The 72089-nt window shown below is 38.8% G+C and overlaps 2 protein-coding genes across 12 annotated transcripts in view; both read right to left on the bottom strand.

Moving 5' to 3' along the window:
• Nucleotides 1-28148: 28148 nt before the first annotated feature.
• Nucleotides 28149-46680, bottom strand: tmem200a (transmembrane protein 200A). 7 transcript variants are annotated; one of them, XM_021468424.2, is made up of 4 exons: nt 46135-46680; nt 43437-43513; nt 41819-41861; nt 28149-34198 (listed from the first exon to the last, which is right to left on the bottom strand). In XM_021468424.2, the coding sequence occupies exon 4, from the start codon at nt 34178-34180 to the stop codon at nt 32687-32689; it is 1494 nt and encodes a 497-aa protein (XP_021324099.1). In that variant the 5' UTR covers nt 34181-34198; nt 41819-41861; nt 43437-43513; nt 46135-46680; the 3' UTR covers nt 28149-32686. The 7 variants fall into 7 exon arrangements, with proteins under 7 accessions (XP_021324099.1, XP_073788645.1, XP_009292791.1 ...); XM_073932544.1 differs by lacking the exon at nt 41819-41861 and having other exon boundaries at nt 43437-43582; XM_009294516.4 differs by lacking the exon at nt 41819-41861.
• Nucleotides 46681-65519: 18839 nt separating this feature from the next.
• l3mbtl3 (L3MBTL histone methyl-lysine binding protein 3) overlaps nt 65520-72089 on the bottom strand; it is an 82577-nt gene continuing 76007 nt past the window's right edge. For all 5 annotated transcript variants that reach the window (XM_073932270.1, XM_073932272.1, XM_073932274.1 and 2 more), the window contains one exon: nt 65520-68696. In XM_073932270.1, the coding sequence (XP_073788371.1) occupies nt 68553-68696 (144 nt within the window). In that variant the 3' untranslated portion in view covers nt 65520-68552. The remainder of the gene's footprint in view (nt 68697-72089) is intronic.

The following is a 72089-nucleotide window of genomic DNA, read 5'->3' as shown; positions in this document are numbered from 1 at the left end:
AATAAAAAAGTGAATCCAATGTTAAACACAGATCTGCGAGAGAAGGACAATGTGAAAGAGCGATGTGACTGCATTAAACATTAGACCTGCACTCTCAGAAACATACTAATGAGACGCTCGGGGAGATGAAGAGACTTCAGAAACATGTCAGAAACACACACACACACACACACACGTATAGAGAGAGATGTCAGATTTTCTCTCTCTCCCGATCGCTTAATTAAGAAAAATTACATTTTAATTGGCCTTTGTAAATGTCATTACTCAAAATATTGCTAGTAACTATAGTAAAGGAGAACTGCTATATCATATGAAGAACCAGACAGATTCTGCTGACTTTATTTTGGACAGAATTTTGTAAAAAGTAGCTCAGTGGTTAGCACTGTCGCTTAGTCCCTTTATTAATCTGGGGTTGCCACAGCAGAATGAACCGCCAACTTATCCAGCATATGTTTTACGCAGCGGATGCCTCTCCAGCAGCAACCCATCTCCAGGAAACATCCACACACACTCATTCACACTCATACACTACGGACAATTTAGCCTACCCAATTCACCAATATGCAACTGACCCTGCTGAGGCTCGAACCAGTGACCTTCTACCTACTGCGCCTCCGCGTCGCCTTGTTTAAAATATGTGTTTGTTTTTTGTATTTATTTTTATTTGTTTTATTTTATTTTTGTATTTTATTTTTATTGTTTTGTTTCATATATTTAGTTTTATTTTTTATTTTTATTTAATTATTATTCTTATTTTTTTGTTGTTATTCATTTAATTTGTTTTTATTATGCTTTTATTTTATTCTTTTTTTAAATAAAATTTTTAATTTTATTCTACTTACCGTCACTTATTTTATGTTTTTACTATTATTTTTTATTTTCTAAAAGTTATTTTATTCTACTTTATTTGCTTCTTTTTTATTATTGTTTTGATACACTTTTTTCGTATTTTATTTTAATATTATTTTACATTTATTTGATTTTATTTTTATTTAATTTTGTTTGTCCGTTATTGTTTTGATTTTATATATTTTATTTAGTTTTATTTAGTTTTTATTGTTATCTTTATTGTTATTTGTTTAATTTGTTTTTGTTATTTTTATTTGATCTGTTTTGTTTTGTTTGTTTTTATATTTTGCCTACTATCACTTTTTTTAATGTTTTTATTTATATATTTTTATACATAACTAAAATGCTTTGGCAATACTGTACAAAATATCAAGTCAATGAAGTAACTTACTATAAAAGTGCTTTTGCATAATAGGTTTAACTAAAGCAACGCTGTTTCCCTTCTTATGTTGTTGAAATGAGTTGTCATGGAAACTGTTTTAAAGGATCAGGGCATTATTTATCATGACGGAGAAGAGCTCTTCACCCAGTGTTTGTTTAGAGGTTTCAGTGAAGGGTGTTTTAGAGGACAAATGCATATTGCATTATTGTTGAACGCTCTGATGGTATTTAATAACTCGAGGACAATGAAGCGTCCTCTTGTAGAATCTGAAAAACAGAACAAAACATGGATCTGAGCTGTCCAGATGCAAAACAGGGCATAACGAATGTTGCATATGTGCAAATGTAGAGAATCACTTTAATGCTAACAGTATATTATAAATAACATTCATTCATTCATTTTCCTTCGGCTTAGTCCCTTTATTCATCAGGGGTCGCCACAGAGGAATGAACTAATCCAGCATATGTATTATGCAGAGGATGCCCTTCCAGCTGCAACCCAGTACTGGGAAACACCAATACACACTTACATTCTTTCACACACACTACGGCCAAAAGCCCATGTGTTTGGACTGTGGGGAAAACCGGAGCACCCGGAGGAAACCCACGCTTACACTGTGCTGCCTAATAATAATAATAATAATAATAATAATAATAATAAATATTATTATTATTATTATTATTATAATCATTATAATCATAGTAAAATATTAAAAATTGCAATATAACAACAATAATTATTATATAAATGATAATATTTCTATTAAAACAATAATAATAATAGCAGTTATAATAATGACAACAATAAAATAATATAAATATTATTATAATCATTATTATTATTATAACAAAACAACAACAATAATAACTTATAATATTAGTAATATTTATAACACAGTAGTAGTAGTAGTAGTAAAACTTTATTGTCCTTGACAGGAGATTTATTATTATTAACAACAATTAAAACAATAACAAAAACAACAATAATAATAATAACAATACTGTAATGTGAGAGGGGACAATGGCAAGGAAGCTTAGATCCAAATGCAGGTTTATTACACAGGCATGATCTGGCAAGCAACGCTCAACACAGGGGCAAACAGATTTATACAGGGAATCCGGAGTCGAAGTCAAATAAGAGACGAATGATCAATCCCGTAAACAATAAAGAAAGAAAGCAAATCTCGGTGCACGGCAAGACTAGGCAAGAGAAATCTGTCGTTATGTTCGCAGTAACAGTTTGACAAGACTAGATACTGATGCGTGCGTTCGTGCGTGTGTGTGTGTGTTTGTTTGTGTGTGTGTGTGTTGTTGTTTTTAAAGTCCGTTGACAATCCTTTGGCTGTATGTGTGTGCAATTAGCGGAATCCGGAACAGGTGCGTGTGAGTGGTGCATGACTAGACCTGTAGTCCATGTAATGGCAGCTTTGTAGTTTTTTGGCAATCTGCATGTCTACCTGCGATCTACAAGGATTAGATCGCTAATGATTGTGACAAATAATAATAATATTAATAAAACAACTACAGTAATAGTAAATAATAATAATAATAATAATAATAATAAAATTATTAACAATAACAATATAATAATATTAACAACAGCAATAATAATAATGATTTTAAACTTAATAACAACAACAATTTAATAATAGCAATAATAATATTAATATTAACAACAACAACAATAATAATAATGATTTTTAAAATATTTTTTTCTTTAACCCAAAGCGCTACAGTAGACATAACCAAAACAAAATACAAAATACACTATCAATTAAAAACTAAAGCTTAAATAATTAAGCGCCGACCTGTAGTGTGCTGAATATTACATTTCACATTTACAAGTGTTTACTAAAATTACTAAACAACAGCAAAGGGGAAAATCAATACAATATTCAATAATGTGTGTGTGTGTGTGGGTGCATGTCTGTGTGTGTATACAGATTTTACAGATTTGCCTTCAAAAAGAGATCTTATGTAAAGCACACATTGATGGCGTGTGTGTGTGTGTGTGTGTGTGTTGTGTGGGTGCAGTGAGCCTGTGGTCAGTGTTTACTGCTCTGCGAGGTCAGGCTTACAGTGGTCAGTACAGTAAAGTACAGTACAAAACTACGCAGAGTTTTACGCAGAACTTGTGTAAGCTGTTTGGACAGAACTGTGTGTAGGTATAGTAATAAGACAATAAGTTTCTCTCTTTTTTTGATTTCCTGAGGTTAAAATGGAAAAACGGACCACTGGCAAATCCCAGTGATTTTGAGCTTCACCGCAACATGATATAGGAGTGTGGTTTTCCCATCCACTGATATTAAATGACAGCTGCTTATTAACATGTCTCACTGTATACATGGTAGTCTAGACTCTTAATCAGAGTATTGTCTTAAGTATATTAAAATCAGAGCATTGGTGTCCATGTACGCACTCATTGAAGATGCCACAAGCTGTCAGAGACAGTGCATTCCTCTGCCTTTAAGTTGATCATGAGTCCTCAAATGTGTCATTAAGCTTGAGGTGTTTCCTCATTACACGCAACTTTTGTAAAGCGTCTGCTTCACGTAGCTGTGTCAGAATCTTTGCTTGTAAAATACGCTTTAGTTTAAGCAAATTTAATGAACGCGATCACGCGATCATGCGTGTTGGTCTGAAGAGTGTCGCTCACCGAATGCGCTGTACTGCGTACATCCGTTCCCTAAGCAACAAGAACTGAAGTCGCCTTTCCACTTCACACGACAAGCGACAGACCGGAAGTCATTCATTTCCAATAAAGAGCAGTCCGGGAGCTGCGTTGAGTTCCAATCATCTCCGTATGCAGAAAATTTAGATCCGAATTGAGCTGCGGATCCGTTGAACTCCTGCGACTAGACCGTATGCGACCTGCCGACCGGATATGATGTATTCCAGTGTTGTCCAAGCAGATCTGAGAACTCGAGATGAGAAATATGAGATTATTTGCTTATTTTTTAATTATAAAAAGTCTATATCAAAGAAAAACTTTTCTGTTCATAAATGTAAGTAAGAAAGTAATAAAAATATATATGTTTAATGTTGTCTCCACATTCCCTCCAATATTTTAGCAGTCTATGAGTTTCTAATATTCATTCATCCATTAAACCATGTAAACGCACAGAGAATAAAGGCTCTTGCTTTTGCACTCCTTTATTTTGGACACCGTGAGAATCACCTTCTCCCCCGTGGTGCACAACACTGAAAATACTGTGCGGCTGCCACAAGGGGGCGTATTCCGACAGTCGTGTCCAAATCTCGTGTGCAGTGGAGAGGCGGCTAAACGCCAGACATCGCCTGTCCGACTTCTTCAAAGTTGTTTAGGATTAAATGTTTAGAGATGGTGTGACTACGCGTACCCATGTGTGCCTTTAATGCACCCCTTGATGCTTCTTACGTCTTTGTCGCAGCACCAGTGGCACTGAAACGAGGCATCGAAATTCATATGCTGATTCGGTCCGGCACATACCAGTTACAATAGTACCGGTGCTATAATGGCACTGGGTTTGGTACCCCACCCTAGTGTTAAAATGTGTAATACGTAGAATTAGTGAACATGTTTAGGGTTAGGGAAGTAAAATAACGTTGGTCTCTGCACGAAGAGTTGCAGTCAGCAGTGAAACTCTACATAGGGTATGAAAAGGTCATGCAAACCAGTCCTTTGGATCTCCGTCAAAGTCATCTGTCCTGATCATCCATCACATCTGTCCTGGTTGATGTTTTTCATTCTTGATGTGTGACAGAGTCAAAATGCTATTCAGTCTCTCTAGTGGACATCTTTTATTTACTGCCTCCTTAATGGCTCGTCAAATAAATGAAGACCGGCTAGACTGCACAAGGTCAGATGTGAACCTTATTTGTTTAATGCTCACTGTATGGAGTAAATATGTTTAATTTCATAAACATCAGTGAGAACAACTACATTCTGTCATTCATTCATTCATTTTCGGCTTAGTCCCTTTATTCATTCAGGGTCACCACAGTGGAATGAACCCCCAACTTATCCAGCATATGTTTTACGCAGCGGATGCCCTTCCAGCTGCAACCCATCACTGGGAAACACACACACACTACGACCAATTTAGCTTACCCAATTCCGCCTATAGTGCATGTGTTTTGGAGCACCCGGAGGAAACCCACGCCAACACGGGGAGAACATGCAAACTCCACATAGAAATACCAACTGACCAAGCGCGAGGCTCGAACCAGCAACCTTCTTGCTGTGTGGCGATTGTGCTACCCACCGTGTCACCCTGTGAATAAACATGTACAATATTATTTAAAGTGTTTCTTCTTGTTTTTATTATCTATGATGTGCAGGTCACTGTATAATGGATTTATTGCTTTCCGCTCCACACACACACACACACACACGTACGTGCTGTGGAGCAGTTGTCATGGCAGCAGTGAGTTTAAACGGTTCAGATGGTGACCTCACTGGTCCAGATTGACTCGCTCAGTCTGCTTGCCTTTACATGCCCCATTTTCTCAGCATCAAATAAAGCAGTCTGTCTGTCCGTCAGTCATTTCTGCATGTCACATGTGAGATTTAAATGGTGTTTTATATATTATATAATATTTTAAATATTTACATTTGGAGATATGAGTGAGGATAGAGACTCAAAAGCATCATTTCACTGTTAAAGTGTTACGAAAATCACATTTCAGTGCATTTTCTGTCTATCACACATTCATTCGTTCATTTTCCTTCAGCTTAGTCTCTGATCACCGACGAATAAACCACCACCTATCCTGGCCTCAATGCTGGTTTCAATTCTGGTCTTGCTGGTCTCAATGCTGGTCTCAATGCTGTTTTTGTTTTTGGTTTCAATGATGGGATGCCCTTCCAGCTGCAACCCAGGACTGGGAAACACCCACACACTCATACACTAGGGCCAATTTAGTTTACCCAACTCACCTGTAGTGCATGTGTTTGGACTGTGGGGGAAACCACCAGAGCAGGCCCACGCCAACATGCCCAGCTGGCGTGCCCAGCATGCCCAGCCAACTGAGCCGAGGTTCGAACCAGCGACCTTCTTGCTGTGAGGCGACAGCACTACCTACTGCACCACTGCCCATTAAAAATAAAGTTACCTAAATACATATAAAATGGGTAATATACATATAACACATATAAAATGGGTAATATTCATCATGAACTTGAACTTTATAGAATGTGTAACTGTTATCACTTGATCACACTCAATTTTCAGCATACCTTTTACGAGTCAGTATTATGCATGTGTATATATAGAGAGTGTGTGACATTTACCATTTACCAGTCTGCCGACAGCAGCGAGTAAAGCTGTTTGTATCACTCCATATTTTATAAAGCCAGCTGTTTAGGGAGCGACGCAACAGCAATAATTAGTCTGTATTTTCCCTGGTCGTCCCTGGTTAATTAATGAGTCCAGAACGTCTGCTGGCAGAAGAGCTCTTGTCAGTGAGGATTATCATTAATGAATCTGTCTGATCGGACAGTTATTAACAGTTAATTACGCAACATCTTAACTTTCAGAAATATTGCTTTTAAATTGTTATTTACTAAGAATAAAACCAACCAAGGCTCATTCTGAAAACGTACCCCTGTACGCATTTCTGGAGAGCGCATAATAAGTCCCAGGAGCTACAGTTAAAGGATTATTAGCCCCCGTATGATTTTTTTTCTTCTCTTTTTAAAATATTTCCCAAATGATGTTTAACAGAGAGAGGAAATTTTCACGGTATGTCTGATAATATTTTTTCTTCTGGAGAAAGTCTTATTTGTTTTATTTCGGCTAGAATAAAAGCTGTTTTTAATTTTTTAAACACCATTTTAGGGACAAAATTATTAGCCCCTTTAAGCTATATTTATTCTCGATAGTCTACAGAACAAATCACTATTATAAACTAACTTGCCTAATTACCCTTACCTGCCTAGTTAACCTCATTAACCTAGTTAAGCCTTTAAATGTCACTTTAAGCTGCATAGAAGTGTCTTTAAAATGTCTATTCAAATATTATTTACTGTCATCATAGCCAAGATAAATAAATCAGTTATTAGAGATGAGTTATTAAAACTATTATGTTTAATGTGCTGAAAAAATCTGCTCTCTGTTAAACAGAAACTGGGTAAAAAATGATCAAGCGGTCTAATAATTCAGGAGTGCTAATAACTCTGACTTCAACTATAGGTGGCATTATGAGTATTTCAGCGGATGGCAATGCTAGGAAAGCTAAGTGCTAACCTGCACTTGAACAATATTTAACATAGGCTTATTCTGAAAACGTAGCCCCATATACATTTCTGGAGACTTCTGGAGACATCTTTAAAACACGCTATGGGGCGGTGTGATGCCATTCCTTTTCACTCTTACCAGCTGACCGCTTACCTCCGCTTAACGCATCAGTTTGTCCAGTGGCTCGCCGCATACATCGGCAGACTTGTGAAATGGAGCAGAGTTGACCATGTCGACAGGGTTCGAGTCTGGCAAAGAATGGTTCCAGAAAGCAGGCAAAATAAAAACAAGAGCCAAAAAATAAAACAAACAAGTAAATAACAGGGTGAGAATGTAGCAGAATCAGGCTGCCACGAGGGCTTTTCTTTTTCTGGATTTTTTATATGTTTTATTTTGAAAACAATGTCAGTTGGGTTTAGGGAAGTGGGTGTTCACTGGTCAATCTGTGCTTTTTAAAACACTATCTAGCTAACACATGATTTACCAATCAGTCAATTCCTATGTCACTAGTTTTATGCCTCAGTTATCTTGCAGCAACATGCTATTCCATCTGGTTTGGGTTTAGTTGGACCATCATTTATTTTTCAACAGGACAATGACCCCAAACACACCTCCAGGCTGCTTTTTTCGGTGCTTTTTAAAACACTATCAGTTGGGTTTAGGGAGAGAGGAGAGTGGGTCAGTCGATCAGTCAGTCAGTCAGTCAGTCGACAGCAGCCTCTGGTGGATTTATGTAAGACAGGCAGGCATGAATGGCACTTGCAAGAGAAATTTGAGATCTGAAAAAGCATACACAGCTGCATTCGAGCAAACAAAAATTCGCAAAAAATTTTGCTCCTGGAAGGATTCTGGCGCTCTCCACTAATGTATATGGTGGTACGTTTTCAGAATGAGCCTGGGTTGACAATATTCTCATCAACATGCATTTGGCTACTCCTGAAGTGTGTGTAGAGATATGCTACAATGGTCAGTTGAAAGCGCCAAAGGCATCCGGATGAAATAAATTACTAGCTGACTGAACTATTGGGGTTGGAATAAACAGGCAGATCATATCAGTTGCATTAATATCATATCTCAATGGGGTTTTGATGGAAACAGAGTTCAATGGATGCTACAGTCCACTTGACCTTCACACTGATTCACTCAGTCCATCTATTAATAAAAGCAAAAACTGCCTATTGTTTCTTACCACGATAGCACGGCTGATTCATACTTCCTCTCCAATGCACTCTATGAATGATCCTGTCTTACACTTGTTTTCAGTGTGTTTCAAATCATTCAGCTAGGTAAAAATTACCAACGTTAAGGCTCATGAGGTGTTCATCCATAGAGGACATCGAGGACGACTCGAACAAAGAGATGATTTTAACCATAGAGGACTTCCAGGGCAACACATACAAGTAATACACTAATGCACTTCATTAGACATTCAACAGACATCACCTATAGCTGGTCATTATTTAGGAAATAATTAGGAAATTTTTCCCTTTTTTTAATTTTTCCCAAATGATGTTTAACAGGAAAAAGGAAATTTTCACAGTATATCTGATAATATTTTTTCTTCTGTTTTTTTTACTTTTTAAGAACAGAAACCTGTCATTTTTAACTTTTGAAAGCACATTTAATTTATATGTTATATAGTTTTTTACATATAAGCACAGTGCAGTATTAATGTTCAAACTATTTATAATGTTTAAAGTGGCTGACAAGGATATTCTTATTAATAGGAATTAATCTGCCTCGTTTTTGAACTGTACAGAGCTGTAGCTGCTTATTATGGTGGTACTTAGAGAGACAATTTTTTTCTGAGGTGGTACTTGATATAAAAAGTTTGATAAGCACTGCTCTAGACGATTTATCATTTAAAATGTGATCAAAATGCACTTTAAATAACATATTTTAGATTTGTAAAATGTAGACAGCGCCATTTAGTGGATTTGTCATCTGTAACATATAACAAAACGCACCCTAAGTTATACATGTCAGATTAACAAAATGTAGACAGCGCCCTCTAGACTAGAGGATTTGTCATCTGAAATGGACAACAAAACGCACCCTAAGTAATACATGTCAGATTCACAAAATGTAAACAGCGCCCTCTAGGGGATTTGTCATCCGAAACGTACAGCAAAATGCACCCTAAGTAATACATGTCAAATTTACAAAATGTAGACAGTGCCCTCTAGCGGATTTGTCATCTGAAACGTACAACAAAATGCTCCCTATTTAAAACATCAGATTCACAAAATGTAAACAGCGCCCTCTAGAGGATTTGTCATCTGAAACGTACAACAAAACGCACCCTAAGTAATACATGTCCGATACAAAAATGTAAACAGCGCCCTCTAGCGGATTTGTAATCCAAAATGTACAACAAAACGCTCCCTAAGTAATACATGTCAGATTTACAAAATGTAAGCAGCGCCCTCTAGCGGATTTGTCATCTGAAACGTACAACAAAATGCTCCCTAATTATTATGTCATATTCACAAAATGTAGACAGCGCCCTCTAGACTAGAGGATTTGTCATCTGAAACGTACAACAAAATGCTCCCTAATTATTATGTCAGATTCACAAAATGTAAACAGCGCCCTCTAGGGGATTTGTCATCCGAAACGTACAACAAAACGCACCCTAAGTAATACATGTCAGATACAATAATGTAAACAGCGCCCTCTAGCGGATTTGTCATCTGAAACGTACAACAAAATGCACCCTAATTATTATGTCAGATACACAAAATGTAGACAGCGCCCTCTAGTGGATTTGTCATCCGAAACGTACAACAAAATGCACCCTAATTATTATGTCAGATTCACAAAATGTAGACAGCGCCCTCTAGTGGATTTGTCGTCCGAAACGTACAACAAAATGCACCCTAATTATTATGTCAGATTCACAAAATGTAGACAGCGCCCTGTAGTGGATTTGTCATCTGAAACGTACAACAAAATGCTCCCTAATTATTATGTCAGATTCACAAAATGTAGACAGCGCCCTCTAGTGGATTTGTCATCCGAAACGTACAACAAAACGCACCCTAAGTAATACATGTCAGATTCACAAAATGTAAACAGTGCCCTCTAGCGGATTTGTCATCCAAAACATACAACAAAACGCACCCTTTTTAATACATGTCAGATTCACAAAATGTAAACAGCACCCTCTAGCGGATTTGTCATCTGAAACGTACAACAAAATGCTCCCTAATTAATATGTCAGATTCACAAAATGTAGACAGCGCCCTCTAGAGGATTTGTCATCTGAAACGTACAACAAAATGCTCCCTAATTAATATGTCAGATTCACAAAATGTAAACAGTGCCCTCTAGAGGATTTGTCATCTGAAACGTACAACAAAACCCATGTTAAGTAATGTATTTCAGATTTGCAAATGTAGACAGTGGATTTATGCAGAGGATCTGTCATGTGAAATGTCGTTTTTCTTATTACTATGAGTAAATTCTGCTCAGCTTATTCTGATGTACTTGACATCTGCCTCTGGTAGAGATAACTGTAACACGCATCCGCTCTCTCTGCTCTTCCATCTGTCCTTCAGCTCTGACGACAGGTAGGGTTTGGATGAAGAGCATAAAACACAGTCTTTCATTATTTCTCAAGCCTTTCATTATTCCTGCAGGTTTCCAGCGAGTATCTGGATCTCAGCAGTGTCGAAGAACGACCTTTTCTGCTTTTAGCGCTGGTTAATTGACAGCAGGTAAATCTGCCCTTAAATCTAGGCTTGTTCTTTCTGCGCATTTACTCATGTAGTCCTGTAAGAGGTCGCCCAACATGCGTCACAACCATGAAAATTCATGGAAGGGAAATGAGGCATAATTATTTCATGCAGTTGGGGATAAAAAAACACAGCGGATAATTGGCAATTAATCCAGGACTCGTCAGCCCAGCTGAAGGGGGAGGAGAGGACGGTATCTGGCCGCATCTCCATGGCAACCAAGGATGCGGACGAACATGAAAGACTCGTGTGTGTGTATATATATATTCAAAAGGAGCCAGTCCTTTTAAATCTGAAACAAGCGATTAAATAAAATATTTTAATATTAATATTTTTAATTATTATTACTGTACTGTATATAAAATATGTTTTCAAGAGGGGACCAGGTGTTTAAGTGAAGAGGTGTTTAAGTGAAGTTTATTTTTAAACTAATTTCAAGAGGATCACGTGATTATGATTGACCACAGCTGGTCCAGCATTAGCTAACACATGATTCACCAATCAGACATTTCGTCACTATAAATAAACAAAATTTCATACCTGTTATCTTGCAGCGACATGCTATTCCATCTGGTTTGCGTTAAGTTGGACCATCATTTATTTTTCAACAGGACAATGACCCTAAACTATATGGAAGGTAAATCCTGCCAATTTTAAATAAATCAAATAAACATTGGAAATTAAAATGAAAACCTGATTAACAATTTCATTATAAAGCATCGTTCACAAAATATCTGCCAAAATTGAAAATGAAATAAGATGATTTAATTTTCGTTTTCATTTACACTGTGACAACACATCATCCCTGTCAAATCAATAATTAAAATGCATTTTCACTGCATTTCCGCGTCAGGAATGCCAATATTAAAATGAAAAGCCAAACTGAAAAATAAAACGCAAAGACCATTTTTACTAAGCTTGTTATTATTGTTCACGCTGTAATGGTGACACAATTTAAATTAAGATGTAAATTTAGATTTTCCTTTTATTGACCCTTTTATTTCAGTTTTCATTTTCGATTTCATTTTCAACGTCAACCTGTATGCAAAGTCTATGCTAATCAGTGGGAGGGGCATATTCAAGTGACGTTAAGTGCTTTCACAGAGCCCGAAGGCAGAAGCTCGGTTTTGATGAATGGGACAAACACACCTCCAGGCTGTGTAAGGGCTATTTGACCAAGGAGAATGATGGGGTGCTGTGCCAGATGACCTGGCCTCCACACAGTCTCCGGACCTGAACCCAATCGAGATGGTTTGGGGTGAGCTGGACCGCAGAGTGAAGGCAAAAAAGCCAACAAGTGCTACTCATCTCCGGGAACACTTTCAAAACTGTTGGAAGACCATTTCAGGTGACTACTTCTTGAAGCTCATCAAGGGTGTGCGAAACAGTAATCAAAGCAAAAGGTGGCGACTTTAAAGAACCTAGAATATGACATATTTTCAGTTGTGTTGTGAAATTAGTTAGAAATTAGTTTTCTTGTCACCATGAAATCAAAATGAACTCTTCTTATGTTTAATGTATATTCCAGTGCTTGTTATAAACTATGGATCTGTGCTCTTCATTATACTATAAAAAATATTTTGCCTTAACCTTTCCTCCTATGGAGGAGGGCGGAGCTATCAGTCATTTAGGGCGGAGCTATCAATCGTTTAGGGAAGAGCTATCAGTCCTTTAGGGCGGAGCTATCAGTCCTTCAGGGCGGAGCTATCAGTCATTTAGGGAAGAGCTATCAATCATTTAGGGAAGAGCTATCAGTCCTTTAGGGCGGAGCTATCAGTCATTTAGGGAAAAGCTATCAGTCCTTTAGGGCGGAGCTATCAGTCCTTCAGGGCGGAGCTATCAGTCATTTAGGGAAGAGCTATCAATCATTTAGGGAAGAGCTATCAGTCCTTTAGGGCGGAGCTATCAGTCCTTTAGGGCGGAGCTATTAGTCATTTAGGGAAGAGCTATCAGTCCTTTAGGGCGGAGCTATCAGTCCTTTAGGGCGGAGCTATCAGTCATTTAGGGAAGAGCTATCAGTCCTTTAGGGCGGAGCTATCAGGGAAGAGCTATCAGTCATTTAGGGAAGAGCTATCAGTCCTTTTAGGGCGGAGCTATCAATCGTTTAGGGAAGAGCTATCAGTCCTTTTAGGGCGGAGCTATCAATCGTTTAGGGAAGAGCTATCAGTCCTTTAGGGCGGAGCTATTTATCATTTAGGGCAGAGCTAATAATAGTTTAAGGCATAGTTATCAGTCATTTAGGGCAGAGCTATCAGTAATTTAGGGTGGAGCTATCAGTCATTTAGGGTGGAGCTATAACTGGTTTAGGGCGGAGCTATCTATCATTTAGGGCAGAACTATTAATCATTTAGGGCAGAGTTATCAGTCATTTAGGGTGAGACTTTTATTTCTAAGGCATTTAAAGGGGAGCTTTAAGTCCTTTAGGACGGAGCTATCAATGATTTAAGGCAGAGCTATCAGTCATTTAGGGCGTAGCTATCAATCAGTTAGGGTAGAGCTATTAGTACTTTAGGGCGGGACTATTACTCCCTAAGTGCGGGGCTATTAATCATTTAGGGCGGAGCTATCAATCATTTAGGGCAGGACTATTATTTATTGAGGGCGGGGATATCAGAGTTAAGGATGGAGATATCAATCATTTAGGGTGGAGCTATAAGTCATTTAGGACGTAGGTGTCAGTCCTTTAGGGAAGAGCTTAGAATCATTTAGGGCGGAGCCATCAGTCCTTTAGGGTGGGACTAGTCCCTGAGTGCAGGGCTATCAATCATTTACAGTGGAGCTATTGGTCATTAGGGCAGAGCTTTCAATCATTAAGGGCAGGACTATTATTTCTTGAGGGCGGGGCTATCAGATCTTGAGGGTGGAAATATTAAACATTTGAGGCGGAGCTATCGACCATTTAGGTTTCTAAACAACAAAATCAGTTCCCAAAGAACAAAAACATGAACCGTTTTTTATTTTTATTTCATTTGTAATGTTCAAATATATGAAAAATACTTTTTTATTATTTTGTACTAAGTTTTACAGGAGGGCTAATCATTTTGTCTGCACTAGTCTGTGCTTACTTGATGTTTTCTGAGATCTGGTGTGATGAAGGGTTTTGTTGATGTTTTTGCGTTCATCACCATTACTTTCCCCAGCTGATGGTCATAAATTTAGCAGAGGACCAGAAATGGGAGTGAGATATTTGGAGCGGGCGTTTGTGCACTGCAGCTGTGGTTTGCAGAAGGGCTTGAGTAAATAATTAAGCCTCAGCACTATAAAGCGAGAGAGTTCCCGATGACCTGGCTCTGTCATTAATGAGCTGTGCTGGTGTGCTGAAGATCACTGTGTGTTAGGGTTGTTTGTGGCTGGAGAAGGTCAAGCTGTCATTGTGGCACAGCTGAAGCTAATCTCAGCTCTCTACTGTCTCCACTACATATGAAGCCAAAAGCAGATGCAATAAAGGGACAGTTCACCCCAAAACGTGCATTCTGCCATCATTTACTTATCCTTCACTTGCTTGAGTTTCTTTCTTCTGATGAACATGAAGATCTACTAGATAATGAGATAATGACATTGCAGATTGTGCATACCCCAACAGAAAAACAGCAACAAGATCGCATGATTATATGCTGTAATGGTTTTGCAATCAAAACTGTGATTATAATGAAAGTCAATGGGGCAAAAACAGCCACTAACATAACAAAAGGGTGGTCAATTCGCCCTGAGTGTATTGTTAAGTTTCTGAATTTCCCAAGCAACTATGCGTTAAAATAAGATTTGTCACTAAAGATCATCCCATTTACTAAAACAAAAAGAAAGTTGTGGCCTGACAACGTTTCTCCAATCTTCTATTGTCCAGTTTTGGTGAGCCTGTGTGAATTGTAGCCTCAGTTTCCTGTTCTTAGCCGACAGGAGCGGCACCCGGTGTGCTCTTCTGTTGCTCATCCGCCTCAAGGTTGGACGTGTTGTGTGTTCAGAGATGCTCTTCTGCAGAGCTCGGTTGTAACGAGTGCTTATCTGAGTTACTGCCTTTCTATCAGCTGGAACCAGTCTGGCCATTCTCCCCTGACCTCTGGCATCAACAAGGCATTTGCGCCCACAGAACTGCCGCTCACTGGATATTTGCTCTGTCAGACCATTCTCTGAAAACTCTAGAGAAAGTTGTGCGTGAAAATCCCAGTAGATCAGCAGTTTCTGAAATACTCAGACCAGCCCATCTGGCAACAACAACCATGCCACAATTAAAGTCACTTAAATCAGCCTTCTTCTACATTTCGATGCTCGGTTTGAACTGCAGCAGATCGTCTTTACCATGTCTGCATGCATTGAGTTGCTGCCATGTGATTGGCTGAGAAGCTTAACAAGCAGTTGGACAGGTGTACCTAATAAAGTGGCCGGTGAGTGTATTTGGCAACAACCAAAAAATTGTACGAGTCAAAATTATACAATTTCTTTTATGCCCAATTTAACTAGAATATTAAGCAAAGTCTCTTATGAATGTACCGCCAACTATCCTGGCATATGTTTTATGCAGTGGATGCCCTTCCAGCCACAACCCAGTACTGGGAAACACCCATACATTCTTGTATTCACACACACACACACACACACACACTCATTTATGTATTACACTACGGCCAATTCAGTCTATCCAAATCACCTATACCACATGTCTTTAGAATTTGGGGCAAACTGGAGCCACCGTGCCGCCCTGCTGTAACCCAGTGGGGGTTTAAATATAAGTAAACCCAACCACTGGGTTAAAAAAGAAGTTAGTTTGCACTCTCTAAAAATACTGGGCTGTCATTACCCAATGTTGGGTCAAGTATGAGCAAACCCAGCCACTGTTAAAACAGAAGTTGCTTTCACACTGGGTTGTCGTAATCCAGGGGTCACCAATCTCGGTCCTGGAGGGCCGGTGTCCCTGCAGGGTTTAGCTCCAACTTGCCTCAACACACCTGCATGGGTGTTTCAAGTATACCTAGTAAGACCTTGATTAGCTTGTTCAGGTGTGTTTGATTAGGGTTGGAGCTAAAATCTGCAGGACACCGGCCCTCCAGGAACAAGTTTGGTGACCCCTGTCATAATACAACATGATATTTTAAAAGTAATTGAAAAAAATATAACCTAACATTGGGTTTGACCTGTCGTTTTGTTTGGGCAACCCAGCGTTTTTTTAGAATGTGGTTTTCCCGTCCTCATCCAGACCTCCACTGGTTAGCACTGATAGACGTGTGTGGGGAGGATGAAGATGGCTGTCATGTCTTCATCTCTGTATGCTGACAGAGAAGCTTGAGCTGAGCTGAGAGGAGTGGATTGAGACAGTCATTAAAAATGTCCACAAAATCAAGTCACGCTCATCATTTCTCTCTCCAGCTAAACATAATCACACACTGCCTTTAAGGGATTAAACAGACACTCTGCATCAGCCAAGATACAGAGATGAGGAAAACACCACGGCTGAGTCTGTGCCTGTTAAAGACTGTTTACCACCTACTGTACTGCACTGGTGCTGTTTACCACACATCTCTGAGCGTGTACAGTTGAAGACGTGTTAATCCAGACCTGCGAGATCCTCAGAGACAAAGTAAATCAGAGGAATACTGCTCTTTTACACCACAGCTGGTTGCTGAATTATCATATCTTAAAAGAGCAGTTGAGCATTCAACTAAAGAGTGGCCCTTCAGATCAGATGAACTGAGTGTGTTTATGAACTCAATTCCAGTCCTCGGGACCCCCTGCCCTGCACATTTTGATTGAGTATGTCTTCCTTAGTTACCACAGCTGATTCAGATCATCAGTTCGTTAACAAATAGATCCATGAACTGATTCTTGAGTGTCAAATAAGAGAGACAAACAAAATGTGTGGGGTAGGACCATACCTGTCAACCCTCCCGTTTTTCCCGGGATTCTCCTGTATTTTACAGTTCTATCCCACTATAATGCTGTCAAGACATTTTCCCGTATTTCTCTGGTATTTTAAGTCTTTCACTTAAGGGTGGCAATAAATATTAAAGAGCCAATCCTCCCTATACGCAACTCATACCGCCGAACCACCAGAGGCCGCCCCTTGCTCTTAAATGTGAGTCTCTTCTGTGCTTACGCTTTGTTTAGACATTAAAACACATTGAAATAAACATAAAAACGGCGCTATTCCTTTCTTTTTTATTACAGGTGCCGTCTCCCCTTCATATGGAATTCTCAAAACAGTCATATAGCGGTGCGTGACTGTCAGCTGACACACTCCATAGTGATAAATAGACACTGTTTCCTAAACTGATTCTGTACACGCGATTTGAAGTGGAGCAAAAGTCTGGCTGTTGAGTGCGTGTTTAAACAGATATACACATAATAATAGCATCTAAAGATGTCGATCTTGGTGGGGTTTTTATTGCAAACAGAAGTAATTTTGTCCTAAATGAGCAAAAAAAGTTAGGAAAGCAATTGAATGCTTTCATTATATTGTTAGATGTGTGCATTTTTAAAGTGACACCTCTTATTTAATGTAATCAAACGAAAAAAAATCATTGGTTGCTCTTTAATCAGAATGCGTAAGTCATACAGTGAAGAAACGGCTAATGAGATTTGAAAGCTTGATTCTATTTCATTATAATAGCTATTAATTTGCTAGTTTATTTGCTGCTAATGTATTCTATTTATTGTTTTTGTAAGTAATAATAAAACATATTACTGACCATTTAACAGTTTATTTACAATGAAACAGCTCTAAATGAACATATTTAGTATTCTTTTTAATAGTCCCTTATTGTTACCACGACTGGGGTGGAGTGACAGGAGACAACAGAAGGTAAGATCCAATATGCAGGTTTATTCAATGTCAGGCAAGCAGTGGTCATCAGGTGCAAACGGGTATATAAAGGCAGTCCAGAATCGTAAACGTTAAACAGGCAAATGGTCAAAAGGCAGGCGGCTAAACAGGATAACAAGGGTACAAGGCTAGGATCGAGACACGGAGAAACAAGACAGGGAACCGCGTAGTAATGTTACTAGGAAGCAAACAAGACTCGGCAAACTGGAAGCGTGAATGAGTGGCTTATGAATGGAATGAAATCAGTCTGTGACCAAGGCTCAGCTGGTGATGCAATCAGGATAGATGAATGAACAGACGTGTGTGTTTGGGAGCAGTGCATGTATGAATGTGTAGTCCTGGGAAAAGCGGAAATGTAGTTTAGAGTTCGTGTGAGAACCAGCGATCTCTGAAAAGCGATCGCTGGTTGTGTGACACTTATTATGGTGAGCATATCCCTTGTTTTCACATCCCGATGTTGATGCATGGGTGGGACTGGAATTGGTAACCACTGCTGTAACCCAATATTGGGTGAAATATAAGTAAACCCAATCACTGGGTTAAAATGAAGTCAGTTTGGACACTGTAAAAATGATTTGACATAACCCAATGTTGGGTCAAATATGGACAAACCCAACCATTGGGTTAAATAGAAGTAATTTTGGACACATTAAAAAATGATGGTTTGACATAATCCAACGCCTGGTCAAATGTGGACAAACCCAACCATTGGGTTAAATATAAGAACCGGAATTGGGAACCACTGCTGTAACCCTATATTGGGTTAAATATGAGCAAACCCAACCATTGGGTTAAAAAGAAGTCAAATTGTACACTGTAAAAATTATGGTTTGTAATAACCCAACGAGTCACATATGGACAAACCTAACCATTGGGTAAAATAGAAGGACCGGAATTGGGAACAACTGCTGTAACCCAGCATTGGGTTAAATATGAGCAAACACAACCATTGGGTTAGAAAGAAGTCATTTTGGACACATTAAAAAATGATGGTTTGACATAACCCAACACTGGGTCAAATAAGACAAACCCAACTATTGAGTTAAATAAAAGAACCAGAATTGAGAACCACTGCTGTAACCCTACATTGAGTTAAATATGAGAAAGCCCAACCACTGGTTTAAAAAGAAGTCGATTTGTACACTGTAAAAATGATGGTTTTTCATAACCTGACAATGAGTCAAATATAGACAAACCCAACCATTGAGTTAAATAGAAGGATCAGAATTGGGAAGCACTGCTGGAACCCAACGTTGGGTCAAATATGAGAAAACCCAAACATTGGGTTAAAAAGTAGTCAGTTTGGACACTTTAATAAATGATGGTCTATCATAAACCAACATTGGGTCAAATATGGACAAACCTAAAAATTGGGTTAAATAGAACGTTGGCACATTATAAAAATGTTAGCTTGTCTTAAACGAACATTGGGTCAAATATGGACAAACACAACCCCTGGGTTAAAAATGAAGTTAGTTTGTACACACTTAAATCCTGGGTTGTCATAACCCAACGTTGAAACAAATATGGACAAACCCAACTACTGGGGTAAAAAGTAGTCGGTTTGGACACAATAATAAATAATGTTCTATCATAACCCAACATTGGGTCAAATATGGACAAACTCAACCATTGGGTTAAATAGAAATATGTTGGCACATTATAAAAAATGTTAGCTTGTCGTAACCGAACGTTGGGTCAAATATGGACAGACACAACCCCATGGTTAAAAATGAAGTTGGTTTGTACACACTAAAATATAACCCAACGTTGGGTCAATTATGGAAAAACCCATCTATTACGCTGTTCACACCAGACGTGGAAGAAGTGTCAAGCGTGAGTGATTTGCATGTTAAGTCAATGCAAAAATGCAAATAGACATCCTGCGGCACGATACGCGTGAATGGCGTGTTTTGCGCGAACCGCTTGAGTTCGAAAATCTGAACTTCAGAGGACATTCCCGCTGTGTTAACCAATCAGTCAGAAGCCCCGCTGAATGCTTCCATCATCCAGGTTAAGTTTCTGGAGGAGCTGATGAGCTCAGAGCTGCTGCACCTCTGAAAGGATCTAGTGGACTCAGACACGGCTCCAAACGTATCGACGCTGTTTTTCAGCCTTCATAAAGCACATAAACACAGTTATTTTCTCAATGAAATCCATGTTGGCCATTTAGCAACGAAGCTACAGTCACTGGGCAGACACAAGCCCTGCCCATGACGTAGATCCGCGTCTGTTGTGAAGTGAATTTGACTTGCGAATGAAGCGGATTTGACGCGCGAATGAAGCGAGTAAACTCAAATGTTTACGCGTCTATTTATGCACAAATAACGCGATTTATCCACACGTTCCGCGTCTAGTGTGAACACATCATTAGATCAAATAGAAAATGGTTGCGCACTCAAAAAACACTGTGTTGTTGTAACTTATTGTGGGGTCAAATATATACAAACCCAAGCAATGGGTTAACTGAAAGTTAATTGAATGGGTTGGGTTTGCCCATATTTACACCAACATTGGGCGATAAAAACCACCCAACTTCAGTTATGACAATCTAACAGTTTTTAGATTGTACAAATCAACTTTGTTTTTACCACAATGGTTGATTTTGCTCATATTTGACCCAACGCAGGTTAACGACAAACATTTTTTGGTCACACTTTACAATAAGGTTCATAAGTTAATATTAATTAATGCATTTACTAACACGAACAAACAATGAACAATACATTTACTACTGTATTTATTCATGTTAGTAAACGTTAGTTAATGAAAATACAGTAGTTAGTTCATGTTAACTCATGGTGCATTAACTAATGTTAACAAGCATGGACTTGGATGTTAATAATGCATTAGTAAATGTTTAATTGTGATGAATAAATGCTGTACATGTGTTGTTCATGATTAGTTCATGTTAATAAATGCATTAACTAATGAACCTCATTGTAAACAGGCCAATAGAGGCGATATGTTGCACATTACCCCAAGAGAAGCACATCACCAGTAGAGATTACTCTGGTATTTTAATATGCAGTGATCCCATTATATGGAGATCAATGGGACAAACATGCACGCACACACACACTAGCAGCAGTAACTGTGCTGTGAGTGCGTGAATGCTCATTAAAATCCAGCAACGTCCCTGTGCTTCCTATAGAGAGCACAAGAGCACAACACTTAAAGGATGAGCTCAGAGAAAAAAGGGAGTTAATTTGAGAGATGGAGAGGCTGGAATCACGGTTTTAATCCTCTTTGCGCTCAGTCATTAGGAAAATGGAGGTTTAAGGCAGATGTGTCAGTCAAGCTCTCGCTTTCATCATGCCAGGGGTGAGAACGGTGAAGGAGACGACAGAACGAAAGCGTGGAAATAAAGGCCGTCTGATGAAGAGATGGAGGATAGAGACGCTGCAGGGGAGCAGACAGACGAGATGTTCAGGACCAGGAGAGAGACAGAGCAACGAGCAGAACAATCAAAACAATCCAAAGGAATTTTTGCTTTGAGATATCATTGTTTAGCTTACCCCATTGGCTGTTTTTAGCTTGTTTTAAGGGAAAAAAACTCACTCCCCAGCAGACACAATAGCCCCTATAACACATACAGACCTTTGTGTGAACAGGTCCTTTTTGAAAATACCAGTAAATTCGTCCGGGCAATTTTCCAAGAAGAGAAGTTGTAACATTGGCGGTAATTTGCCGGAATGCTGCGCTGTGTGAACGCAGAAGGAAGATTGCCGGAAAGAGCGAGTTTACGTCTAGAAGGTGTTGACGTGAGACGTTTCACTTTAGCCAATAAGAACACTCAGGCGCATTCACGTCTGCGCGGTTTATGAAAATAAAAGCCTTTGAATATATTTCCAGACACATTTAGCTGCTAGATGTTAGTCAGATAGCATTTCTGTTTCTTCTTAATGCCAACTGTGGAAAGAATTATCGTTAAAATGCTCATGATAATCCGCTGTTTGTTTCCCTTCAAGCTCTGCTTCAGTTGTTTGACGCGTGTGCACGTGAAGCAGCCGCGTAGCGCCAGTACACACACATATTATGAACATTTCGACATGTGAAAGTGTCCCTCCATGTTTTCATATAGGTTGTTCACAATACTGATCCATCCACAGAGTTTGTAATGTAGTCAAGTGTGTAAACATTTAGCTGCGGTTCGCGTTTCTGCTTTTGAAGTAGGATGCAGCTGTGCGGTCTAGGAGAGAGGACACTCCAAAAACTCCTCAAGAGTTACAATCAAACTAAAAAAATCATATTGATCTTCTTTCAAGAATACACTACAATGCAAGATCAGATTGTGCAAGATTATTATGATTGTTTTAAGATCTATTTTAAGTTACACTGTAAAACATATCTGTTAATGAACAGCTTCTGGATTTTAGGGAATACTCAGTTAGCTGGATTTGGTTATTGGTTATTAGCAGTATTTTTCATTATATCCATATTTATTTGTTTTATTAAAAACAAGCTTAGATTTTTCCACCTGTCAGGTTTTAGACCATATGGGGCACAGCATGTGTATTAGGATTTAACTCAGGTTTCTGAGCACATTTTGTTATTATTGTTCATTTATTCATTTGCTGGAAATTACAACTGAATTTAGAAATAGTTTTGAAACAAATCTTTGCACTTAACAAACCAAATGTATTATTTATAGGCTAATTGATGTCTGTGCGTACAAGGTTTCCCTATCCACCAGAGTGAAAGTGAAAGTAGACCATTTATCTCTCATTCTGGCGCTGTAGATGCTCTGTTTAACTGTTTTCTTGCTTGTGAAATGCTCAGTTTTTCCACTTACACTTACTTTACGTCATGTAAATAGCAAATGCGCTTATGGCGTGACGCAGCTGGCTCTTAAAGGGAATGGGAGATGAGACTCTGAATGGTTTATTCTCAAAACACACCTATAACTCATTAAGAAAATAAACCCAACCCTTTTAGACCATGCGCCATGGCGCAAAGGGGATTTTTCCGTCCTTTTATTAGCAAAAATGCGTTCTGACACGCCCTGAAAGCGTTTGCGCCCTGCGTTTTGCACTTTGCGCATGGACAGTCAAAATAGAGCCCTTAATCCTTTTGCATAAGTTGCATCTATGCTCTGGTGATAAGACAGTGTGCTGACATAGACCTGTGACATCTGTGGTGACTGTAGCAAGCTGGCAGAGAGCCAAGAATAACAGAACCACCTAGAGAGTATATCCGAAGATGGCCAAAAGTTAAAACAAGACCACCTGGGGGTGTGGCACAGAAAACGATTGTGGAAAACACCATTAGTATCTGGATGCAGCCTTTATGATGCAAGCTGAGATTGCATCACTTAGCGATGCAATGTCAGACACAATGCACTCAATGGAGTGAGTGATGTCACTGTGAGGGGTAGGGTTAGGGGTGGGGTTAGGTGAGCGCAGTAAAAAGCATTGGATGCAGCTCAGATTGCACTACATCAGGTCTGCACAAAAAACACAGTAAATTTTGAAAGAAAGAAAGGAATTGTCCAGGAGACTTCAGAATGCTCTGCACTTTCTCTGCTTTATTATGGAGAATAAAGTGTATATTCAAAACCTCCTGTCTAATCATTTCTAATTGATAAGAAGTCTGCAATTATGACAAATGACACCCAAGATGGAGATGAAAACGACATTGTTTCTCTTACTCAATTGGCAGATTATTAAAGAAAAACTTGCATAATTTTGACTCATTATTTCTGAAAACAACACAATGTTTTTGCTCGTCTATAAAAGACTTCTTGATTTGAGAATCTTTAGATATTTGGACTTGAAACAAGACAACACCACGTAAGAAAAGCATTTTTAGCAGCGCAAGACACTCGCTCAGGAAAGAGTGCTTTGAGTTTGAAATATTTACGCGGTGTTGAAATATTTATGTCGCGTGGCGTGATATGGGATTCATAGTCTCGGTTGAGTTGGACCTGTCCTGGATCATGTGCCTGTCCTGGGGACTTTCAGCATTTGAAATATTAATAGTTATGATTCGGGCTACAAGTATGATCTCAGACATGTTGTGTAGTTAAATGCGGTCAGGTGTAACTAGGACAAAGGAGAGCTCGTGTACTGCAGCATGTTGAAATAGGAAATATCTCATATTTTTTAATCTTATTTGCACGGTGATCATCTTGCAGTTTCATTTTTTTTATGTATTCTTATATGTATAATATCACAATAGTTGTACTGTTTTAGAGGATAAAAAGCCCCAGCAGGGACGAAGGCCTTGTTTAGTTCGGTTGAATCGCACTAGAGTTCGTTTTCCCTCTTGGTGCGGTTTGTTTGGGCAGGTGTGATGTAGCAATCATACTCGAGTGCGCACCAAAAGCGGACCAAAAAAGCATACAGAGACCTTATTAAAGAGGAACAAGCAACAAGAGCAAACGCCTAACATCGCTGACAGTGTCCGTATCCCTCAAAGCTGTTGAGAATGAAATGTTTAGAGATGGTGTGACAGGGCGACGTAGTGGCTCAGTAGGTAGTGCTGTCACCTCATAGCAAAAAGGTCGCTGGGTCGAGCCTCGGCTCAGTTGGCGTTTCTGTGTGGAGTTTGCATGTTCACCCTGCATTCGCAGGTGCTCCGGTTGACCCCAAAGTCCAAAGACATGCGGTACAGGTGAATTGGGTGGGCTAAATTGTCCATAGTGTGTGAATAAGTGTGTGGATGTTTCCCAGAGATGGGTTGCGGCTGGAAAGGCATCCGTGTAAAAACTGCTGGATAAGTTGGTGTTCATTCCGCTGTGGCGACCACGGATTAATAAATTGACTAAGCCGATAGGACAGCGGTTCTCAAACTTTTTTTCATCAAGTACCACCTCAGAAAAAAGTAGTCTCTCCAAGTACCACCATAATGAGCAGTATTGAAATTTGTAGCGTAGTAGACCAAATTAAGCAACTACAGCTCTGCACAGTTCAAAAACGTGTCAGATTAATTACTATTATTAACAATATTTATTATTGTCAGCCACTTTACACATTATAAATAGTCTGAACGTTAAGACTTTACTGTGCTTATATGTAAAAAAACAAAAAGAAAAATTAAAAACATCAACATTTAAATTAAAACGTGCTTTTTAAAGTTAAAAATGGTAGGTTACTGTTCTTAAAAAGTAAAAAGAAAACTGCTGTACTTAAATGTAAAGTATTAACATATAGTATATATGGGCTATGCGTTGTCATATTCATATACAAATCATTTTGATACATTTTTAAATATATGTAGCATGTACGTATGACATATTTGATTCCTCCGCGTACCACTAGAAGGAAGCTCGCGCACCACTAGTGGTACACGTACCACAGTTTGAGAACCACTACGATAGGAAAATAAATGAATGAATGAGATGGTGTGACCAAAGTCCATGTAAGAAGTCTATAGTCTTTGGTGTGACAATGCGTACCTACTTTGATGCACCCCTTGATGCTTCTTACGTCCTTGTCGCAGCACCAGTGGCACCAGAATTAGGCACCGAAATTCAAACGCTGATTCAGTGATTCTGCTTGAGAGACTGTTCTCACTCTCAGCTCACATCATTCAAAAGAAAAGGTCCACATTGTCCCCTGATAATGCCAACAGACTGGACTGTCTTAGTAACTCGCTGAATGTAAAGGAGGACTAAGCCAAATTGTTTCTACTTTATAATTAATGTTATCAACTCGCAATACAACTTAACAATGAGTGCAATTGTTTGTATTTAATACTTTATTATCATAATTTTTCATATCTGTGATGCCTGTATTTTGGATTTTTTTTTTTTTGGTCGTCCAATTAGAATCCAACATGGAAATCATGTTTGTTTGTTATTGGCATTGATTGTTTTGAAATTCAAATGGCATTATTATGCACTAACATTTCTGTAATTAATATTGCTTTTCACGATTATTCATGATTAATTGCAAAAAAAGTGATTAGTTAATTTTTTAAATCAATTGACAGCCCTAGAAAAAAAAACAGCATATCCGACTAGTGAAATGAGTCTGTAGAAATTATATTTAAGTATGCATAATTACTTTAAAAATATAAGTGTTTAATAAAACTGCTTTGTTTAATGCACCAACATACATCATCTATATTCACTGAGAAATGGATACAAATATTCATTTTCAACAGGGGCTGTACTCGTTTATGCTGAGCGCTGCATATTTGACTACAAACACTGGATTGCCCCTGAGAAGCAGTGTTATGAAATGAGACGTTTCCAAGGTAACGAAGCTTGTCTGTCCAGATTTGCTCCTGATGTTTGCATTGTGATGTCACTCTGCTGACCGGCAGGGGTTCTTCTGTTGCTATGGTAAGGCTCCGTAACCCTAGTCACAGCTGGTTTCGTAAGACAGCACCTTAATGAGACACACTGGAAATATAATAAAAATGATAATTTACTTGTTTCTAGTCCAAATATCTGAAAATTCCTAAATCAAGAAGCATCTTTTTAGACAAGCTAAAGTATTATCTTGTTTTCAGAAAAATAATTGAAAAATAAACACCACTGGAAGGGGTGTTCATAAGACTGTTATTAAGCCTTTATAAACCCGACGTCATGAATATTTTATGGATGCTTATGATAACTGTTATTACGTGTAATTCGTTCAGTTATGACATTTTAAATACAATGGCATTGAGATGTTTTTGTTATGACAACATGACATTACCAAGACAACTTGTCATAAATCTGTCATAAACATGATTGTCATGAAGGACATTGGCTGTTTCTCAATACCAAGTGCGCAAAGTTCGGACTTGTTTCCTCACGTCCTCGGGACTACTTTCTTTCAAGTCTGAACTTCCACACTGTAAATCCTAATGTTGTCTTTACTTAATTAGTAAAGTTGACTGAACATAAATTTGGCATTTTGGTTCTATCACTTAAAAATATAAGTTCATTTAACTTATATACCATGAAAATGCATAAACTTAAAGATTTCAAGTGTAGTGCGCTTAAAAACATAATTAATAGGTCATTTTCATAAATGTAGTCTCGACTATAAAATTCTAAAATGTGCAACCTTTTAAGTACAAGGTCTTTTTATAAATCAAAAAACAATTGGCTTCAGGTATAATTATGCATCATAATGTTTAGCAAATGGCTACTTATTTTTTTTGCTTAAAATCTATTTAAACATTTTTTCATAGTATATTATTACACACACGCATGCACACACATGCATATATACAGTTGAAGTCAGAATTATTAGCCCTCCTGAATTATTTGCCCCCGTTTATTTTTTCTGTTTAACAGAGATTTCTTCAACACATTTCTAAACATAATAGTGTTAATAACTCATCTCTAATAACTGATCTATTTTATCTTTGTCATGATGACAGTCAATAATATTTGACTAGATATTTTTCAAGACACTAGTATTCAGCTTAAAGTGGCATTTAAAGGCTTAACTAGGGTAATTAGGTTAACTAGGCAGGTTAGGGTAAATAGGCAAGTTATTGCATAACAATGGTTTGTTCTGTAGGGAGTCGGGGGGGGGGGGGGGGGGGGGATAGCTTAAAAAGGCTACTTATTTTGATCTTAAAATGATGTTAAAAAAATTAATAACTGCTTTTATTCTGGCCGAAATAAAACAAATAAGACTTTCTACAAAGGAAAAAATATTATCAGACATACTGTGAAAATTTCCTTGCTCTGTTAAACATCTTTTAGGACATTTTTAAAAAAGGTAAAAAAATCAAAGGGGGCGAATAATTCTGACCTTAACTGTATATACTATAAAATACTAATTAAATAAAAAGTGCTTTACAGTTTTCTGAGGAGTCAAACAGTATTCAGGTAGAGTAACTGAGTAATGAAGTGTAAAATAATACTGAATAATCTTGTATAAATAAATCAATAAAATTAAACAGAGTTAAAAGTTACTAGTTTCTCATGCCTGAATACTTTTATAATCCTCCAAATTACATGCAAACAATAAGCTTTCACTCTATTTTGGGTTAACTCTGCAGTGAAGCCGCAAAACTCCTGTATTCTGAACTGTGGTTTCCGGTCGACTATAATATAGACTCAACACTGTAGAACCTGCGATGTGAATATTGCAAATACACACATTGCAATATCGATACTTAACGATATATTGCACAGCCGTACTCTGGACTAAACAGCGCAACGATTTAAGGAATGACCGTGAAACAGAAGAGCGTTATCTGGAAAGGTTGTGTTTATTCTGAGAAACAGATAAATTATACATAGACGTTCTCTTCAAAAATATTAGACTGTGTTTGTGTGTGCGCGCATTTTAAACCATAAATTATTTAACTAGCAGTGCTGGTACAACACACACACTGAACTCAAACAGACAATAGATTGTCTGAATGTTACAAAACAATACAAACACACTTGAACAAGTTTCACTAACCTGCTATTCGCGGAATTGTTCACTGCATCCAGGTTTATTTTACCATTGCGACTCCGAAAAAAAAAGGGAAAAAAAGATTTATACTGCTTGTTGAAACTACTTGAGCTAAAACAACACAATTATTTATTTGCTCTAACTTCAATCAACTTCAGCTTGGGAAAACAAATTAAGTTAGCACAAACAATTTGAGTAGATCAGGGTGGGGCCAAGCTGGAGCGCTCACTCTGATTCCCAGGGCTCGGCAATGGTTGGGGAAATTCTGAATTGAACCAAAACTAATGATTAAGATTTGCTTAAGCATGGTAATTCAGGAAATGCAACCAGCAGAATCTGGAAATAAAAAAAATAATCAATTTGAGTTGGGACAACATGAATGAATTGTGTTGGTGTAACTACCTGGGCTGGGTTTACCAATAACCAACCCGGGCTCATTGTGGGAACGTAGCCCGCGATCGGACCGCGATTTACGTCCCGGGAGGTACGTATTCAAGCGTTTTTTGTTTTCGTGGATCCGCCAGAGGCTGCTGTGCGCGCTTTTTCGCGTCTTGGGAGGGCGCTCCGTTCGCGCCCAGGCCGTTTTCGCGTGAAAAGCCACCGGATCGGCCGACTCAGCCGACTCAGCCGACCTCCTCTTCCTCCTCCTTCCCTAAACCCGAGCGACGGTTCGCAAAAGCCGTCCAGAAAAAAAAAAAAAAAAAAGCAAAAGCCCTCATCTTCGATTTCGACCGCGTTTTCAGATCCCGCTGCGTTCTCGCCCTTATTTTTTGGATACCGTTTTTCGTCTTACCTGATTTCTGGAACCTGCTGTTCCCCTGACTCGATCCCGGTCGTCGTCCACTGCGGCCGGCTCCTCCTCCGGGGCCTCCGCTCCGCCGACGCAACGCTGTGAGCTAAGTGGACAAACTGATTGCATCGGGAAAGCCCTCCACTCCAGCCCACAGAGTTCGCTCGAAAAAAAACTAAACGCGGCCTTTACGTTCCTCCAGCCACGTAAATCGCAGTCTCCAGAAACGTCCGCGGGGCTACGTTTCCAGAATGAGCTTGGGTTGCCAATAACAATGTATCTGCAGGCTTCATATATGTTCAAACATGTCAGTTTTTTTCAAATATATTGTACGTCTATATGGGGCTGCAATCGAATAAAGTTATGGCTGTGATTGTCCTCATAACTGTGTACTCTAATGGGCCGTTTCCACTGAGTGGTACAGTTCGGCAGTTTTATTAACATTAAAGGTGCAATAAGTGATTTGTCTTGAGAAACAATTATAATTATGCAGGTTGAAAGTCTCGTCTCATCCTGATCCAATTTGAAGTGTAGCATGTAAGCTTTCAGTGCTATCAGGCTAACATTAGCATTTTCCAAGATCTCCTATTGCACCTTTAATGTTTGCTTTTTTCTCTCAGTGAGCCATAACTGTGTTAACGGCAGCTCTGAGATCAGTCTCTTTTTACTTATCCAGTCCATATGTTTAATATAAAACCATAATAATCATTAAAGAGCACCTATTATGCAAAAAATCACTTTTATAAGGAGTTTAAACACAGTTTTGTGTTAGCAGTGTGTGAATATAAGCAGCCTCTAATGGTAAAAAATAATTATTTCTGCTTGTTATAATCACGCTTGATTAAAAACAGTTTGCAGAAACACTTTGATTGACATTCTGCCTTTGTATGATGTCATCAGAGGGGGAAAGCCCCGCCCACTAGTGACCATCTCTCCCTCATTAGCAAAAACAGCCTTAAGTGAGAAGCAGCCGTCTGTCTATTAGCCATTAGAGTGTTTGAGCTGCTGCAGATAATGTCAGCATAGACTAAGAGGATTATAGATGTGGAGTTTTAGATGAAGCACAAATGAACAGCGGCAGGAGTCTCCATAGACTGATTACACTTTTTTACACAGATAACGTTAGTCCTGTTTTGAATCTGCTGCTCGGAAACTTATTTGACATCTTGTAAAAAGAGGCATAATAGGTCTCCATTAATGTTGTTAAGTTTAAATTGTAGTATATAGCAAAAAATTATGTTTTTCCAAATGAAGTGATTGTGATTAATTAGCTCCACGGGAGTAAAATGTGTGTAAACTGTGTTTAATTACATAAAAAGGTTATTTAAATGAAAGTGATTTGACATCATTGGTTCAATGTGAATTTTGCTATTGGGTCCTATTTGTCTACAATGTGTTAAAAAAGCCTGATTTGATTGAGGGGTAATGTGCCATTAAATTAAGTTACACCAACAATTAACTTTTTTTATGGTGATTCCGACTTATTTTGTGTATTTTAAATTCATTCTGAAACTCAGCGACAGAAAATAAATAAGCAACACAACTGTTTGAACCAAGAACTGTGGGTAACACTTTAACTGAAGCGGTGTTCATAAGACAGTCATTAACCCTTTATAATCACCTCATGAATATGAATATAATTTTATTAGATCATTAGGTGTCAGTTGTGTCATTTTAAATGACAGATGACATTGTTTTGACACCAAAGATGATATTGTTTGAAATATTTTTGTCATAACAACTTGACGATACCAAGACAATGTAACTTGTCATAAATCTGTCATAAACATGACTGTCATGAGATCATTATAATTGTGCTATGAATATTTATCTGATCAATTTTAATTCATTCATTTTATTTTCGGCTTAGTCCCTTTATTAATCTGGGATCGCCACAGTGGAATGAACCGCCAACTTATCCAGCACATGTTTTACACAGCGGATGCCCTTCCACCCTTCCTAGCGCACAGGGTAGCACGTTCGCCTTACATCAAGAAGGTCGCTGGTTGGCGCCTCAGCGAGTTTGCATGTTCTCCCCGTGTTGGTGTAGATTTCCTCCGGGTGCTCCGGTTTGTGGTATGGAAAATTGGGTATGCTAAAATTTACCGCAGTGTATGTGTGTGAATGAGAGTGTATGGAGGTTTCTTAGTGATGGGTTGCAGCTAAAAGGGCATCCACTGCGTAAAAACATATGCTGGATAAGTTGGCGGCCCCAGATTAATAAATGGACTAAGCTGAAAAGAAAATGAATGAATGAATTTCTATGTCAAACTATTTTATAAACCCATCATTAATATTTAACGACATTTTAATGCAAAACTTAATTTGTATCACTGCAAAAGAGGTCAAGAAATATTGATAATGCAGTAGATGATCTGCCAAAATGCTGACCGGGTAGCATATTAGCTTTGGACTACAGGGGAGGTTTTAAAGCCACGCCTCCTGAAATCACGAACTTGCGCGCCGCGGCATGACAGCAGACAACCCACTAGTTCATGTCATTCGCTTGTTAGAAATGTTGTTAGTGGTTGGCCGGTGGTGTGCAGGAATTACACTTATTACTAGGGCCAGACGGAATCTGCGGACGTTTTTTGCTATTTCTGCAGAGAATTTTGGTAAAAGTCTGCGGATTTCTGCCGAATTATTTTGGGAGTATCCTAACTAAAACCTTAATATATGAAATAAAAAATAATCTTTTTTTAACTTTTATTTAATGTTTAAAATGCAAAATTCAATTAGATTCACTTATATATATGTAAATAAAGCAAGTTTGTCATTTAATATATCTAGTAAAAGACAGAAAATATTACTTTAAAAACTGCATTGTACATAAATCAGACGAACATTTTCACATTAGTTAACAATTTTACTGAAATTAATTAAAAAAACTGGATAATATAGATTTACACAAATTTACTCAAGTAAATAAACAGAATTAATGATGGGCTAAAAATCTGCGGAATTCTGCGTGCGCAGATTCTGGTTGGGCCTACTTATTACTAAGCCACATTTACATGCTATTTCAGAGCGAATATTCAGAGTAGCGGTATAAACATCGGGAGCGCGTCACAGCCTGTGACGTGCTCCCAATCTAACCATACTTTGAATATTTATAGTCAATGGCTGATGACATGATTTCACTATTTAGAACTTGCAAACAAGACTTTTTTTCTGAAATCATATTTTTGAGAAGAAAGTCTGAATGTGCGGATATAAAACCAACTGCCTTAATTCCTGCACCCGCTGGCCTGTCAACAACTACGCTGGACAAAGTGTGTGTCTCCATGGAGTTTTCAAACTAGTGAATCGCATGATGTAGTCTATCGTCATCAGTTAGTCATCTATTTAGTGTGCGTTTATGACTTTAAAAGGCATGGCTCTGGGGAGTGATGTCAATTTTTAAGCTATTATGTTAACCATAGCATTCTGGCAGATCACCTACTGCACCTTTAATAACTATGTTTATAAAGCTTTCATGACAGTCTTATAAACACTCCGAGTCTCCTGTAATGCCGTTGGATTGGGAGGGATTTGGCTCAGTTTTAAAACCTGGTCTCCGAGGTGCCCCTCTTCAGACCGCTGCTCATGAACTCGTCGTGCTCGAAGCTCAAGTTATTGTGCGACCTTGATATCATAAGTAGTTTCTCCTTTTTAGTGTAGTCCTTCTTCACGTCCACCGGGGGCACTATTAACCTGTCCATAGGGTCCTCTTTGTTCTCCAGCCTGGTGTATCCTTTACTATTACTGCGGTCCAATCTGGGCCAGCTGGGGTGTTTCCGTTGCTCAGGCTGGACGGTCAGCTTTGTGGGTCCTCTTTCCAGGTCCAGGGATTTGGAGTGGGCGGACAGCATGTGGATGGAGTTATTGGAGCCGAAGTCTTTACGTGCAGCTCCCGGAGACAGGAATCTCCCGCTGGTGGATCCCGGAGAGAGGGATGAGCGGGAAGATGTGGAGCTGGCGGATTCAGTGGCTGAGTTGCTCCGCAGAAGCTGGACGCCTGGAGGTTTGAAGGCTTTGGCGATGTCTGGAACCGGGACTGTCAGCGACTCCATTGACGGAGGTCTGGAGTGCACCCTGCTCTGCTCTAAATCCTCAGTTATGCTGTCGATGTCTGGTTCATCGATGACACAGTTGTTGAGTTTAATGACAGGCAGTGTGAACGCACTGATGGAGGAGGAAACAATGGAGCGCGTTTGGCATTTTTTAAGAGCTCCTCGCCTGTCCTCCCACCGACCATCATCCTGGAACCCGAATATACATTCAGAGCGGTCCTTATAGGTGGGCGACAGCAAACAAAATCCACCTCTAGCCTCGCTCATTAAACCATCATCATCATCTGCAGAACTAGTCCTGTGGGAGAACCGCACATCTCCATCCAGACCCGAGAAAGACATCAGTGTGTTTGCTGCGAGCCGAGAGGCAAACTGGCTGTCCAGTCCAAAGGTACGGATCTCAGTGTCCCCCCCGTAGGGTCCCATACATGCTCCATTAGTACACTTCTGCTCCTTAATCCGCAAGCTGTGTATGTCTATAACGGTCGAGTACATGTCTCTCATGTGGATGACCTTGGTCTCTCGATCCCGGTTCTCATGAAGGATCGCATTAGCACAGATGAAGATAAAAATCCCGATTCCCATTGTAAAGGGACCCAACATCTTCATCTTCTCCGAATGCATGTGCTGCTCCAGGAACTGTGCGATGGATCCGGCCTGCTCTCGGCCGAAGCTCTGCGTGTTGTTTGCGGACATCTTGGTTTCCGGAGCCTTCGGCTGGTCCTTGTGAGGCCAGTATCCCAGAACTGCCATTGCGATTCCCGCCATGAGGATCAGCACTCCTAAAACCAGGAAGAACCCTGAGGCGGAGTACAGCCGGATCTTCCCTCTCACCACCACCACGTCCGCTCGAGGCTTCCGCTTGGTGGTTTTCTTCTCAGGTGCCGGGCCGGGGCTCTGGGCTGACAGATGATACTGAGAGCGTGTGGAGTCTTGCCTTTTCAATGCTGCAAGGCCTGTGATCACCCCTCCCGTGGCAATCATTGCTATGGCAATACAAGCCTGCAAACAGAGGAAGAAACAAGGGGTTATGTTAGTGCTGCGACGGATCTAGGCAAGGCCTGGTGTAAGATTCTGATGATATGATAACCTTGGAGAGAAATATCACACAGATTTCTGTCAACTTGAAAAGGCATCTCTGGAGATCTTTCTTTTCTTTGGATATAAAGTAAAGCCACTGCACCGTTCAGCTCTTTAGACTGATTTCACATTAAAAGCGAAGTCGAGGCTGTGGTGGGAAGAAACCCGGAAGTATCGTTGGGAGTTACATAGGAACGTTGTGTACTTGGCTGTATATCTTATCAGCGAAGATGAAGTGACACAAATGTATTCTTCCACCGCCCTCCGAGTGACCCGAAGGTCCATTCTGAATGAATGGTGAAAATAAAAAGGGATATCAGAGCTCATTTTCAGCCAAGTTAAAGGAAATGGCACTAGTTAGCTAAGGTTTTCTTTCCCAAACACACGTTTTAGAGGGCATTTATCAAACTCGAGTTAATGAACTGATTCTTTTGCTATATTACACTTATCACGATACTGAATTAAAAGAAAAACTGGCAATTTCCCGCTAACATTTCAGGCACTGTTGATGGCTTTCCTAAAACAGCGCTGATTTGCCATTGTGTTCACGTGCTCAACAGAAATGCTTGTGATTGGCCGAGAAGTTCATCAGTTCACCCACCGCTGTTTACTGAGCACAAACACAGTCGAGCCGTGAAGCCGAGCGATCTGCTTGATGACTCGTCATCTTCACGGCTGCTTCGTGCTCCAGTCTCTGTGTATCTGTGTTTGCACTGGGTGAAGAATAAAACTAAACTTATGTTATTTTCAAATTCAAAACAAGCCAAGCAAAAACTAGGTCCTGTTACTACTACTCATGGTGCAGAGATTGAATTAGTGTCCCAGTACAAATATCTTAAAATTTTCATTGATGATACACTTTCTTTTAGTACTCACATTCAGCAATTGGTGAAAAAATTAAAAGTGATTTTAGGCTTCTAGTTTAGAATTAAGAACTGCCTTTCTTTTGGTGCTAAAAAGAAGCTAGTTGAGGCAACATTCATCTCGACATTGGACTACGGTGATGTAATTTATATGCATGCTTCGTCTCAATGTCTGAATGCATTGGATACTGTTTACCATGGTGCACTAAGATTTATAACTAATTTTAAATCCCTTACTCATCATTGTGTGCTGTATACTAGGGTAGGTTGGTCTGCTTTGTCCATTCGTAGGCTCAAGCATTTTCATATTGTTTACAAATCTATACTGAGTTCCCATCATATCTCCAGAATTGCATTTGTAAAAAGCCTGTTCTTAACTATGGTCTTCACTCACAGGATATTTTATAACTCTCTGTCCCTAAAGTGCGGACTGAGATAGGAAAAAGGCTTTTAAGTATGCAGCACCTTTTGCTTGGAATAATCTGCAAACACAGTTTCCGTCTTTCGGATGAGACGTTAAACCGAGGTCCCGACTCTCTGTGGTCGTTAAAAATCCCAGGATGTCCTTCGAAAAGAGTAGGGGTTTAACCCCGGCATCCTGGCCAAATCTGCCCACTGGCCTCTGTCCATCATGGCCTCCCAACCATCCCCGTATTCCAATTGGCTTCATCACTGTCTCCTCTCCACCAATTAGCTGGTGTGTGGTGTGCGGTCTGGCGCAGGTGGATGTTGCACACTGGTGGTGGATGAGGAGATCCCCCCATTGTGTAAAGCGCTTTGAGTGCCTAGAAAAGCGCTATATAAATGTCAGGAATTATTATTATTATTATTATTATTATTATTATTATTACAGCTGCAGTTCAAAGACTTGATTTCACTACATGCTTTTAAAAAGACTATAAAAGTTTTAGAAGTTAAAACACAGGTTTGTAGATGTTTTGAATAGTTGTCAGTGTGATTCATGTTAACTGTAAATAGTTTTTTGTTTGTTGTCTGTTGGACTCATGTGACTTGTGTACTGTCTTTCCTGGTAAAATAAAGGTTATAACAATAATAAGAGCGGTAAACTGAGTGCGATAACAGATACACGGGAGATTAGAGTGCGAAGCAGCCCTGAAGATCAGTCGAGTCATCCGTGCTCAGCGGCGCTTCAATGTTAGCCGTTTTAAAACTTCAGTACCGGGACAACACTATTACAGACAACACGAGGGTGTGCTACCGAGGACTGCAGTGTTTTACCGTTCACCGGGTTAAATAGGCTAAAGCAGGAGAGCGTCCCTATGGTGTTTAACTGGTGCCATGAACTGAAGCCTTGGAGGACACTTGAGTATATTACTTTTAACGTTACAAAGATTGCGATGTTGTTTGATGCCTAATTTGCTTTTAATTGTTTAAATTAAACGTACTGTATAATATTAAAGTGATGTATTTTGTTGTTGCACTTGTCTTGCCTTGCTTTTTCTAAATATATTACATATATGACATTTTATATATGTGCAATCTAAATATAAACTTGTGTGTCATAAATGTAATTTGCATATACGGCAACATATCAGATTACTATGTGAAACTGTAAATCCTAGTTTGAAATGAATGATTCAACAATCCTCTGAAAGTTTGATTCTATATATAAAACACTGAAGCGTTAGCCAAGAATGACTGTTTATGTACAAGACATGATTTTGGCAGCCAAGGCCAGTCAAGTATGCAGACACAACAGAAACAGTACACGGACGATTCCATCAAGTCTAGGACATATTAACTCTCTCCTGCTCATAACCAGGGTTTCTGCAGGTTTTACCAAGCTAAATTTAAGATTTTTGTAAGACTGTTATTAATGAAATTAGGCCAGAACAGTGGGTCAGTGGTTAGCACTGTCACCTCACAGCAAGAGGGTCGCTGGTTCGAGTCCCGGCTGCCAATCATAATGCTGATATTATCTACCATGTTGTCTGACAGGCATCATAATAGAGTAACATTAGTGATTAACATGAATAATAATCAAATGTGCTATTACTTGTGAAGCAGATAGCAGATTCTCAGAAAGGCAGGTCAAAAAAACATTTAATCTTTTCCCCGAATCCTTTCTCCAAGAAACTTCTGAAGACTCATTTATTTCTCAAAGCACTGCTGCTGACTCTTCATATGTCATGGTGTCTTCTTGTGTCACTAATTCAATGATACTGGTAGTAACAAATCACTCAGACTAACCGGTGATAAGCATGTTTGAATTTGTCATGTTTGGTAATAGGATCGGCTGGCTTGGAATCTCACTCAAGTCGCTACTAAAAACATTTTGGTCCATCCAGTGAAAAGGTCCCAAAACTGCCTATATTGTCCTACAAACATGGCCACAATATAAAATGTTCTGGTAACCCACGTTCCCCGAAGGAGGGAACCGAGTCGTGTGTCTAGGAGAGACACTAATGGGAGTACGCTTAATGTCCAATCACTCTAAAGAGTAATACTGTTCTCCCTGTGTTCCCGTGGGTTTTTTCCGGGTGCTCCAGTTTCCCCCACAGTCCAAAGACAAGCCATACAGGTGAATTGGGTAGGCTAAATTGTCTGTAGTGTATGAGTGTGTATGGATGTTTCCCAGAGATGGGTTGCAGCTGGAAGGGCATACGCTGTGTAAAATATATGCTGGATAAGTTGGCGGTTCATTCCGCTGTGGTGACCCCAGATTAATAAAGGGACTAAGCTGAAAAGAAAATGAATGAATGAATGAAAGCATTTTGATGCACATTTAAAACATAATCAGCGACATCAAGCCTAATTCAATTCATGCCGTCACAATAGCTCAATTTTATTCAATAACATCAAGTGACAGCATTTGTTGGCAACCATAAGATTGATTCCCGTTTCCTACAAAAAAAAAAAAAAAAAAGATAAAAATGAAATCATATTTTGTCCCACTTGTGGTCACAATGTCATGCTCCCACACACAAATGCCACAGATAGACTTTAACAGTGTTTTTCTGTCATGCTCCTGGATGGTTCTGTCCTGCTCTGCTGTCATATGCTAGCTTTTTATTTTTACAACTTTCACCCGTAAAAACTGAAAGTGAAAGAAAGGTGAAAAAATTGAGCGAACACCCTTTTGTTCATTTTACAACATTTACATTTGAAAATGAATCTGCTTCACGGCACACTTATTTAGCATTGTACTAGTGATGGGAAGTTTGGATCATTTTACTGACTCGTTCGAGTCTCAAGATGAACGAATCTTTGTTTTAAAAAAGTCATTTCGTTATTTTGTTTCAATTTGCCAAAATATTATTACAATGTTACGAATTGCTTCCAAACACATCTACAACTAGCCCAAAAGGTTGATCACACAACAAATAAGTCATGATTGGAATACTATAAGAAGGAGAAAATAATAATTCAATGTTTACCTGCTCTTTTGTCTATAAAGGCATAGTTGTCTTTAAATGTCAGTGGTTTGTTCACGTTCCCCTGACAGTCACATATAATCTAAACCAATGTACACAGTCTGAGCCGATCTTGTGGTTCTTGAGTCGTTCGTTCGTTCATCACGTGACAGAATGACTCAAACCGAGGACTCGAGAGATGAATGGTTAATTTTTTTTTCCGACTCTAAGCGCATATGATTGGCCTGTGAGGAACGAATGACTCAGAACCGATAGAGGACTCGAGAGGTGAACGGATCAATTATTTTTCCGGCTCTAAACGCATATGATTGGCATCTGCCTTTCCGCGATGAACAACTCAAAAGACTTGAAATGAACGATACCACCTGCACAAATGTGCGCACGCACGAATAAACGAATCACTCCCTGAGAGGACTTGTTGTTCCCGAGTCATATTGAAGATTCATTCTACTACATCACTACTTTGTACCTGTTTGAGATTTAACACCATAAATATAGACATCTAACACGATGCAGCAGGTGACAGGAATGTGCTTTGAGTCTCACTCAGAACAGAAAAAAAACCCTGCTAAATATCTGATTTACCTTAGGTTGCTTTTTGTACCTTTCTTTATTAAACCATTAACATCTGTAGCACAATAGATTGGCTTTCATGCTGAGAGTAGTACTCGCCACCTGTGCCTGTAGATTGTTTATTTTTCCAGCCCATGCTGTTAAATATTTATATTTGTATTCAAGCTGAAAAAGGTAATTATATTCTTTGTTTGGCCACATATCTCTCAGATGAAACAGCTACAGGCATAAGAGGAAAGCTTTGGTCTGGTGGTCATTTTTGATTGACTAATCTGTCAGAGGAAGTGCTGCCTAAAATTAAGGCTGATTGTAAACACAACAGGACTAATGAGATCACAGAGGTGAATCTGTCAAGCCCAGCTAGACAAAAAAAGTCTACGGCAGAGATGCCCAAAGTCTGGACCACAGGCCAAAGTTGGCCCATTGTAACATTTGATTTGGCCGAACATCCTCTCTGACAAAAGAGAGGGAATGATGGAGGGTAGGGATGCTCATTTCGGTTGATTTTGCCAACCGACAACCCCCGCTTGTTAACCTAATATTAACATGTTAACAGATTAATATTAAAATATTATTTAATTAAATGTTTAAAATAGTTCAGTATTTTAAAATGTAATATTTAATGTGTCACACAAAACAGGCACGTCAATTAATTATTATTTATTATTAAATTATTATTATTTTTTTATTGTCATTTGTTGGGTAAACATTAATCTGGAGAGTATATTTCCTCAAAAGTCAGAATTTGATCATCTGAATAAAACACCGATCAACACTAAGACTCTGTATTTAGCTGTGTTTAGTGCAGTGCAGTATTTATAATTCAAGGACAAAGCATGCAAAGTCAACAATGGCTGCTGATGTGTGCCAGAAGGCGGGTAATGCAACGCTGTACATACACAAAGATGCTGTTCAACTAAAAGCTAACGAAGCTGTGAAAATAAAACATTTCAGGAAGCTTCAGGATAGACGAGGTGGTGATTATGTAAACAAACGCCAGAACAAAAGCGCACATTAAGAGATCATAGCCAGCAGTCATCTGCTGTCTGCTATAGTCTGGAAATGGAAACCATCTTTTAAAGCAGACCTATTATGCAAAAATCACATTTATAAGGGGTTTGAATACAGTTGTGTGGCAGCAGTGTGTGAATATAACCAGCTTCATATGGTCAAAATTTATTAATCGTATTTTTTTTAAATTAGACTTGATCAAAACAGTCTGCAGAAACACTTTGATTGGCATTCTCCATTTGTACGTGTCATCAGAGGGGGAAAGCCCCGCCCACTAGTGACCATCTCTCCCTCATTAGCATAGGACGTTAGTTCTGTTTTTAATCTCCCGCAATGGTGAGGCAGTCATTTGTAGCTCCGCCCTCATCTGAAAAGTTGGATTTAAAGCGACAGTCACCAAAACACCACAATTAGGATCAAAACCTAAAAGGGTCAGTTTCAGAGAGTTAGCAAACATGATTTGTGTGGTGTTTTGTGCTGAAACTTCACATTCACACTCTAGGCTAGGGACTCCTAGACTTGGTTTTACATCTTACTGAGTTACTATTTTAATTGAATTTATGTTGTGGTGTACAATAGCTAATACTGAGACAGAGGCGCCAGTATTGCAACAGGAAACAATGTGCATGATACTACGATATTCCTTCAAAAGCAGATCATGGAGACATTTTACAGGTGCTTTAAGTAAGATTTTGACTCTTCTAAAGGTATACATATAAAATATTGACCTTATTCTAAAATGCGGAAGTGCACCTGTTTTTGCGATTGTTTTAGAACTTCCGATTCAGTCGCCTATGGGAGAAATGACCAGGAATAATAAATGGCAGAAAACGGTAAAGCTACTTGCTCTACAAAGAAATGTTTGCATGACAATACAGACCAAGTAGAATATTATAATAAGAAAATATCAGTTTGCAACATCAAACAGCGAAACGAGCAGTTTTTAATGTCTAAAAATGAATGGAAGTGAATGAGACCGGAAGTCTCGAGCCAAAAAGATTCAAATGGCTGCGCCCGCTCTTTGGCGAAGAAAACGGTGAATACAATTCCATATACCATAATATGTTTGCAGATATTTAACAAACATGCTAAGAGAACATTTTTGTTTATCTAAAAAACAATGCAAAAGTCAGATATTCTGTTTTGAACATGTGCGTTACGTGCCGGAACGTCTGTCGTTGTTTTGGTCTCTTTAACACGCCCAATGCCAGTTAAACCAATTATATTTCAGCACCCCGAGTTGCCTTGATGGAAAACAGCGTATTCATTCATTCAGTCAGGAAGACTCTCAAAGCATGCGTCCATGACTGAAATGTGACCTCTGGTGGACAGTAGCAGACTCTGATATGAGACGCAGATACACAGTTCCACTTGAGGTGGTTATTAATTATCAAACAACACACAGGACACAGGACATGCTATATAACAACACATAGGACATGCTTGAATATTTACAGGGTTTGGTCGCATGCTGATTGGATGATAGAATGATTGTCAATGATAAAATAGCCCTATTAAAAAATCCTCCCAAAGTTTGTTTATGAAACATCATTTTATGCATAATTATAGTTTATATATTTGATGGAAACACAGCTAATGTTGGATTCTGATAGCCCAGCATTTTTTTGAGTGTGTGCAAAACATAAAGGCAGACAGAAAAAGTGCTTCACTGAGGAAAAACTAAACATGTTAACACTCACCGGCTGACAGACCAGGCCAAAAGCCCCCCGCTGACTTCTGCGACTGAGAATCAGATGAAAAAAACAGTAGTGGGATAATTGTCCAATATCAAAATTCAGGATTTGAGAGTAGTCCAAGCAAAACGGTTGCTCGTGCAATTGAAAGTGTTTCACATTTAACAGGGACCTGTTATGCACCTTTTTACAAGATGTAAAATAGGTCTCTGGTGTCTCCAGTGTGTGAAGTTTCACTCTCTGAAACTGACCCTTTTAGGCTTTGATTCTAATTGTGGTGTTTTGGTGACTGTTTTGGAGTCTTTGGACTGTGGGGGAAACCAGAGCACCCGGAGGAAACCCACGTGAATGCGGGGAGAACATGCAAACTCCACACAGAATGCCAACTGACCCAGCTGAGGCTCGAACCAGCGACCTTCTTGCTGTGATGCGACAGCACTACCTACTGCCCCACCACGTCTCTCTCTATTCTATTGTATTTTATTTTTTTCTATTAGACTGTAAATGGAAAACAATTCCGTGGGCAGAAAGTTCTAACATTTCACCAGTTTGTAGCAGGTTTCTGCCTAAATAAAACCTTGCAAAAGTCGCATGCCACAAAAAAGGATGAAATTAAGAGCACCAGTGTCGTGCAAAATGACTGAGCTGCAAAGCAAATTCACATTGAACATCACAAAAGCTGAGTGGCGCTGCTTTGGCCTTGCAGTACTGAAACATTTTTTCTCAGGGCTGCTTCTAGGCACGACAGCGAGAAACTTCACAATGAGCTTTCTACACTGAAAAGAGTGAAACGACTGTGTCTTTCATTCAAAGTACATTTTTAGATTGGATTAAGTGAAACAGAAATGTTTTCTGATTTTAACCTGTTTTATTCATTTTGCCTTAATGCTAAAAAGAACCACCTGGAAACAATTAAAAGCATTAGTTTTTCCTCAAAGGAGTATTTTACTTTAAACCAGTAGATTTTATGTCATGGGCGTCAAGGTGGCGCAGTGGTTAGCACTGTTGCCTCATAGCAAGAAGGTTGCTGGTTCTAGCCTCGTCTGGGTCAGTTGGCATTTCTGTGTGGAGTTTGCATGTTCTCCCCATGTTGGCATGGGTTTCCTCCAGGTGCTCCGGTTTCCCCCAAAGTTTAAAGACATGCGCTATAGATAAATAAAATTGGCCATAGTGTATGTGTGTGAGAGTGCATATGTCTTGATCATCAGCGATCTAACCACCAAAGATCCCTGAAAAACATTCACACTCACATAGGACTACAAATATGCTGGTCAATGGACTACAAGAACCAGTCATGCTTCACACACACAACTGGTTCCAGATCCTGATTGCATACACACAGCTGATACTCCTCAAGTATTGATCACACACATATACAGCTCACTTTGAGACACTCATTGCTGAGTCTTGTTATCTGTTAAGTGACACTATAACGCATTTTCCTTTGTCTTGCTTTGCCGTGTTTTTTGATCCTTGCCTCGTTTATTTATTTAATCCTGTTTGCTGCCTGCCTCTTGACCACTTGCCTGCTAATACGACTACGACTCTGGATTGCTCTTATACATCTCCTGTATTGACCATTGCTTGCCTGACCATTCTAATAAACCTGCATGTGGATCCTCACCTCTGTTGTTGAGGTCACATTCCCTGGTTACAGTATAGGTGTTTCCTAGTGATGGGTTGCAGCTGGAAGGGCATCCCCTGCGTAAAACATATGCTGGATAAGTTGGCGGTTCATTCCACTGTGGTGAGCCCTGATTAATAAAGGCACTAAGCCGGAAAGAAAATGAATAAATGAATGAATGAATGAATGACTGAATGAACTTTATGTCATGTGACCACATGAAAAAAACGTACTGCTCTTCAGTATTGATGTATTTCTAATGTAAGGTTTATTATCATTTTGCGTCACATTTAAAGCCATACTGAAAGCACCAGCAGCTACTTTACCTCATCACTGACAATAAAATATACAGTATGTATTATTACAGGTCTGCATATGTGTACATGTTATATGTATTTATCATAGTTCAGCCTTAAATACAACTTTACATGGATTTTAAGTTGAACCAAAGTAATTAACTTAATTCATGGTCTGTAAAATGTATTTTACCTTTGTATTTTTTCTTTGGCAGCACGGTGGCTCAATGGTTAGCATGTCACAGCAAGAAGGTCGCTGGTGCGAGTCCAGTTGTCATTTCTGTGTGGAGTTTGCATATTCTCCCTGTGTTGGCATGGGTTTCCTCCGGGTTCTCCGGTTTACCCCACAGTCCAAACACATGGGGGTGTTCTCTAGGGGAACTGGATGAACTACATTGGCCATAATGTATGAGTGTTAGTGCAAGAGTGTATAGGTGTTTCTCAGTGCTGGGTTGCGGCTGGAAGGGCAAAAAACATATGCTGGATAAGTTGGTGGTTCATTCCGCTGTGGCGACCCCTGATTATTAAAGCACCGAAGTTGAAAGAAAATTAACAAATGAATGATTTTTTCCTTGAGCAGAGTAAATATTGTGATTGTTATTAAATAGCATTTTTCAGTTTCAACCAAGTCAAAACTATAGTTTGAGGGAAATATATAAGTTTCCCTGTAACAAATGACATCATGGTATTTATTTTAGGTTGGTCCAAAGCAAAACTATACATTGTTATAAGATTTAAAAATTTAGTTTTTCCATAATTAAGAAAAAAATCTAAATTGTTCCAAAAAAAATAAAAATAAAAAAAAATAATTAGTGTCTCTATATTATAGTCAACAATGTTGTTAATTTTGTGAATGTAAATCTTTCTTCATTCATTCATTTTCCATTGGCTTAGTCTCTATTTTCAGAAGTCACCACAGAGGAATGAATCACCTACTTTTCCAGCATGTTTTACACAGCGGATGCACTTCCAGCACTTGGAAACACCCATAAACACTACTTCACACACACACAGTCATACACTCTGGACAATTTAGTTCGCCCAAATTACCTATATCGCATGTAATTGGGGAAAACCGGAGTACACAGAGGAAACCCATGCCAACACAGGGAGAGCATGCAAACTCCACACAGAAATGTCAACTGGCCCAGCCGGAACTCGAACCAGTGACCTTGCTGTGAGGTTTACAGTGCTAACCACTGAGCCACACAAAGTTTTTTTCTTGATTATAATAAATATTATAAATTAAATTGTGATGTTTGAACTAAAGTTAAATTATACTTTGAGAGAAAAATACTTAGTTCCAACTACTAATTTAAAATGAGTTGACACAACACCATTATTTAAAAAAAATGGGGGGGGGGGGGGGGGGGGGCGGTGGCTAAATGGTTTTATGTTCGACCCACTTAAATTTGTTAAAATGATTAAGTTATTTCAATCGATTTGTGTTTGGACAACATGAGGGAATTGTGTGTAACCCTGCATTTTTTACAGTGTATTTTGCTGTAGCAAATTACAGTAAGTTTATTAAGTTGCTTTATAGTATCATCAAACACCCTGAGTAACTAACAGCGTCTAAATGACGACAACTAAACAAAATCCCACAGAAAACATCTCACCAAGAGAATGAGGAAGAACGAGAAGGTTAATACAATATATATATATATATATATATATATATATATATATATATATATATATATATATATATATGACCCAGGGACATATATAATACAGTTGTTTACATTAACAATTGAGCAATTTTATGTTGAGGAGAATCGTGCATGAATATATATGACTACCCACGATCATCTGTTGTTTATAAGCACAGATCTGTGTGTGTGTGTATGTGTGTGTGTGTGTGTGTGTGTGTGTGTACGTGTGGGTGGCAGAAGTAATAAAGTCCTCTGCAGCACAATCATATCGATCATATGCTCTTCAATATTGCTCGTTTAGGTCTCATGGAGAGCTTATAACCTTTAACAAGCACATGCGCAATAACAGAACCACTCATATGCAAACAACAACAACAACACACATCAGAATAATGGCAGGGGTGAAGAAATGCTCGGGGATTCTGTGCGCAATATGACTAAATGTTTGTTTGTTTTTTAATGTAAAGCACATCATCATCACCCTGTTAAATAAATAAAATAAAATAAAAACACAGCATATGCTGGTATGTTTTGATGCTGGTTTTGCTGGTTTCAGTGCTGGTCTCTATATTAGAGACCAGAATAGAAACCAGCAAAACCAGCATCAAACATACCAGCATGTTTTTTTTTCAGCAGGACACCGTTAAATTGAAATATTATTTGTTTTAGAAATTAGATTAGATGTTGATTTTAGATATTGTTCGATTTTGAGACTCATAATGTTTGTCATTGACAAGTAATACACACCTGTACCTTGAGATCCTCCTCCTGGTGTTAACGTGATGTGTCCATTACGCACAAGCGGATCTCCCGCTCATCATCATCATATTTCCACACCACAGTGGAAAATATCTTCAATTATAATTTCATTTGAGAGCTGTTTCTTTGTAGTTTCATTATCCAGTCGACGAGTTTCCCTCGGTGTGTTTGCTTGGAGAGAAAACTTCCATCCGAGCGCGCGAATCCTCTCCATCTCCAAACTTCACAACTCCAAACCGAAAATGTGCTCGGGTAAGAAACACCTCAAAACAAAACAAGTTGTCTTGTGTGTAGCTCTTATTATCAATCAATGCTCCTGTCGAGAGTCTCTTCTCGCCTATAAATCCGGAATAACGTTAAGTGGTAGAAAGAGCGCGGTTTTCGGACTCCGGTGTTTGAACACTCCAATTAAACAAACAGTCCGCGTCGAAGAAAAGTGAAAATCCCCCATATTTCGCTGTTATTACTTCTGTGAATGGTAAACACTGCCGTTTTTTTCTTGATGTATCTCCTCTCGAGGCGCGAATCATTTGTAACGGATGGAGCGCGCGCGCGTCGCCTTTTCACTCCCACGTGACGCCATTCCAGATGACGCACACGACAGACAAAGGGAGAGAGATTTTATTAATAACAATTGAGCTTTTTATAAAAGCGAGCAATTATGGTCTGCCACAGCATACCCGATCGCTTTATGGATGTAAACATTTCTGGAGGCTGTGTGCGTGTGTGTGTGTGTGTGTGTGAGACAACCTGGAGCTGAAAACAAGTCTATTTGTGTCAATAGTCAAAAATACATTGTTCAAATTATGGATTTTTATTTCATGAGGAAAATCATTGGTGTATCAAGTAAAGATCTAGTGTAATTCTTTAGTGTAAACGTCCTAGTGTTGTTTAGTAATGTGCAGTTCTTTAAAGGTGATGACCCAGGGACAGACGAGTCTTCGCTAAGGGTCCATCTTCCAGCCTGCGGAAGCTAGACTTGAGCTCTGCACAAGACGTTTGGCCAGAGGAGAAATGGTCATGCAAAATGGAGTAAAGTTTCTTTCAAGGTATTTTAATTCTCCACTTTTCCCAATTGGTAAAGTTTTTTCCTCGCTGCTGTCGCCTCTGGCTTGCATGGTTCAGGATCTAGAGCGGTGCATCGATGGATTTACTCTTCAGTGTTTGAACTCTCTGTAGTGACTTTTAAACCACACTGAACTGAGCTAAACTAAACTGAACCTAAACACCGAAGACTGAACTACACTGTTACAATTTACCATGATCTTCTATGTGAAGCTGCTTTGACAAAATCTACTTTGTAAAAGCGCTATGGAAATAAAGCTGAATTGAATTGATTTTCTCAATATTTACATTTTTAATCTTCAGATTTCAGTATTTGCATCTTTAATAAGTACTGACCCATCACAACAAACCATATTCTAATGTAGACTAATTTAGCTTTTAGATGATTGATACATCTCAATTAAAAGACACTTATGACTGCACTGTAAAAATATCCATAAATGATCATTTTTCCGTATCGTGATTATGATTTAATTTTTTATTTTCTGTTTTTTTTTTTAATTGCATTATGGGATCTTGATCTTCTCCAAAAACTTTAACCATGAAAAGTTTGACTTTTATGAATAGTTTAAAGTGCTATATTGTCTGTGTTGGTGTTGTATATATGCTACAAAAATCTTGTAATAAACTGCCAGTACATTTTCTGCTATTTTACAGGCTTATTTCTCTATATATTATATTATTTCAAATGACTAAAATGTCAACAGGAAGGTTGCTGGTACGAGCCTTGGCTGGGTCAGTTGGCGTTTCTGTGTGGAGTTTGCATGTTCTCCCCGCATTCGTGTGGGTTTCCTCCAGGTGCTCCTCTTCCCCCCACAAGTCCAAAGACATGTGGTACAGGTGAACTGGGTAGGCTAAATTGTCCGTAGTGTATGAGTGTGAATAAGTGTGTATGGATGTTTGCCAGTAATGGGTTGCAGCTGGAACTGCATCCACTGCGTAAAACATGTGCTGGATAAGTTGGCGGTTCATTAGCTGTGGTGACCCTAGATAAATAAAGGGACTAAGCCGAAAAGAAAATGAATAAATGAATGAATTTAGACTATTTACAAGTCAGTTCTGTGGTGCAATCAAGTAAAAACAGCATGTAGCATGAACCTAATTTTCAATCATATATTTCAATAAAAATACTATCTAAATAGGAATATAGCTGTATACGTAGTCAAAAATAATTTAAACAATAAAGTTTGATGTACATATACAAAAAAACGTAAAATCACCAATTGTGTGACCATAGCAAATACAGAATTGCCAAAACAGATTACTATAGCTGTTGTGTTACCATAGCAACTACAGAATCGGCACAACAGATTAATTACTATAGTTGTTGTGTTACCATAGCAACTATAGAATCGGCACAACAGACTAATTACTATAGTTGTTGTTACCATAGCAACTATAGAATCGGCACAACAGGTTAATTACTATAGTTGTTGTGTTACCATAGCAACTATAGAATCGGCACAACAGACTAATTACTATAGTTGTTGTTACCATAGCAACTATAGAATCGGCACAACAGGTTAATTACTATAGTTGTTGTTACCATAGCAACTATAGAATCAACAAAACATGTTAATTACTAAAGTTGTTGTGTTACCATAGCAACTGTAGAATCACCAAAACAGATTAATTACTATAATTGTTGAGTTACCATAGCAACAGAAAAATAACCAAAAAGAATAATTACAATAGTTATTGTTACCATAGAAACTATAGAATCACCAAAACAGATTAATTACTATAGTTGTTGTGTTACCATAGCAATTATAGAATCACTAAAACAGATTAAACACTATAGTTGTTGTGTTCCCATAGCAACAAACGAATCACCAAAACAGATGAATTACTAAATTTGTTGTGTTACCATAGCAACTATAGAATGGATACAGCATATTAATTACTGTAGTAGTTGTGTTACCATAGAATCGACACTGCAGATTAATGAAAGTATGCTTGATTTAAATAAATAACAACTTAAATAGTAATCAATCAGTACTGATTGACAGTAAAGTCAATAGTAGAGAGATTACAGTACAAGTAGAGTTGTAAAGTACTTTTGTATTTGAGGTTTACTAGTTTTAAATAAAAAATATACAGTTATAAATAAAAAAATGATGGTAAGAAGTATCGGCTGATGACATAAGCTTGATCAGATCATTGTTAGTTCGCGATTATTACATTAAAACATGCATTTACTAATATAACATTAGTACTATTACCTTACTATTATTACATTAAAAACATGTGAAGCTGCTTTGGAACAAACTGTATCATGACAAGCACTGAACAAACAGCTAATAATGAAAGAATTTGAATGAAAGTCCACAAGACAAAATCCTCTTATAGAAAGTGAGAGTCAGAAAGAGTGAAGAGAGAGAGTTTATGTATTCATGTGTGTGTGTGAAGGAGAAAATGCCTGAACTCTGAGCTATGCAAAGCATAAACACAGGAAACCAGAGAGATGCCGACATCTGTAGTCTTTTAGATAAAGCATTTTTTGTACATTAACCCTTAAACTGCTGTCAACAGATGGAGGAATGCTCAATTAAACTTACACTGCAGAGAATGATGTTTTGTTTTGTTTCTAGTCCAAATATCTTAACATTCCTAAATGTATAAGTATTTTCAAGACAAGCAAAACATGTTGTCTTGTTTTAAGAAATAAAATATCAAATTGAGTTTATAAAACTTTATATTGACATTATATATATATATATATATATATATATATGTACATAAAATTGAAGTCAGAATTATCAGCGCCCCTCTTTATTTTCTTCCCCAATTTCTGTTTAACGGTGGGAAGCTTGTTTCATCACATTTCTAATCATAATAGTTTTGATAACTCATCTCTAGTAACTGATTAATTTTATCTTTGTCATGATGACAGTAAATAATATTTGACTAGATATTCTTCAAGACACTTCTATACAGCTTAAAGTGACATTTAAATTTGTATAATGATGACAGGTGGACAAATCTAAACTTGCATTTATTCAAACCAATATAAATATGCATATGATAAATAATACTGATAATAATTATAACATCATCCTAATGCAAACTCATGAAGAAACTGAAAAAAGCCCCAGAGGTGAAGAAGGCATTGAGGCAGTGGCTTTTATATTTATATTTGTGACATTTTAATCCTTTAATTGTTTTCATATGCAAAGCTATTTGTGTATTGCTGCACATCCTGTGTGTATTAAGCATTTGACCCTCATAGGCGCATAACTAACGTGCTCTTCACTGGACTTTAGACCAGATTTTATTTGGTCAGTGGCACTGCCAAATAAATAGTACTGCGCCAAAAATGCACCTTAACACCCCTGCTTTTCAGACCAGCACACCCATGAGTCCACGAAGTTGTGCAAATGGATTGGCTATTTAAACAACTTGGCGCAAAATTACTGTTGCATTGGTCTGAAAATAGCAATAAAGTTTACCAGAGTGGCCTACCAGAGGCCGATGTCAACTGACTGACTGACCGACTGACTGATGCCCCCCACCCAACCGCTTTCCTAAACCTAACTGACAGTGTTTTTAAAGCACCAGTTGACCCGATCACCCCCTTCCCTAAACCCAATCGCAGTGTTTTCAAAAGCAATCCAGAAAAAGGAAAGCCCTCACCTGATCTTTACCATGTTTTCAGGTTTAACCACATTCCCTTCTTGTTATTTACTTATTTATTTAATTTTTTGGCTTCTTTTTAGTCTTACCTGCTTTTTGGAACCACTCTTCACCCGACTCGAAGCCAGTCGTCATGGTCAACTCCTCTATTCATCTCAAGTCTGCCGACGTATGCAGCAAACCACCAGGCAAACGGGTGACAGCGGAAAAGCCAGTCCACACGGAGGTAAGCACAAAAAGAAACAGTAGCCGTCAGCTGCATCATACCACACCGTAGCGTTCGTTTCAAAGTTGAAATGCAGCCATACGTTGTTCTGCCTACATAATTCATGCTCTCCAGAAATGTACACAAGGGTATGTATTCACAATGAGGCTATGGTGTTGATGACATGAGTATGACCTAGTTGTGCTTTTTCAAGGTGGTTTATGAGGACATGTCTTGTGTCCTCGTAAGTCAAAATACTTCAAGTTCATACTTAACAGGGTCTTTTGGCATTCATATTTGTCCACATGTTTCTTGAGGTTTGCAGTGGCGTAGCGGACGGGCCCGCAGGGCACTCACAGCGGGAGGGCCCAGCGTGATTAGGGGGCCCCGCGTCGTCGTGATTTTCAATAATTGAAAATCCGGCAACCGCAATAATCAAACTCTTGGGAACAACTGTGGTCGAAACCAAAGTTCACAGGTCTGTGTTCTCTGTGGTGGACTACTTCATTCTGATTGCTTGCCGCCAAACCGCGTCATAGCTCATACCATAAAGTTGACTTGATTTCAACTCTCCTTGACGCCCAACCGGAGAAGATGCGCCGCGCTGTTTCTCGCCGCCGGTTCTCATTGAAATTAATGACTTCTGGCTACTTTGACGCTCTCGTCGCTTTCGGTTTGTGATCGCTTCTAGTTTGTGAAGGCTTCCCCGCGTTGTCGCTCCACCCTGCCTCCCTTCCCTGCTCCTCAATTTGTGAACCCCCATCCCCCCATCATCAGGGGGCCCCGTCAGTGATCCCTGCAGGGGGGCCTCCGCATTTTGCGCTATGCCACTGGAGGTTTGTGTGTAGGGGTAGGCGCGGGGTTAAGCATTTTTTACAGTATGAAATACATTACGCCTATGGAGAGTCCCTGTAAACCACCGATACCAATATGTGTGTATGGTTGTCACTCTGCTGTGTATAAGTGTCTCTCAATCCTCCAGCTCTATGCTTATCACCGAATAACCCTAAACACACACCTCCGCACTCTCTGAAGCTCTTGTTTATTTGCCTGGGATTCAATGAGCTCTTAGGAAATGAAGGATTGTTAGGCTGCTTGAGAGGCAGAGGTGGCTAATAAACCCACCGGCTGCAGCAGATATGGCAGTTCGTCTATATGCGTGCACATCTGGGATGGGTTTTCAGCACTATCATTAAACAAGACTGGGGGAAAATGAGCAGGTTTGAGATTAGTGTTAGCTTGGTATTCATGAACATGCGGCTGGATTGTGCTCAGATCTGGAGTCATGAGCAGGATCCCATAGGCTGTGTGTGTCTGATGAATATTTTATCCGAGCGCAGCGTAGGCAGCTGGGAGCGTGTGTGTGTGTGTGTGTGTGTGTGTGTGTGTGTGTGTGTGTGACATATTCCTGCTGTATTCGTGTGCTTTTCAGTGTTGTCATCACAACAGATGTTCCAGGTGAGTACATTACATCCGTACACACACTCACACACACAACGCAAAGGGCTTTTCACAATAATTAGTGTGGTTTATTTATAAACTAATTTCAAGAGGATCACGTGCTTATGATCAACACGGCTGGCACCTCATTTGCTCCGTAATCTGCCCTATTAGATGATTACGGAAGCATTATAAATGAGTTTTCACTCCAGTTATCTTCGTCTTGAAGTTTCCCCACCTACTTCCCACCCTTTCTTTTTTTCCGATAGGGCGACACGGTGGCCAAGTGGCTAGCACTGTTGCCTCACAGTAAGAACACCGCTAGTCCAACCTCCTATCCTGGTCCAACCTCCTATCGGGCCGGTTGGCGTTTCTGTGCGGAGTTTCTATGTTCTCCCCGTGTTCGTATGGGTTTCCCCTGTGTTCCTAGGTTTCCTCCCACCGTCCAAAAACATACACCATAGCCAATCCATTAAACCAAATTATCACCCAAGACAACCTTAATTTACATTTCTCACACGGCGACAAGCAGGGGAGTTCTCGAGACCTACCTGAGCTCAAACTCTTCTCTCACCCTTCTAAAGGGAGGGAGCCCCGGGTTCGAGGATATTATACATATGTGGAAAAAGTGAAGCGCTATAAATACTTTCCGGATGCACTGTATATATAGTCAATACACTACACACTGTCAGTGAATACATTCACCTATAAGTACATACATCCACATTCATATGTATTTGCTCATAATGTCACCCCACAGTTTTGTCCATTCAGCAACATCAGGTTAAAAGGTGTGTGAACCTACACTGGTCTCAGGGTTCTGTTTGGTTAAGATTATCATGTCATCGATTCGGTTCAATGCGATATCTCGGTGTATCACGGTGCATTGACGATGCTTTCCATACGCCAGGGGTGGCCAACCCTGTTCCTAGAGAGCCACCTTCCTGCAGATTTCAGTTGCAACCCATATCAAACACACCTGAACCAATTAATTAGGACCTGAACACCATAGATATATACACTAGATGTCGCCTGGCCTATTGTTGTCTATTGGATGGAATGCGTCAATAGCGCCGCCATCTTGCTACAGGGTAGCGCTCCTTTGAAATGAATGCGGGACCAAGGTACAGTGGAGGACTGTGGCCATGCAAAGCCAGAGATATACACATATACACATATATCTGTGATCGGGAGTTTTCCTGGATGTTAGTATGTAATTTTTTTTTTCTAATTACGAAAATTATAATTTTACATCACTTTTCTACATTGATGGATCAGTGACCGCACGGGCATTCCTGACAAAAAGCTTGTGTTTGTGTGTACAGAAATGTACTATCCACCCTCCCTGTTCAATTTAATCTAATCATGTCCTGAAACACAGCTCCTCTCCTGCTTTCACTTCTCTTACTGACGGAGGGAGCGATTCGTTTGTGAATGAATCTCCGTTATGAACGATTCTTTCACTAGCCGACAATAATACAAGTTTCTGGCATCGCAGCATCTCGTTGTCATATTTCTTTTGCATTGTTTGCTGATTTTATTCAACAAAACTAGCATAAGCCGAGTGTTTAGTGCGAGTTGGAGCTGCTTTGCCGTATGGTGAATGCAGTAAGTGACTGTTATCATCAATAACGTTTCCTGATTAGCACAAAAGTTCAGAACATACAAAAACAGAAAAAAACAGAATAATGAAAACATGGTAAAAATCAGACGACGGCTTTTCTTTTTCAGGACGGCTTTTGTAAATCATTGCTTGGGTTTAGGGAAGCAAGCGGGCGTGCGGGTCAATTGATAAAACTGGTTGTGTTTAGGGAAGGAGGAGTAAGGTGGGTCGGCCGATTGATCGGCCACCCAGTCAATCATTCATTCAGTCGGACAGACGGTCAATCGACAGCGGCCTCCGATGGTTTTACGCGAGAACAGCACAGGCGCAAACAGTGCTCGCGAGAGACGTTCGAGATGCAAAAAAGCGCACACAGCAGCCTCTCATGGATTCACGAAAACAAACAGAAACGTCTCCAGAAACGTCCACGGGACTACGCTTTCAGAATGAGCCTAGGTTGGTAAAAAGCTCTTTCCCATCCACTAGACTTTTCTGACAGGGTATTTGAGTGTCACTGAGTGTCAGAATGTTGTAGGACTGCTGTACAGGAGTTATTATTAGGGATTATAGATTGCGAAATTTAGCGGTTTTTATTTTAGCCTTTTTTTTTAAAAAAAGCATGCCGGTAAAACACGAATGTGGTTATGAATATATTAAAACATGTGTTTGTTTGTCGTAAAAAAATTGTAATAATGACAAAAAATAGTTTTCTCACCCCTTGGTTTCGAGTGTGGTCCTGAAAAATCTTCCCCTTAGCCCTACGCCTTCGAGCTAAAGAGAATTGGGACAGCCCTACCCCTTGATGTGAACGCGCAAACAAGGGGTTGGGTTGAGGGGAAGGGCTAAGGGGTAGATTGGGATTGGGCCTTATTTTACATCTAGTAAAAAAAGGTTATAATAGACCCCTTATAAGCCAGCAGTGTAAAGTAAACTGTAAAATGCACATTGTTAAAGGCCAGTCCAGCTCAAGTCGTCTGCCACATCAGACTGGTAAATGATGCTAAATTACCCGCCCCTGTGAAAAATGACACGCATTTGGCTGGTGATGGTGATCATTTTCCCACCCTTCTCACATCTAAACATGATGTGCCAGGACTGAATATGCACACTCTGATGTGCGAATAATATCTGAGAGCAACGGTGGAGGAGGAAAGAGAACAGAAAGACTTTAATCTGTCCCTTACACAACAGGATACTTTTGCTTTCATAGTTTATCGTCTTTCGTTGCATGGAAAACAGACATTCTGCTCAACATCTCCTACACTGAAACACTACTGTAATTCGCTGCAGCTAAAAATATAATTATGATTTAGCTTTAGTTCAAACTTCTACATTTTAGTGTAAATCCAAAACATTTATCATTCATTCATTTTGTTTTCAGCTTAGTCCCTTGAATCTGATCCGGGGTCGCCACAGCGGAATGAACCGCCAACTTATGCAGCATATGCTTTACACAGCAGATGCCCTTCCAGCTGCAACCCATCTCTGGGAAACATCCACACACACATTCACACACACTCATACACTATGGACAATTTAGCCTACCCAATTCAGCTGTACGGCATGTCTTTGGACTGTGGGGGAAACCGGAGCACGCGGAGGAAACCCACGCCAACACGGGGAGAACATGCAAACTCCACACAGAAACGTCAACGGACCCAGCCGAGGCTTGAACCAGTGACCTGCGCCACCACGTCACCCAAAAATATTTACTGTGGGTAAAATTCATGTAATTTGTTACAGCTAAATTTACTTATTTTCTCAAAATATAGTTTTTACTTTATTGAAGCTAAATATGTTGTTTAAGATTAGCCCAGAAAAGAAAAAAGCTTTTATTTTATTTATTATCTATTATCTTTTGTTTTCAATGCAACTATAGAATCGCTACAGCAGATTAATTATGGTTGTTACCATAGCAACTACAGAATCGGCACAGCAGATTTAATACTATAGTTGTTGTGTTACCATAGCAACTACAGAATCGCAACAGCAGATTAATTACTATAGTTGTTGTGTTACCATAGCAACTATAGAAATTCCCGCAGCAGAATTACTCTAGCTGTTGTGTTACCGTAGCAACTATTGAATCACCAAAACAGATTAATTACTATAGTTGTTACCATAGCTACTATACAATCGCCAAAACAGATTTAATACTACAGTAGTTGTGTTACCATAGTAACTCAAATCGACACAGCAGATTTACTACTATAGATATTGTGTTACCATAGCAACTATAGAATCACCAAAACAGATTTAATACTACAGTAGTTGTGTTACCATAGTAACTCGAATCGACACAGCAGATTTACTACTATAGATATTGTGTTACCATAGCAACTATAGAATCGCCGCAGCAGAATAATTACTGTAGTTGTTGTGTTATAATTGCAACTATAGAATCGCCACAATGAAATAACTACTCTAGCAGTTGTTACCATAGCAACTATTGAATCACCAAAGCAGATTAATTACTATAGTTGTGCTACCATAGCAACAATATAATTGCCAGACCAGATTTATTACTGTAGTTGTTGTGGTACCATAATAACCATTGTATCACCACAACAGGTTAATATTTTTAGCTGTTGTGTTACCATGGTAACTATAGAAACACCACAGCAGATTAATTACTATAGTTGTTGTGTTACCATAGCAACTACTGAATTGCCAAAACAGATTTATTACTATAGTTCTTGTGTTACCATAGTAACAATAGAATCACCACAACAGATTAATTACTATAGTTGTTGTGTTACCATAGCAACTATATAATCGCAACAGCAGATTAATTACTATAGTTGTTGTGTTACCATAGCAACTATAGAATCGTCTCAACAGATTAATTACTATAGTTGTTGTGTTACCATAGCAACTATAGAATCGTCTCAACAGATAAATTACTATAGTTGTTGTTACCATAGTAACTATAGAATCGCCACAGCAGATTAATACTATAATGGTTGTTAACATAGAAACTAAAGAATCGCCACAGCAGATTAATTACTATAGTTGTTGTGTTACCATAGCAACTACGGAATCGCCACAGCAGATTAATACTATAGTGGTTGTTACCATAGTAACTAACGAAATGCCACAGCAGATTAATTACTATATTTGTTGAGTTACCATAGCAACTATAGAATTGCCACAGCAGATTCATTCAAGTACTTTACTGTTTAAAACCCAAAAGTATACTCACTATAAGTTACTATAATGTTTTTTATATGTGTGGGAGGGGCTGGGGGTGTGGTGGAGTCATGAGAATGAGTTAACCGCTAAAACACGCAGTTTCTTTGTTATTTAAAAGTGTTAAATCCCAATGATACGGTTTATTGTCACAACATTGTGTGCAGAGCCCTTGGGCTTGTAAATCCCATCTCAACATCATCACTGCTCTCTACAGCAGCGTACAGTATTAATTCAGCCATCATTACAGAAGAGGTGGATGGAGATGTGAGTCTAAATCTCACAGCGCAGACGGCGTAGGTGTGATCACTACAGTCAAAGACAAGCTAAAAATAACCACCTTCTTCTGTTAATGAGCGCTTTTCTGCACATGGTGGGGGGAAATGAAGAATCCCACCTGGCATTGATGCTGAATTTGGGTGTTTTCCACTCAGATTTTATTATTCATGTAATGATGAACATTAAGAGTCTGAAGAGGGGAAATAATATGGTGCTGTCTAAAATCGCAATGCTCGAGAGACACACACAAAATTATTATGTTTTTTAATTTTAATGGGATTATTATATTACAAAAATAGGAGCATAGTTTTACAGAAAAATAGAAAGTAATATTATCCACAGCAGTTCCCCCATAAACATAATGAAATTACAATTACACACAAATAATACATAAATAAATAGGAAATAAATAGAACATATAAAATAATGCATTTATAAGATATTAAATATATACATATTAGTGTTTCATATATACAGTTGAAGTCAGAATTATTAGCCCCCCCCCTCCCTAAATTTTTAGACCACTTGTTTATTTTTTTCCCAATTTCTGTTTAACAGAGAGCAGATTTTCTCAACACATTTCTAATCATAATAGTTTTAATAACTCATCTCTAATAACTGATTTATTTTATATTTGCCATGATGACAGTAAATAATATTAGACTAGATATTCTTCAAGACACTTCTATACAGCTTAAAGTGACATTTAAAGGCTTCACTAGGTTAATTAGGGTAAGGTTAGGGTAATTAGGCAAGTTATTGTATAATGATGGTTTGTTCTGCAGACTATCGAAAAAATATAGCTTAAAGCTAATAATTTTGTCCTTAAAATAGTGTTTAAAAATTTTAAACTGCTTTTATTCTGGCTGAAATAAAACAAATAAGACTTTCTCCTGAAGACAAAAAATATTATCAGACATACTGTGAACATTTCCTTGCTCTGTTAAACATCTTTTGGAAAATATTTTAAAAAAGAAGAAAATAACTCAAAGGGGGGCTAATAGTTCTGACTTTAGCTGTGTATATATGTATATATGTGTGTGTGTGTGTGTGTGTGTGTGTGTGTGTGTATGTATATATATATATATATATATATATATATATATATATATATATATATATATATATATATATATATATATATATATATATATATTAGTGTTGTCAATCGATTAAAATATATAATCCAGATAATTGCATGATGGCCATGGGTTAAATAAATATATATAATATATCTAAATATTTTTAAAAAATTCAACTAATAATAATAAATAAATATATAAAATAACAATTTAAAAAGCATAGCTAATGTCAGTTATGTCAAATATATGTTGGATCGATCAAATTTATCAAATACACCATATACAATGTAACGTTACATTAAAAACAAAAAACATAACTAATTATGTATCAGTGCTGTCAAACAATTAATCACAATTAAACAAAAACTGAATACAATATAGTCATGCATATATTTATATACACAGTACACACAAACATGTTTTATTTTCAATGGGTTTAATAGCTATTAATAATTTGACAGCACTGCTAATAAATGTAAATCCTCCAATTATTATATAAGTGTGTGCAAAAAGTGTGTTGACAACTCTTTATTGAATATAATGCTCTAAAGATTTCTGGGTAATTGTGACCATGGATGGGTTACTCATCAGATGCGGGGAATCATCCGTCAACACAAGCACTTTATTAAGTTTTCTAATGAGCTGCTTTCTAATGGGAGTTTATTACAGTAGAGTCATTACATAAGCATAAGAATGAACCTAAACAATTGTGAGTGTACATATATATATATATATATTTATATATATATATATATATATATATATATATATATATATATTTATATATATATATATATATATATATATATATATATATATATATATATATATATATATATATATATATATATATTTATTTATTTATTTATTTTTTTACAGTTAAACTCAGAATTATCAGAGATGAGTTACTAAAACTATTATGATTAGATATGTGCTGAGAAATCTGCTCTCCATTAAACAGAAAATGGGGGAAAAAATAAACAGGCGATCTAATAATTCAGGGGGTCTAATAATTCTGACTTCAACTGTATATATTACAAAGGTAATGCAAATTAACTAGAACCAATTCATCCTTCATATCAGAACAGTCTGCACAGGATGCGATTAAAGAGCGCTACAGAAGACCAGGGTGTGTGTGTGTGTGTGTGTGTGTGTGTGTGTTAATATCATGTTTCCTCTGTGTGAACCTGTTTTCCTTCTCCAGCATCACGCCGGCCTGCATCAGTGTCGCCATGGTTACCACACACACTCTCCATCTCAGTGTTCTGAACGGCTGCGGTGACATTCGTGCGTGTGTGAGTGTGTTTTAATAATGCTGCTCTATAATCTGTTTCTCTTTGGTAGAGGAGAGTGGGGTAAGATGAGCCGCTTCAGATCACAGAACAGCTCCACAACTCACATGTAAACAGCCTGAAGTTGTAATGACAGTACTATACAGACCTTGCTTTCACTTTCTTGCTTTCACTTTGCAGTTTATTTACGTCCTCGCGCATATTGAACACTGTTATATAATATAAATCATCTTGTACATGTGCGCTGCTCTTTTTAATTGTATTATTTTTTCATCCAGACTGCTATCTGTTTGTAAATATTTAAACACTTCTATTGTCTCCCCTCGTGTGTGTTAGCCTTGGTAAATGACTGCAGTTGACAAAAGAAAAGCGCTTCCCCCTGTTTTGTGACGGGTATATGGAAAATATGACTTTCCCTGCTGAAAAATCCAGCCTAGACTGGTTGGCTGGTTTCAGCTGGTTGACCAGGCTGGTTTTAGAGGGGTTTTGGCCATTTCCAGGCTGGTTTCCAGCCATTTCCAGCCTGGTCTTAGCTGGTCAGGCTGGAAAATGACCAGCCAAATCCAGCTAAAACCAGCTTGACCAGCCTGGTTTAAGCTGGATATAGCTGGTTTTGGCTGGACTCCCACTTGGCTAGGCTGGTCAAGCTGGTTGTAGTTGGTCCTCTTCCAGCCTAACCAGCTAAAACCAGGCTGGAAATGGCTGGAAACCAGCCTGGAAGTGGCCAAAACCCCTCTAAAACCAGTCTGGTCAACCAGCTAAAACCAGCCAACCAGCCTAGGCTGGTTTAAGCTGGATTTTTCAGCAGGGATCCTTTTCAGATTGAAAGCAGATGTGTTCAGATTAGAGCGAAAGATGTTTTGAGGAGAAATGTCCCAGTGTCTGAACATGAGGCACAGATGTGCTATGAGGAGGACACACACACACACACACACACACACACACACACACACACACACACACACACACACACACACACACGCACACCACCTGAGACCAGTTTCATCTATTTACACCACAGCTAGAAATGTCAGCTTGTTTCAATGTAAATGACAAACGAAACTGTTTCAAACTGATTTTATATTCAGTTGTTAGCCTGAAGGTTGGGTTTGTCTATATTTGACCCACATTTGGATTTAAAGAGCCTCTATTATACTCTGTTAAAATAGTTGGGTTAAAAACACCCCAACATATAACCTAACTATAGGTTATTATAGCCCCTACCAATGGGTTACTTTAACCCAAGGCATTGGGTTATTTTGATTATATTGATATTGAAGTACTACTATTATTTTAGACATATGGCTTTGTAAGTAAATGAATGTCTCCGCTGGGTCCTAAAGGTTAGAATGACAGCCCAATATCCCAAATATGTATATGAATATATGATTTTCTCCCCAAATAAACTGTAGAAATGAACACAGGAGGTGGAGAAAGCCTTTATCAGCTATAAAGAGCGCGTTTGTATCATCAGTAATTAAGAGTGTTGGCGAAACGAATAGAAAAAAACACGACACGAGAGGTAATTTGATTAAAAAAAACATATTATTACGTTAGAGCTTACATAAACTATACAAAGCAAGAATTATAGTTTCAAAATATAGGTTCAAAATTATAGCAGAAGTTAAGGAAATGGAAATAATGACACATGCACTTTGATTACAATTAGTAAATGTCTGGCTTTCTCCTCAACGACAATATAATTATTTATAATTGAACATTTGCATAATTCTAAAGGTTATGTATCATTGTGAAAATATGTTTGGCCATCTTATTATATTTTATTTTATACTTATTTATTGTGATGAGGTTAATTTAATATTTTTATACACGTATGTATATGAATATACATGTGTGGAATGGATGTATTTACCTATATAAGTATGTATACATATGTATGTTTATGTACAGTTGAAGTTAAAATTATTAGCCCCCTTCAAATTTTTTTCTTCTTTTTAAAATATTTCCCAAATGATGTTTAACAGAGAGAGGAAATTTTCACAGTATGTCTGATAATATTTTTTCTTCTGGAGAAAGTTTTATTTGTTTTATTTAGGCTGGAATAAAAGCAGTTTTTAATTTTTTAAACACCTTTTTAGGGACAAAAGTATTAGCCCCTTTAAGCTATATTTTTTCTCGATAGTCTACAGAACAAACCATTATTGTACAATAACTTGCCTAATTACCCTAACCTGCCTAGTTAACCTAATTAACCTCGTTACACCGTAAATTGTCACTTTAAGCTGTATAGAAGTGTCTTTAAAATATCTAGTCTAATATTATTTACTTTCATCATGGCAAAGATAAAATAAATCAGTTATTAGAGATGACTTATTAACACTATTATGATTAGAAATGTGTTGAAGATATCTGCTCTCGGTTAAACAGAAATAGAAGTAAAAAATAAACAAGTGGTCTAATAATTCAGGGGGGCTAATAATTTTGACTTCAACTGTATATATGTATTATTTTTTATTAGTTTGTTTTGTTCCCACTGGTTATATGTTGCTGAAAATCAATAAAAACTAAGTTATAAAAAAAGACTCATAAAACATTTGGATCATCAAGTTTATTTGCAAATGAATTACAGTGAAGTTTAGTAGCTCACTCCCTTCCACACTAAATCATTACTTATGTACACATTTTATATTTGACTTAAACCCCCCAACAACTGTCCATCATAATCTATCATGAGAAGAAGAAGCAAAACAGATAATTGAGCTGAGTGTGAAGATATAAACAGCAATTCAACAAGCTCAACATTTGTGTCCACACCGACACACGTTCAACACTTCATTATAAATAGTCAAGAGGATTAAACTGAAATAAATAAATGGGAAACATCCAGTAATGTTAAGCACCGGCAACCAAAACTCAATTAATACTCATGTTTAGCTATTAAATGAAAATGACACATGTTTCTTAATGTTCACATTCTGAGAATTAAGTTACATTCGATTACAAAACACCAAATATGGCTCTTACAAATGTTTATTTGTGCCTGGAGTGAAGCTTTACCCTCAATTCTCCTTTTCTACATCCACCATACCAAACAAAATCAGAGAAAGAGCTGAACAATCCATCAGCCTGTATACTTTCATACCGTCTGCAGATGAAATGAGGAGAAAGGCTGTGGTGAAGCATTATAATGTGTTCGTTTTGAGGATGTTTAAAATCTAGAGTGCTATAAAACAGACAAATTGTTGAGTTCGGAGGATATAAATCATACCTGTCCACATTGGGATGTGAAATAAGGGATATGCCCACCATAATAAGGGATTCCCCCGACCCTCCCTTAAAAAAAAATCCCCAAATTACGAAGTATGTTCATTTGGAGCTTTTGCATTGTAAATAAACAGTTAAATGGTCAGTAATATGCTTTATTATTTACAAAAGAAATAAATAGTGTACATTAGCAGCTAATAAATTAGCCAACAGTTCAGCTTATTAAAATTAACAGCTATTATAATGAGATGGAGTCAAGCTATCAAATCTCATTAGCCGTTTCTTCACTGTATAACGTACACATTCCGATTAAGGAGCTTAATATATTTAGATTTACATTGAATAACAGGTGTCACTTTAAAAATGCACACATCTAACGTTATAATGAAAGCATTCGTCTGCTTGTCTAACAGTTTATGCTCATTTCGGATGAAATTAATTGTGTTTGAAAATAAGAAAAACCCAACAAGATCAACATCTTTAAAGGTTTTATATTATATTTATATTATTAATAATTATGTGCCAGACTTTTAATCAAATCATGTGTACAGGATCCGATTGGGAAACAGTGTTTATTATTAGTATGGAGCGCGTCAGCTGACAGTCATGCAGCGCTATATGACTGTTTTGAGGATTGCATATGAAGGGGAGACGGTAGCTGCGTTCTAAATCGCATACTTATGCACTATTCTACGCCATTTTGTAGTATAAATAGTGTAAGTAGTGCGTTCACACTGAAAAATAGTAAGCGCACTTTAATTACCCGGATGATGCACTCATTCAGCCGCTGTAGTAATGTGTGTAAAGTGTGTAATGATGGACACGTCACGCACTCAACGACCGCAGGTTTGCTCACGTAGCGGAAGGGGCGGAGCTATCGGACGCACATGTTAATTAACTTTATTTATTTTGGATGGTGAAAGCAAAATTATCCTACGAGAGTATTTATAGCGCCTCCTGATGGTGAATGCGGTTATACTCATGGCAGGTATTATTTGATAATTTGGTCGTTTATTTCACAGATTTGGCGACCGTCAAACGTCATCAGGGAAACGGTTTGAATTTCCGCTTAGTAAAAAAACATTAGTGCGCCATTTGGGACGACACTACATACATATACTATCCTGTTGAGTGTGTAAGTGCATAAGTACATAGTGCATGAGTGCATAGTGTGCCATTTGGGACGCAGCTGGTGTGGTGAGAAATCGGGTCCCCCCCTCCAACCGAGTCCGTTTAGGACCCCAATAGATCGTCTGCGTTGAATGCCTGATCAAAACCTATTTTACTTCTCCACATTACAATCACATTCGGTGCTTTTTATAATCTATTCTCAGTCTTGACATTTTAACAGCACTAACCATATTAGTAACATTATTATCGGTAAATACAAGTTAAAGATGTGCATAGTTAAAATGATTGAAACGTTTGTAACCATTAAATAACGTCTTTTTGATGTTTTTATGTATTTATATGTAACATTATATATTTGCAAAAGCTTTACACGTGCCTTCAGTTGTACATCAGTATACGAAATACAAAATTTAAAATAGTTTTATGTCATTATAATGCTCTTTTAAATTACACAATTTTAAACGAGATTTCACTGCATTTATATATATATTTTAATCAGGCGCTACACACAATACCTATCACAACTCCAGTGAACCAATGGGATCCTAGGCGGACCCAATTGTCAAGGGGGACCCGATTTCTCATGACAACGGCATTTGTAATGAAAAGGATGGGAATCGCGCCGTTTTTAATGTTTATTTCAGTGTTTTCATGCCTAAACAAAGCGAAAGCACAGAACAGATTCGCATTTAAGAGCAAGGGGCGGCCCCTGGTGGTTCGGCGGTGTGGGTTGCCTATAGGGAGGCTCAGCTCTTTAATGTTTATTTGCCACCCTTTAGAGAAAGACTGAAAATACGGGAGAAATATGGGAAAATAACTTTATGGGATGATAGCGGGATAGAACTGTAAAATACGGGAGAATCCCGGGAAAAACGGGAGAGCTGACAGGTATGATATAAACATCCAAAGCTTGTAGTTTGTCACTAAATGAATCAATTGTTTTTGCCGTCACATCATACTTCAGTTTTTCATCAAATCTTTTGACCAATCAAAATGCTCTCTAGTGTCTGTGAACACCTTTCACCTTTATAATAACAGGACAGTAGAGAATTCACACAGGAAAGCATTGGGAGCAGAGAGAGGGGAAGGATAAGTAAAGGACCTCGAGCTGGGAATCGAACTCGGGTCACCGTGAGCACATTGGTGCTTTATGTCAGCGCACAGTACCACTAGGCTACTGAGGCGTAATGACTTTTAATATAGAAACTCTTCCTTCCTTCCTTCCTATCGCGTGCCGTTGATTTTATATAGAACATGATTTAAATCAGCCTTTGTTGGTGTCATCAATCTGGCAACCTGCTCTTGCATGTTTTAAACCAGGGGTGCAATACCTAGTTCAACCACTAGGTGTCAAACTTACATACTGCACCTTTAACAAATGATGCATAAACTATTTGCTAATGTTTAATAAACTATTCATAGTGTGCAGATATTATAAAGTGTTACCGGAAACTGATGTTCAAGCGTATTGTGACCATCCAGAACTGCCGTAGAGTCGTATTTTGTAAGTTCTTCGTATTTTTAAGTTTATTCATTTTGATTGGCCAAAAGAAGATTTTCAGGAAAACTGATTGTGTAAGGAGCTTATATTCTCAGCATGTGCTTCATGAATCAAAGCTATAGTTATATAAGCAACAGCTATCAACTGCAGAAGTATTCCAGCATTTTTTTTAAGCTGTGGCGAAAAATTTTTGAGAAATCGATTCTGCATTGATTATGAGATTCGCAAAATGCATCGCTATTCTCTCTTGGATCAATTCAGACATTAGCAAATTGCACTCTCGGCTAGTTTTAACAGCAGACAGCGCTTTAGGCTAGTTTTTTTATAGAGCTCTAGGCTAGTTTCTAACAGCAGATGGTGCTCCAGGCAAGTGTTTACAGCAAAAGCTGCTCTAGACTAATTTTTAACAGAAGACGGCACTCTAGGCTAGTTTTAACAGCAGACAACACTTTAGGCTTGTGTTTAACAGTAGACGGCGCTGTATGCTAGAGTTTAACAGTAGACAGCACTCTAGGCTAGTTTTTAACCGCAGATGGCGCTCTAGACTAGTTTTTAACGGGAGACGGCGCTCTAGACTAGATTTAACAGCAGATGGCGCTCTAGGCTAGTTTTAACAGCAGATGGCGCTCTAGGCTAGTTTTTAACAGTAGCCGGTGCTCTATGCTAGTTTTAACAGCAGATGGCGCTCTAGGCTAGTTTTTAACAGTAGCCGGTGCTCTAGGCTAGTTTTAACAGCAGATGGCGCTCTAGACTAGTTTTTAACGGGAGACGGCGCTCTAGACTAGATTTAACAGCAGATGGCGCTCTAGGCTAGTTTTAACAGCAGATGGCGCTCTAGGCTAGTTTTTAACAGTAGCCGGTGCTCTATGCTAGTTTTAACAGCAGATGGCGCTCTAGGCTAGTTTTTAACAGTAGCCGGTGCTCTAGGCTAGTTTTAACAGCAGATGGCGCTCTAGGCTAGTTTTTAACAGTAGGCGGTGCTCTAGGCTAGTTTTAACAGCAGATGGCGCTCTAGGCTAGTTTTTAACAGTAGCCGGTGCTCTATGCTAGTTTTAACAGCAGATGGCGCTCTAGGCTAGTTTTTAACAGTAGCCGGTGCTCTAGGCTAGTTTTAACAGCAGATGGCGCTCTAGGCTAGTTTTTAACAGTAGGCGGTGCTCTAGGCTAGTTTTAACAGCAGATGGCGCTCTAAGCTAGTTTCAACAGCAGACAGTGCTCTAGGCTAGTTTTAACAGCAGATGGCGCTCTAAGCTAGTTTCAACAGCAGACAGTGCTCTAGGGTAGTTTTAACAGCAGACGGCGCTCTAGGCTAGTTTTAACAGCAGATGACACTCTAGGCTAGTTTTAACAGCAGATGGCGCTCTAAGCTAGTTTCAACAGCAGACAGTGCTCTAGGCTAGTTTTAACAGCAGATGGCGCTCTAAGCTAGTTTCAACAGCAGACAGTGCTCTAGGGTAGTTTTAACAGCAGACGGCGCTCTAGGCTAGTTTTAACAGCAGATGACACTCTAGGCTAGTTTTAACAGCAGATGGCGCTCTAAGCTAGTTTCAACAGCAGACAGTGCTCTAGGCTAGTTTTAACAGCAGATGGCGCTCTAAGCTAGTTTCAACAGCAGACAGTGCTCTAGGGTAGTTTTAACAGCAGATGACACTCTAGGCTAGTTTTAACAGCAGACGGCGCTCTAGGCAAGTTTTAACAGCAGACGGCACTCTAGTCTATTTTTTAACAGTAGCAGGCACTCTAGGCTAGCTTTGACTGCAGATGGCGCTCTAGGCTAGTTTGTAACAGTAGCCAGTGCTCTAGGCAAGTTTTAACAGCAGACTGCACTCTAGGCTAGTGTTTAACAGCGAATGGGCGCTCTAGGGTAGTGTTTAACAGCAGACAGGGCTCTAGGCTAGTTTTAAACAGCAGATGCTGCTCTAGGCTAGTTTTCCCAGCAAACAGCACTGTTAAAAACTAGCATAGAGCACCAAGTACTGGTAAAAAAAAACTAGCCTACAGCGCCATCCGCTGTTGACAACTTACCTAGAGCCCCATCTACTAATTAAAAATTTTAATAAAAATATTAGATACTATTCAAGGAAAATAGCAATGCATAACATCTCAGAAGGATTTTTCACAACAGCTCTAACATCTTTTTGTAAATAATAGATGTCTTGGCTAAAACTAACAGGGTTAAATTTGATCTACAGAAAATCTTACAGATGTTGAACAATAGTTCACAAATGGTCATCAAATAGACAGGACTGAATCTCTAGTCTATTGTTAGACGTCTATTTTGTTTTTCATTGACCACTCAACCCTTTAGTTGGTTGTAGCCAAGACATCTATGTTTGCGCATCTATTATACAAAGCAAAACTGCTTGCTAGGGTGGATTAGTCCGTAACAGAATCTTTGCTTTAGCAAGAACGACAATCATAAGCAGGAGTTGTGCGGCTCTTCAGTGCGTGTAGCACTTGTTTAGCATGTAGCACTGGGTTAGCATGTAGCATTCCTTTAGCACCTGATTTTAGAAAAACATCAACACTTTCGATAAGCCCTCAGAGAAATACACTTTAATGCAAGGTCCCGGCATGAGCTCATCACGTACTGTAGCTTAATAAGTGCATACACAGACGTTTGTGAATGAGGGAGGTTCAGCATTGAGTGTGTAAGCTATGAATGTCGTGTGAGTGTGTGTTAAAGCGGCTCATTCTGCCAGAGCGTGGATCTCGATGATGAGCCCTTGGACTGAAGCGGCACTGATCTGTCAGCTCACCATCAGAGCTCGTTGCAGGCTGAGTTTTCTGTGGTTTTAAACATCAGGATGGAGTTGTAGATTTTCAGAGCGGGTCCCAGTTTAATGCTGAGGATCTTCACCAGGTCCACTTGAGTCAGCAGCAGGAAGGCCTCGCCGTCAATTTGCTGAAAGTAAACAGTAGTAAGTGAGCTGATAAGACATGGGGCGATGACCAGATGCAAGGTTTACCCTGGTTTGGAAAAGTCAAGGTTTGAAATTAATTTATAGAGATTTTTTGGGGCATCTGTATCTTCAGCAGAAAAGGACTGTTCGAAAAGCTACTGATCAGCCCATGATTCAGCGAACAATTAAAAATAAAATCTCTTATAAACCAACATCCGATCATGCTACAGATCCTAACAGTGTTGTGTATAGAGATGCGCGGATCAGCTGAAATTTCACCTGAATCCGCGGCTTTATACTAATCATTCGCTCGCACACATGGTTTTATCTGATATATGTATCCGCACCCGATTCGTCACTTTAATAATTTAATTCTTTGTTTTAGGTGTGATGATAGGTCACCGTGGATATTAACAGCAGATTCAGTGAGCTATAATCTGCGGATCTCTGATAGTAAAATAATACGTTAATCGTAAACGTTTTTAAATGAACATTTATTTATATATTTCAAACACAGGAAGTTAAAATAACACCTTTTAGCTTTTACAGATACAGGAATAACATAACAAAAAGGGTGCCACTTCAGCCTAAATGCAGACATCCCAAGTCTCCCAGAAGTTGCGGGAGTATCCCTCAAATGCATAGACACTCCCGGATGCCCGCAAATAAATCATAATATCCAGGAATTCACCTGTCCGGTCCTTAAAGGGTCACGAAACACCAAAACACATTTTTTGAGCTGTTGACAGTCTTATATGTGTCCCACACTGCTAAAAACACTATTAGGACACCTATATTTCACTAAAAAGTGTATTTTATTATTTATTATGTTATTTTAAGCAAATTCGTACTTCCGGTTTGAAATGAATTTTTGAAGCTGCGTCACGGTCATGACATAATAGCGTGTATTCCAGCGTGCAGACTGGACGTCTGTGCCAGAGTGTGTTATTACGTCTTACAGTGTGTTGCATTAATGCATGAGTAAGGCTTGGTTCAAACCAATCAGCGCACTCTATTGTGCAACTTCATTAATATTCATTACTGTCACAGTGTTTAGACGACAGAGACGCCACGTTGTGTTGGCAAAACAAGCGTGAAGTGTTGCTTTTATAGTTTGCTGCAGTGAAGTTTTGTTTTCATTTTCTCTCTGTAAGAGCTCAGCTGGAGTCACGTGTGGATTAACAGTGTACGCGACGCTCCACAACAATAACTTACGTGTCTAAGGAGGATTATTGTTTACCTGAGAGCTGTTCTCATCTGCAAACGCTGAGATCCGGATTCGCTTGTAGTCTCCTCTTAATAAAGACGCGGCTCTAGCTGCTGGTGATTGTTCTGTCTCTACAGATTTGGTAAGTGAGCGACCAGTGCTCTTTGTTTATTCATATTGTTCATATCGAACTAAGTTAACTATTGCACCGAGTGTAAACATGTTAGCACTACAACCAAACTTTAACCTCGTGTAGGATTTTCTCCGCATTTTGTGACCGGAATAACACACGCGGCTTTCTGACACTACCTGCCGTGTGCATCTAAGTTTCCGGGAAATGCTGAGTTTTTTTTCTCTCTCATTCGCCGTGCGGTATCAAACATTGCATGAAAAATACACGCTTAGAGCAGCTCCTCAAATCAAATATCTCGTTTGTCGCGAGGGGCATGAATGAATTCCCTGAATGAAAGAGCCAAACTGCAGTTAAAGTCCACCATTTAATAATTTGGCAAATAATTCGACTACAGATGTCCATGTAAACACCGTCCCTTTCTCCCCTCTGTGTGTGTGCGCGTGTTTTGACTATGAAAGTCAGCGCACCCAAATAGACACTCCCACACCATGCCACACCATGCCTCTTTTCTTCCTCCGACACTCCCCCCTAAACAAAGCTGGAAAATGACTTTTCCCAACTTAGGATGTCTGTAAATGGCAGCTATGTTGTGTTTACTTGGCCTTTTTCTACACACTGTTCAAAAACAGAACAGCATCTACTGTGCCTAAATTCGGGCGATTCCACCTCGCCTCCAAAACGCGGCGAGCTGCACTGAATGAGCGTTCACTCGCACACAGGGTCGAAGCCAACTGAACTGGTGCTCTAGGCAAAAGATGATCATGCCGCCCTCAAACCGAAAGTGAAAACGAGAGACAGGGGTGTGATTGCGCGTACCACAGCGAGGACCAGGGCGGTGGGGGGGATTGTCGTGGACGAAAGTGAGGAGAGGTTAGAGGGGACGCCTGGGTCGCCTCTATGGACACGCCGACCCTGCTCGCACCATTTGTTGTAGGAATGGACAAGATTCTCCTCGCAAAGCACTGCAGTCTTGGAAATGAGTGATCTTGTATCTCCCAGAACGATAGCAGATTTTCCTCTGATGACTCCCCTAACTGAATCTTTGAACAGTAGGCTACTTTTGCACTTCATCCATTATTTTGGGCTTCTTATCTTCCCATTCTGCAAAGCCCACTCTCTGCTCTTTCACTGTACAGTAGACTGCGAGCATCATCCTGTCTGAAAGTTGAGTTTGACATGATGTGTAAACAAACTCCAGCTGCCGTTGACGTTTAGTCCACACAAACAGGAGAACTCTTGCTTTAGCCTATTATTAGTAACACTGTGGTAATTTGCTGCAGCACAGTGAACCGCTTAAATTCACAAACTCTGCATCTGTAATAAACAAGTGTAGCATCTCACAGCATGATAAAACCAGATCCACACATTACAATCAGTGTTAAGGCCCTTTCACAGGATAACTCTAAAATAAGGAGTTCAGAGCACAGCTACGACGCTTAAAATGTAGTGAAAGGATATCGTTAGGATCACTTTCAGAATCTATTTGTTACAGCTAATAAGTGATAACAGCATGTCAGAACACATTAAAATATAAAGAGCTTTTAAAGCTACAGGCAACATTGTGGAGAAGCTCTTCTTGATGTTAATCCTTCTGTTCAAAGATTATCTAAAGATAATGGCTATCTTGAAAATAAATGCGAAAGACAGACAAAAAATATACATGGAATCTACGCTAGCCAGGCTAGCGGATTGCATTTCAGGGTCATTGTGTTGCCTCCTTTTAAAATGGTGGAATAGTAGCTAGTGTTGTTTGATTATTCCAGTACACCGACTGCGATCGCTAAACACAATAGCCCCTTTCACACAGTGATACCAGTAAATTTCTGGAAAATGTCCGGAACGACTTTACCGGTATATTCAAAAAAGCACTGTTCACACAGGCGAGGACGTTACGGAAATTTTCCGGAAAAGAGCATTCACACATCCATTCCAAAATACCGGTAAATTCTGACATCATTAACCAGAAATGAGCTTTAAACGGCTGCGCTTGTATTTGTAAACATTTGACTAAATTACAAACTCTGTGGATGATCAATCTTGTGAACAACTTTTGCA

Source organism: Danio rerio, chromosome 20, assembly GCF_049306965.1.
Source record: "Danio rerio strain Tuebingen ecotype United States chromosome 20, GRCz12tu, whole genome shotgun sequence".
In the NCBI taxonomy this organism is placed as follows: domain Eukaryota; kingdom Metazoa; phylum Chordata; class Actinopteri; order Cypriniformes; family Danionidae; genus Danio; species Danio rerio.
The sequence above is the reverse complement of the archived record's forward strand: the minus strand, read 5'-3'. Positions and strand labels throughout refer to the sequence as shown.

Coding starts and splice junctions, on each gene's coding strand:
- tmem200a (XM_073932544.1), bottom strand. CDS start 34,180: ATGATTGCCACGGGAGGGGTGATCACAGGCCTTGCAGCATTGAAAAGG.